This window comes from Cibotium barometz, chromosome 33 (assembly GCF_041138505.1).
Source record: "Cibotium barometz isolate CiBa-2024 chromosome 33, ASM4113850v1, whole genome shotgun sequence".
In the NCBI taxonomy this organism is placed as follows: Eukaryota; Viridiplantae; Streptophyta; class Polypodiopsida; order Cyatheales; family Cibotiaceae; genus Cibotium; species Cibotium barometz.
This window is the reverse complement of record NC_141078.1, coordinates 42,315,598-42,387,686: the sequence shown is the minus strand read 5'-3', so window position 1 is coordinate 42,387,686 and position 72,089 is coordinate 42,315,598. Positions and strand designations below refer to the sequence as shown.

The window sequence follows — 72,089 nt, the reverse complement described above, 5'->3', positions numbered from 1 at the left end:
ATCAATACTATTAATCAACAAGTATATTTCACACACTTGTTGCACTCAGAAAATAAACAATCCAAATAGCACAGAAATAACTCAGAAAACTCAACTATTATCTTCTATTTCACATATGACTAAATCACATTTAGAACAATAAGATGGTCAAAATAGAAAAGAAAACATAATAACTCAGACAAAATTAAACCATAACAAAACAACATAACAAATAACAAGATGGACATACCTCCATTGCTCTCTTGTTCTTTGATTCTTTTGCAGAGATTAATGAACAGAAAGATGATTGAAGGGGAAGATTAATATGTGGTTCCAACTAAATGGCACCAAATAATCAACCTACCCTTCAATTTCTCTGTTACATAGAAGAGAAGAAACCCCATGATTGAGAAGATCTAAACTCATTAATGTGGTTTAGGAGGGAAAGAAAGCTCTTGAGCATAGCTACTAAAGAAAACAAACACAGATTTGAATTTTCTCTGTACAAAGGAGGGAAAGTGAAAAACCTAAAGCAATATCTTATCAAAGCATTTAAGAGTGTCACATCTTAGATGCTTCACGTTTTTAGATCAAATAGAATATTATTATTTCATATTTGAGAATTTTGAGGACAGGTGGTCCTACAATAAAATAATAGGTGAATCTCTTTTAAAAACAACATAAAGAGATCTCCTTGATTGTACAAGAGCTAATATTATAGCATTATTTATTTCTCCTAATGCCAATATTGCTTGATGTTAATTAGGAGATTACACGTTTTGAGAGCATTTGATATGTTTGTTTACTGTGTTTGATTTTGAATTGGAGTTTATTTTGTATTAGGGCATTCCATGTTCGTCTATTGGTAGGGTAAAACCTTGGTTTTTTGGTGATTTGCATGAAACTAGAGCCCAAGGCTTAGATTTCATTACTTTGATCTAAGAATTAGCTTAACAATTATGATTGGGAGTGTAATCCACTCTAAAAACATGAGCATTGAGCTCCATAGGTTGAATTAGCGTGACTGTCAATTTTTATTTATACATTTCATGTTTTTTAATAAATTGTTCATGCATTATTGAATTAGTAGAGTAGAAGCATGCAAAATCATCTAAAAATAATATAAAAATTTATTAGTTGTATCACAATCATTAACTAAGCTTAGGATCCTTAACCTCACCTTATGAAGTCTAAAAAATCACAAAAACCACCAAAAACCAAGCCAAATAAGCTCTTGAGTAGGGGACATGAGCATAGTCCTGCATAAAAAGATGTGAATATAGATACTTGAGATTGCAAATGTGAGCTTGGACACGTGGGCCATGAGACTAGACACATAAGCCGTGAACCTGGAGATATGAGCCGTGAGCCTAGACATGTGAACCTGCACACGTGAGCCAAGAGACTTAAGCCTAGAGGTAGGTATACCTAATATATTACATACCAATTATTATGGCTATAAAGACATATGGACACACTATCCATGTCCTTGGAAGATTTTCTTATCATACAATTTGTTATTGTTACAAATTTCAAGGAAAATTCTTGACCTAGATAATTATTGGGGAATTAAGTACACTTATTATCTAATAATTGTACACTAACCCTTTCACAGGTCCAATTCCTAGATTTCCATGTCCCAAGTAGGCTAATTTCATACAAGGAAAGTATGTGAGCTGAGTTCATACAAAACATGCATGAGTCTACATATGTGAACTTGGACACGTGAGCTAAGAGACATGAGCCCATACATGTGAACCTATAGACGCGGGCCTAGAGGCCTGAACCACCTGGACACATGATCCTAGAGATGTGAACCTATATACATGAGTCGAGACACATAAACCTGTAGACGTGAGCCTAGAGATGTGAACGTGGACACAAGAGCCTAATAGTAGCAACAAAAAATAAGGAAAAATAAAATCAACTTTGTAAAATTTTTAAATCTAAAACCATTCTCATACCTGACCCAAAAACCAACACCCGAGACTTTTGATGAAAACTCAATCTAGACTAATTATTGAAAATGACAATATAGTTAATTAGAACACACAAACTAGACCTCCTTAAACATTTGATCCTAGCACTTAGGAGAGTACTCCCCAATTAAGAAGGATAGACTTTTTCGGATCCGCCTCCAGTGATGAGCAATAAGCTTTGGAAAGAAATGAGCTAGCAAAACATAGACATGAGTGGAGGAACAACATAACATCTAGAGATAGGAGCCACCCATGGGCCTCCAAACTCTGGATTCACTAACTTACTCTATTAATATCACCTTGAATTTTATGAAGAAGACATTCAACCACCCTATTTTTGGGCATAACTCTAGTGAAAGGAGCAGAAGTAAGACCAAGAACCTTTAGGTTTTCTCCCATAAGAAATGGTCAAACCAAACGCCACAATGTTTCAAACATTTGGTGTCGATCCTAAGCTAAGATTACCCAAGTAGACCATGACTAGCAAATAGCCTAACAATCTTAGGACATGTCTCTTTTATCATACCATGAGGGATAAATATTCCACAACAAGCATACATAGCGCAAAGAGGAGTCCTACTCTCCAATTATAGAAGTACCTTTACCATAGAACCAAGTTCTAGTTCTTCTCTATTTAGACTCTCTCTTTAGACGTGGAATAAGGAACATGGGGAAAGGTAAAGAGCCAATGTTTATGACTATCTCAAACCAAAGGGATTCATTAGAGCAATCTCATCATGTGTCCTCAACCATAGCAAGCCTATAGACTCAAGGCTATATTAGAAGAGGACAAGTGCCATGGGAAACCATGCAACCCAACCCCATAGGGCAAGTGATCCTACACCCTAAAATAGAGGGTCTCACATGCAATCACCTCCTTATGTTCCACTACCATGTGAATATGTAGAAGACATGATGATGAGGATGGTGTTTTAAATGGAAGGGGGTCACAGTCAACATAGTAACAAGAAGCTCAGAGTTGAACAAAACCAAGCTAGCCCATATCTCAAGGATGATGACTAAATCTGAACCAAGAGATAGGGGACATCCAAAGCCTCAAAGGGCTGAGGGTACCCAACTAGCACCAGATTTGGTCATAATCAAGGACATGAGCATGGATGAATTGGTAGGCGAGTAGTGGTAGGGGCTAGCCCTAAGGGCAACCCCAAGAACCTCAGCCACCACCACTAGTTCCTCAACCAGGACACCCACATTTATTTCCATGGAGAGATATGGTTTGGTGAGCAATTTTCCACCAAAACCCATACAAGAATGGAGTGTCCATTGCTAAGGCCTTGACACAACAACAGTATTACGCTCATTGCCAACACTATGGGAGGCACGATACAACCTATTATTGGTACCAGGGAAACTCGACACCATAAACCTATGCTCCCGGCACCAAAGTAACTACTGGCTCTATCGCCCATACCAAATACTTCTCAACTGACACATAATCCAATGACCATTTTTTACAAATCTTATACCAAGAGGCATGTACAGAGAGCCACCAATGCTATACCCACCTTCGGTATTACGAGCCCAATCGGTTCCTACTATAGTACCACACCGGTACCACGATAGTACTACTCGATACCTTTGACAGAGACTCCAAGAGTCAAGAACATGAGAGCTATGAGTCATATAAGTAATACGATTCACACAGATATTTAGAACAACCCTAGCCATGGTGTAACAAAGAGTGAGAGACTTTAATAATATGTCATACAGACCACCTCTTCAACGTTTTCATTATAAGGATCTATACCGTGTTGCCGCATATTCTCATGGATCCGTTTGCACCAAGTACCACAACTCCATCCTTGAATCCAAGCCAAACCCTAATGTCATTCCATATAGAGGCATATGTCCAAACATGTCCACAAAATGACAATCCTACAACCACATCTCTAGGAGAGGACGCAATCCTTCAAAACCAAACATCCTTAACGTCTCTCCAAGTGATGAGCGAAATGCCTTGTGTTAAGTGTAATCACTACGACCATCTCCATTGTGCACACTAGGCACTTATTTTTCTGTACTGCATACATTGCAAAACCTTTGGTCATGATACTACCTAGTGTCCCAATTCATCGACAATTCACTCAAAACCTCCATCTCCCGTGCACCAAACACAAACAGCCCAAAGGGTAGAAACTGATTAGGAAGCAGTTAAGCAAACACTTTAGTGTTTCTATTGTCGTGGACCGCACAAGGTGGCTGATTGCACAGTTTGGAATACTTCCATGCCCACAATCACTGACACTTTGCAACCCCTGTGTGAACGTTGTGCCATTGATCACATGTTCCAAGATTGCCCAAGGCAAGTTGCTTCACTAAACAACCTGTCTCACAGAATGCAACTCTAAACATCTTAAGTGTATAAAATGGGCAATTGTCCACGATACCCTTGAATGTGCTTACGCGATTGCAAGCCAAGGCATGAGAAACGGTAAAAAAGAACGCAAAAGATAATACTTTGAAATGGGTAGAAGAACATGCCTTAAAGCAGAAACTAAAAGAGAAAACGAAACCTTCTAAACCCAAGAAAAACAAGGGACAACAAACTATCAAAACCAAGGTTGACAGAGAGGACAGGGAAAAGGAACGTGTAGAAAACATAAACCCAAAAGAGCCTGGCACTACACATAATGCAAAAGCATCCACCTTAAAGGCTACCACACAAACCACAACACCCATATGTGCGACACAGAATACAAAAAGCCAAAAGAAAATTCGATCTCGTCGCATGGGCAAACATAATGAAACCTTGATGATCCAAAGACAGTCAGAAGATGAAACAAGTTATAGTACGTCACTTAGTGAGGATGAAACAAGTTCTGATTCATCACTCAATGCACTTAATAGACCAATCACAAAACTAGAACCCACCTAACCACCCCAAATTGAAAATCATGATCATATGACATATGCGGAATGTAAAAAGCAAGCTCAGGAGAGCATGCTTAGCATGGTTGAGTGTCTTACATGATCACCTATTGTGATTAAACCTCATAATGCCAATCCTTAAAAATAACCAAAATACAAGAACTTGAGGAGTACCTCTTCCCCTTTTAAGAGAGGAAGACATATTCTCTACAGAAGACTCACCATGGTGGACGAAAGCCTGGTCAATGGTACAACCCATTGCTCGCCTAGAACTTTCCTTCAAACTGCAAACCTCTCCAAACAAAGATAGAATCTTCATAGCACAATGATATTTAATCCTTTGTAAAGATATCTCTCTAAGTCTCGCAAGTTGACATAATTCTTTCAAGTTTCGCCAATGAGTGGCTACTTCAACAAAAAGAAGCAGCTTAATAAGAGTCTATTTGACTCAGTTCTTGTACTTTATATATGTCTACTTCATTAGAGCACTTAAATATACATAAAAGCATAAAAAGCACATGGGAAGAAGCATGCAGGAACAGGTTCTACTCAATAACATTCGACAAAATCTTACCACACAAAGGGACATCATCAAAGGCCAATATATTCAAATGATGAATGTCGCTTCAATAAATCAAATGAGGAACTGAGAAACACAATCTCATTCTGATGATTATGTCTACGTTCCTCCAGAACCTTCCTATCTTCTACCCCATTGTTAACATATCTTAGCTTCCCCACCTAACACAAATCACATGTAACCTTTGCCAAAAACAAAGTGAGAAAAAAACCCAAAAAATGCTCACACAAATATAAAAATGCAATCATTCGCAAAAAAAACCCACCCAGCCACCCATTTAGGAATTCCCAAAAATCCACTAACCTTTTCATTTACTAACTAGCCCTTCTCATTTGGAGGAATAATGACCATTGAACGTCACTCAACATAAAAAGCCATCAACAAAGCTTATTAATTCTCCCCACACAAAGGCCTTCAATGCAAGGATGCGATCGCCATTAGGAAGGGGGGAATGTTAACCCATTTCTAAGGTTAACAAGAGCTACTACCATTATCTTACATCAAGAAGTCAAGGTAGATACACCAAAAGGTCATACATTCAAGATATCAAGCAACGGTGTCCAAATCTATAACTTGGATGGGTGCCCGTGATGGTTTGACAGAATGTTTATGGCAATTTCCGCTTCAAGAGCATGTGGTAGCAAGTTAGGATAAAGTCCCAAGTGATGTACTTCATAGATATATTATGAGAGTAGTCATTGTAATAGCATTAGGCCTTTTGATGAGCCTAAAGTACCTGGGCCAGCCATAGTTATGGCCATGTATATAAGTGAATTTCTCTCATAATACAATATACTCTCCCATTGTGCAATAAAGTCTTGCTCTTACTAATCCTCTTGCTAATCTATCTCTCTCTAATGCGCATGCTAGTGAGTGTGTGTGAGTGATGTGAGTTGAGAGGAGGGACAAGTACCTATGTAACGCGGTGGTGTGACAACACTCGCCGGGGAGGTGCGGTGGAATTGCTTCTCAAGGAGTTGTAGAGCTTGGATACCTCAAGGGTTACAAGCTCGGTCATTGGAAAGATCCTCACGACAATTGTGATTCACTAGGTAATCTCTTGTTGGATGTGTTTCACAAGGGGGGTTAGGGTGAGCCATAACACCTTATCTTGTTAAGCATACAAGGAGGACTTATTCATATAGTCTCCCCCCCTTAATTCCATCACAAGGCTCTAGGCCAAACCTGAAAGCCAGAATCCCAAAGAGCCTGAGGTGCAAACCCCAAGGGCTACATAAGAAAACCACAAAGAGCATGTAGAAACACAATGGATGAATAGTTGTCAAAGGCAACGACGTTGTGACCATTGAAAGTGGTTTGGATAATAGCTCTAAAGTTGCCTCCCTCACGGGGAGACAACGAGTGATCTCTTACACTCAAACCAGCTCTTCCCAAAGAGAAAAAACCCATTGACTACACAAACCTTCCAAACAAACTTAAAGAGCACCCCAACCTCGTGTTGAAGAAAGCGTGAATGAAACAATCCTAATAGCTAGCTTGTAAGGAAGATGCAGGAGGCTGAACTAGAGCCATTACTTAAGCAAGTGGTCAAGTGTGAACCATTAACCCTGTCTAAACATATAACATGCCCTATTCCAAATTCGATCATAGAACCAATAAGGGAACCGCAGAGCATGCCAAAGGACATAGCCAAACCCGTGAGCATTCTTAAGAATGCATAAAAAGAACCGAATCAAGAGCCTTTGTCTCAAGTACCAATCCAACCAGATCTCGCATTACTAGAGCCTTTGTCTCTAGTACCAATCCAACCAGATCTCGCATTACTAGATACAGTGAAAGGACTCAATGGGAGGTATAATTTGGCCTTCCATGGGTCATCATAGTCACCATAATATTTTCTCCGATGTGATAGGTGAGGACTTCAGAGACACTGTGAAAGGAGGACTCAGTGGGAGAGGTGTAACCCCATCAGAGGCACCGCTCCTAGGGAAGGATCAGTGTGCATCCCTTACAAGTTGGCAAGTCCAAGCTCACCTCTAAGTGAGTACAAACCAAGTGAGAGTGAATACTATCTAAGGGACACATAATAGCCTTCTTGTCTATGGAGTGTGAATATTATCTAAGGAACATAGTAGGCCTCATAGCCTTGTTTTGTTTTAGAAGAAAAATCACAAATTTGGAGAGTCTGATCATATTGGATGATAGGGAACCTAAGAGCTATTGGCTAACTGATAATGTAAGAGCCCACACACCTCAATCTAAAGAGGAGGAGGATGACCCGTGCCACATTGAGCACCCTCCCTCCATACTCAAGGCAAAGGAGAACCGAAATTACCCATGAACAAGCTGAGACATAATTTTGAAAGCGATGAAATGAACACCATGTTACCTAAAGGATCAATGCTGTTTGTAACCTTGGATGCTAGTGTTGGTGTTATCATTAATCACCAAAAATTTCTAGGAGGCTTGGGAGCTATGCAACACCCACCACCATGTTATCTTGAGAGACACGGACCTCATTAGGCCATCCACTCCTCGCACCATCCACACAACCATTACTGTGATAAAAAATTCCCAATCCATGACCATCGGTTGTTTTGAAGCTAAGTTTTATATTGGAACTTGAAAGTTTTATGTGATCCCCGCAGCCAGGTATAATGCAAGAATCATCCTTGGAAGGGGATACATTACAACCACTGATTGTGTAGTCATTTTGCAGAAAAGAATCACAGGTGGTTATTGTACCCTTGGTGGATGAGGAAACCCTGAACCTATTAACATCCCAAGCCTCGTTCTCCCTCTACTTACAAACCATCACGTCAGGTAATCATCTCGCTAACACTCAACGCTCCTCTTTCTCGCCATGTTAACCACCCCCTCAAACCATTATGGGTATCCTTAACCTTGTTGGCAAAGACGAAGTCTCCCCTCCCCCCTTCCCCCCCCAAATGTTAACCTCAACAAGTCATCAACAAGGAGTGGATACTGAAGAGTACCTTGGCTAGCCAAGGAAAGTACGATGCCCAAGCAAAGGCCTAGCAGCTTTAGCCAAAAGCATACCCATGAGTGGATATCTACCAAGTGGGAGTCCCAAAAGGAATAGAGTTTTACCCACATCCTGTGGATCCTAGTCTCAAGATGTTAGAAGCTCAAGGCTTCAACACAAACCCTTCTATTTAGGTGCCAAGAACCTCATAGACTAAACCCCAATCTCCAAAGACAAAGAAAGTTAGGACGACAGTATTGAATTCCACCTTGAGCTCGACCACAACATTCCATTGGGTCCCAACCAGGATGTTAGAAGCACAAGGCTACTACAAAGCAAAGGGAATCTTTGCACTTGGGTTTCAAAGTCAAGAAAACCTGCACCACAAGTCTCTCTGCACCACATCATCAAACACTAGACCAAAGATGGGGTGGAGAGACTAAAAGCCATGTCTCCAAAACCAACCCCAAAGCTTAAGCAAGAATGGAGAGAAATGGGTTCGACTGGACTCAAGTGCCAACACCACCTTCAGAGAAGTTCAAGGAGTTTGTGTGGATGCCAAGTAGCAAGAGGTAATACCCTCTCCATGTGCAATGGCCATTAATGTCCATGCCTATTTCCATGAAAAAAAAGCCACCCATGGTGCCAAACCCTAAAGAGATCCATGCACACACTTCCATGGCCATCAAGCAACCCCATGTGTAGTGGCCATCCATGTTCCCATCAAAGAAGAGCCACCCATCGTGCCAAACCCCAAAGCAAGCCATGCACACACTTCCGTGACACCGTCGATGAGTAACCCTAAGGCTCAAAAAGATCACGACGACCCCACAACACCCATGTGCACCACATGACAACACCAATTCGCCAACTGGAACTAGAAAGAGAAAGCTCACTCAAGCATACTAGCAAAGTTGGCGACAATGATGTCAAGCCTTTTGTTATACTCCTTCGCTCAGTGTGAGGCCATACAATAAGCCAAAACCTTAAAACCTTGTTGTATATATGTAACATAGTAGTTCTTATTAATTGTACATACACATATACCTGGGAATGATTAAAAACTTGAAACCCAAAACCAAATGAAAAACGATTAAAAAAATAAGAAACACGTACATGCATCTACAATGCACACAGCACATGCACACACGGGCACACTCTCTACACACGTGCATCCACGATCACCTGCGTGTGCACCCACATGTACACACACCCCCTATACACACACACACACACACACAAAGATAAAATCTTGAAAAATAAACCAAATTTTTTTAAGGGTTACATGTGCCACGTGGTAGCGTAAGCCCACGTGTGGTGCCATGTTGGCAATGAAGGCCCACGTGTGCCATGTTGCAATGAAGGCCCAAATGTGCCACATGGTACCTCAAAAAAACCTTAAAATTTAGGGTTATGTGTGCCATGTGGCATCCCAAAAAATTAAAAAATCTCAATTCTATGTGTGCCATGTGGCAACACAGGCCCATGTGTGCCATTGCACCCAAAGAAAGAATCTTGAAAAAAAGGGTCATGTGTGCCACGTGGCAACACAAGCCCACAACTGCCATGTGGCATCCTTAAAAAATAAAAATAAAAACTTTTTAAAGAAGTAAGGTTAGGCAATGTAGGTTCATGTGTGCCATGCGGGCCCACAAAGAAACCTAAAAATAAGGTTACGTGTGTCACATGACACCCAAAAAACTTATTTTTTATTAAAAAGATTAAATTTTATATTAGAGAGAGAGAGAGAGAGAGAGAGAGAGAACCTCCCCCCAAGAAGAGACCCAAGAAGAGAACCTCTCCTCGAGAAGAGAACCTCTCCTCAAGAAGAGAACCTCTCCTCGAGAAGAGAACCGGGAAGAGAATCTAACTGGAAAAAAGAGCCAGTAACACAACCGAGGCCGGCAAAAACCTAAGAATCAACCCGTCTCCACATGGCACAAAACGTTCCTACAACCAAGCAAGAGGTAGAGATGCATCTGCGGTCAATGTAAAGCCACATGCAAAGGTCACATTGTCCAGCAAATCCTCGAAGCCGTGCAAGCTTTATAATGCTTCACTTCTTTTCATTGTCACCATCAACATGCTTCAAGCATGCGGCAGGCCAAGTAGCCACCAACTTTTCAAAAAGAGGCTCAAGAAGTGCTTGGATCCATTTAGACATATCTTGCAAGCCACCTATAGCTCGCAGTTTACCAACATACATGCCATACTACTGAGTGTCCTAAATTCTTTCATTCTCGTGGACAACCCAACCTCATTCACACCCACCTTATCGACCAGCCTCATTACACACTAACACTCAATTCCCTATCTCAAACCATGTATAAGAGACGAAGACCACCCACCCATTGATCCACGTTGCCTCTACCCACACCGGCGCTCACTAATGCCAAATCCCTTGAGCCACAAAGGCCACCCCAACTCCATCGCAGCTATGGGCAAAGTCTTATAACATGTTCACATCAATGATTAACACTGATTAAAAAATTATAATACATAATAAAATAGATTATTCTACCACATGCACCTTCCTAAATGCGTGTATACCAAGCCTTCTACCTGTTGTTCCCATGCCATACCAAGAACTTTTGTCCTTTCAAATCTTGCCACTCCTCATTTGGCTTAGGCTCAAACTGCTTTGGCAAAAATTCCACACGGGTCCCCACTCATGTTGATCCTCAAGTGGAGACATAGAGGTAGTCCTCATTGTGTCTCCTCATGAATGGAGCACTAGAATCCTAGATGAGACATGTCACATAACGCTTTGAGTCAAAGCTAGACTACAAGGTATATACTTGACTTGAGGCCACCATCTGGATCACCTTAAAGCATGCAAAGAGGGATGGGAGGGGGCTTTGTGATGTGTGCCATCACGAGGTAATTCAAAAATCCCGATTGGAATCTCATGTCGCCTTTAATTTTAAGGGATGAAATACGTACATTTTAGCTATAAATCCCAGCATTTGTATGATTTTTAAGTCTAAATCCCGATTAAGCTTAAGCATTGCCTTTAATTTTAAGGGTTGAAAAAAAAAATCCGATCCCTGTCTAGGATCTCATCACCTCGAGTAGCATCCACGTCCACTTGAGTCAAGGTGGGGCCACCAAGGGTTTCCAAAGGCTACTCTACTATCACTTCATTATCTTTTGTGATGTTTTCTACTTTAATAGATTGCATGAAGAATAGGCATAAATTACCTTTGGTAAAAGACTTCCCTCTACCTTTTGATCCCATCCTAGAAGGTGTTGCACCTAAAAACCACTATATATGTGAAGATGTCAGGTTTCAGGTAATGTTCTTGACTTACTGTCAGTCAATATCCCACATTAGTGGCAAGTCCTTATGGCATGTTACTCTCTCAATTGAACAAAGAGTGATTTTGTTCCATTAGCAAAGTATTTGTGCAATTTGGGAGACAAAAAGTTATTCATATGATGCTATGAAATATTAGGAGTTACTTTTTTGTGCTCATTTGTGTCTTATCACTTAATCCTACATTCCAGAATCATGCAACTTTCCTTAGTTCATATGTTTTCTATGATAGAGAAAGTCTTGATGCAGACCCGTATGTTTTCTATGATATAGAAAGTCTTGATACAGGCCCCATTCTCTTTCTTTCTAAGAGGAGGCTGCCTTGTTTGTTTTTTGGGGACTTTTATATGGCAGACATCACTCTAGGAAAGAAAGCTAGTGAGAAGCCTTGGAAAGTTCATTATGTGGTGAAAATCCTGAAGTTGGTGATAGGTCATTGATAATGTGATTTGGGCTAAAAATATTATGAAGTTGGTGCTAAGGTATTAAAGTGGGTTATAAATAATGTGATTTTGGCTAAAAACCAACATCTAAGGTACATATTCTTGATTCAGAGGTATAAGGTAAAGGCATCAAGAGGAAGATGTCATTAGTTGTTTGTGAGTGAGCAGCTTACAAATTATGTTGATTTGTGAAGGGAAAACATAAAATTGTGAAACATGGTTGTGTACAAAGCTTGGGGGTGCTCTGAGAGGCTAGACCTCTCATGCAAAACTTTTTGTGACAAGGAAGCCTAGCAAGTGTCTCATGGTACTTTCAAGCTCCTTGAGGGAGCTTTAACCTTAATTTAGTTAAAAGTTGTGGTAACATTTTGAAACACAAGACACATACTAAATTTTCCAATGAAATTCCCCATATCCTGACTCAATACCAAGGGTACTGGTTGTTTGAGGGGCACCAACGAGAAGCTACAGGAGGGCACATGTTTGATTGTGTAATCCCTTAAGAGCCCTTGAGAACACCAAGGTCAATACATCCATTGAAATGAGGGGGTGGTATTTCTTCTAAGGCATGCCAAGGACAAGCTGAAAGTTTGCATCTTGCTTGGTAGGAGAAGTTGCTACAGCATGAGGAGCATGTCCAATAATGTCAAGCATATGTGGAATTCTCAATGTAGATAATGGAGTTTTCGTGCAAGCCAAGAACCATGATGCACTACTTCTATTACCACCAAAAGTGCCTCACTAAAGTGGAAAAAGAATTGTGCTGCTTGTGGCCTCTCCTTAGAAGATGATGAGGTGGTGGGCGTTTTTCATCTTTTCACACAAACACCCCTACCATCTGTTGTGTTTTGTGAACCTTTGCACTATGCACAAGACCATGTACACAAGTTCTCTGCCAAAATTCATAAGCATGATGCTCTTGGAGAGGCTAGAAACAATGTCACACACACCTACAAGCTAAGAATGGTAGGTGTGTTTTTGCACGGAGTGATCTTAAAAATTGTTTGTTAGTTTCTTGTTAACACTCTCTAGTATCACTAGCAACCCTGCCAGCACACATCACTAGCATTGGTAGCAGCAATAATAACATTAAATGCCACAATTTATCATAATCACTAGCTCTTGCAATAGCTATAGAAATAAAAACACTATTAATAGCACCAACACTAGCAATTTCAATAGTAATTCAACTAGTAAAAGAACCAACATTGGCTCCACTACTAACACTAGCACTGGCACTCCTCTATGCTATATTATCATGCATGGGAACATGGTTCACCCCCCCATGGTCTTGGCCATAGCAAACAACATGGCCATAGCCAAGGCCATGGCAAACAGCAAGCCATTGGTATCCAAGATTTAAAGTGTCAAGGACCACAACCAACAGTATACTACTCAACCAACGGCAACAGCACACACACAGACCATGATCAAAATTATAGTGCCCAGGCAATCACGAGAGCTGCCAGCTATGTCACAAGGCTCCACCATCCTCCAAGTCTCCAATCAATAGCCAAGGCCATGGATACAAATTGGATGTGCATAAATCTGTCTTTCAGTAAATGCTTAAAGAGGATACATCATATAGCAGAGCAGATATATAGTAGAGCAGTCAAGGGATACATCGTGCATGGGAAGATAGTGGGTTTATTTGAAATAACGCCATTAAGAAGGTAATTGAAAACTCTTTCATGCATGCTTTGAAGATTCTTAATGGCTTTGTAACATTTCTTCCAAATGTAAGGAAAGTAGATGCATTTGTGAGAAGCATGTCTGATGAAACATACAGATTGGATTACTAATGGGCATGTTGCATATGCAAATGGACAGAGTCAGGAAATATATTTAAGCACCAAATCAAGCAAATTCTTATGATTAGCATATCCAAGAACATGTCATATGGCCGTGTGAGGAAAAAAAAGGGGGGCTTCTTTTTTTTCCTCTCATGGCCATAGCCAAGGCCATGGCAAACAAGCAGGCCATTGGTATCCAAGGTTTGAAGTGTCGAGGAGTCCCCAACCAAGCCTCCTCTGACAAGTTGAATGAGATGCAGCCTTGCAGCATCACCGGGGGTTGAGATTGGCTGGAATGCCATATAGAAGAGCCGCTTCAAGTCTTATCCTTCTTGCCACTCTTGACCCTCAACTCTGTGATTAGAAACCAAGATAGAGCTTCAATCTAGTCCAAGACCATCAACCCCGATCCTTGAAACTCTCAACCCTCTCAACTCTGTGATTAGAAGCCAAGATAGACCTTCAATCTAGTCCAAGACCAACATTATACTACACTCAACCAAAGACCAACACATGGCTCACCCCCAATGGCCTTGGCTATAGCAATGAGAGGAAATAAAGGGGGTAGCCCCCTTTCTTTCCTTACATGGCCATAGCCAAGGCCATGACAAACAAGCCTCAGAAGGCCATAGATTAAAGCAAGCCAACCAAGATTAACAGCACATGGGAACCTGGCTCACCTCCCCATGGCCTTGGCTATGGCCATGTGAGGAAATTCCTACAACATGCAACAGTAGAATCTCCTCCATGCTTGTGAAGGCATCCTGTGCTTGCAAAGCCATGACTGCCAATTTCTGTGTGTTTGCAATGTGTGTGTCCATGTGGGTGAGACATCCCACACACTCCAGGGATGCTGGAAATGCTTGCAAGGTGACTCAGAGATCATACAGCATATGCATGCCTTCCTAGGCACCGGTCCCTTGCTCACCCGAGACAATAGCAGTCTTACTTGGCATTACAGCCCCAGTGTGGCTTCCCCCCTCCCCCAAGGATGTAGCCTCCCTCCCAGAGCAGCCAGCCATGAAGGGAGCCCCCCTTCCCCTCTTTTCCTCTAGCAAGGGTTGTAATCTGCCTATGGCAGTGGCTTCTTTTTCTACTGATTAAAGGTTCCTTTCTTTGATGAAAAAAAGGAGTGAAGTTAAAGCTGACAAGCATCGGTGCTGCAAGAACTGTAAATAAAAACAAAAGAAGACTCACTTTCAAATGTCATCTACATTATATTACAAAGAATCCACGCGTATCAGAAACACATTTACACCTGTACAATGTTTCAATATAAATGCCTGTACAATGTCCTTACCCAGTGAACACCCGCAATAAGTGATTGAATTATAGACCATAATATAGTTGCAGATTCATTGAGCCACCACATAATTTGCTATGTACACTTGATCAAATCCCCCAAATTGATACAAGAGTTTGGGCACCAAATTATTGTAAGACCGGTGCACCCTCCCTGAACAGTATATTTGCCACTGACGGGGGCAACCACAAAGGGTTTCCTGAATTAGGATCTTTTCCTTGGCCTTGCCCATCTGTGACTAACTCCATTTTTATTTTTTCCTTCTCTTTACCCTCCTTTTTCTTGCCTTTTCCTGGCAAGGGAAGAGCACGGATGACCTCTGCCCCTAGTTTCACAGCAACAAACGACAGCACGGCAAACACAAAAGGGCGCACCGACCAATGCATGGCTTCCAAGTGATGATACTTGTCAACCAAACTGTCATAGTCATTCATCTGAACAACTTTAACCTCTTCAGGATCAGCCCACCACTCATCCCAGTTCCATATACGCCCAGGAAAGCTGACCACAAGACCACCATTGGGAGCAATACGAGTGATTTTGCCAGTATCCCAACATCGATCTTTTCTTAGTGGCCACTGGAAACGAGGTGAGACAACATCACTTCGCACTTTGACAAATTGTCCCACATGGAAAGGCTTCACTTTTTCCAACTCCCTTGGATTACAAGTCCACAGTGTCTCCCGGCCTAAAAATGCCACTTTAAGCTTGCCATTTGTTTCAATGACGTGTACCATGCCAACAGAAGAGGGGATTCGGACCGATGTTGCTGAGGAATCTGAATGCCAGCCTTCACGAAGGCGAACAAGATCTCCCACAACAAAACCCAAGGAGACTCTCTCTATGGCAGCTGGGCTCACATACACGGGCTCTTGAGACTCTGAAAACTTGACAAGGATAGTGCCGGCTCTCTTGTCTATGGCAACAATGGTTCCCTCTGTTCTTATGAGCTCTTGCAATTCAGTGAAATCCTTTGGAACTGGAGATTCTTTGAGTTGAACTAGGTCCCCAACTCTAAAAGAGTGTTTCCAGAGGGACATCTTGCTAATCCCATCATAGTTCACCAACTCATTCTTCTTGTCAAAGTACTGCAAGACAATACTATCAGAACCCACAACAGTTTTCACAACTGCAACTTTCCCATCTGACCTATCTTTCACGTGTACCCAATCCCCTTCTATGAACATAACCTCGGGGCTGCACAAGACCATTAAAATAATAGTCAATAAGCATCAATAGTTAAGAGAAAAAAAGCATGCAGTGAAAAAAAAACACTAAATTTATAAGCATCAACAATTGCAAAAAAAAAAATAACACATCAATTCAGTATGATGCCTGCAACAGCAAGAGCCAGGTGGCAGCTCACCAGCGTTGCCCTAAAAACAAAGCCAATTTCCCATTGTCATTGGACAAAAGGCTCCAATGATCGGCAAATGGCACCATTGGGTAGAATGAAAGAGAATACATCACAACGTCCAGAAAAGGTAAGAAAACAAGTAGCTCGCCTTTTGGCCCCTCTCAAACAATAGAGAGGTGAAATCTGACATATTGATCTATACATATAAATGCCCTCCCTCCGTTACATGGAAGATCCAAGTCAAAATGACTTCTCGTCATGCAGTTGAATTCCATATTTGGAATCTTGAGACCCCATCTTGAGAACAATGAAGACACCCCTCTAATCCATCACTCTGGAACTCTACTCAAAGCTGTTAGTTTCGAGGAAGACACCCCTATGATCCAATACTCTGAAAATCTAATAAGTATGAGGGTGGCCTGCAAGGAATCCCAGTCAACCTTGTTGTAAGCCTTCTAAAAGTCCAAGAGTAAAAGCATGGCGCTGTTTCCTCTCCTTGGTCCATTCTACTTTGCAAGAGAAGAAGACAATCTCAAAGGTGCTTCTAAATTGCATGAAACCAGGTTTAGTATCAAGTATCAGCGTCAACAGAGAAAGAAAAGCCTTATCACCGACTTAGGAATAAAGTGGGTAAGATCATCAATTAGAACCTCCAATGTCAGCCTGTCATACCATAATCTTATACCCCATGCCAAACAAGGACCTTATGGCATAGGGGATAGATATTGACCCATATATGCGAAGTAGAGCAATGTTGGCAACTAACTTGCTAACTACGCGGAAGCATGCTTGATCTATGATTAATAATAAGCATGACAAATTAATGCTAATCAAATTACTTGCAGAAACACACAAGTGGAATCGGAACCAAAAGAAGTTTTGGACGTGAGAGAAAAGCTCCTTAGAAACAAGATCTTAAAAGAATATTTAATCAAGAGGAAGTTTTTCCCGACTGAGGATGCTACCTAGGAGAAACAGGAAGAATCCAAGAAAGATTATCCCTCTTTAGTTTGCGAGATGAGGACATCTCGGATCTTCAAGTGAGGGAGAATATAAGATCCCTCTTTCCATATCCTAATATCCTAATGTAACCGAGGTATTATTTCTTGTGCACTTTCTAGTGAGTGTGAATTTTTTAATAAGGTGTATATTTAATGGGAGAGACTTGGAAGTCTGAGTAATTGAGAAATTAGAAAAATAATATTTAAGATCAATGACCAAGTTGCCATGTGCACAAATTATTTGGGACCTTCCCATGTGCACACATGCACCCCCTGCACATTGGAGTTAGAAAGAGAAAAAAATCATACTATAAGATTTTCTATAAGAAATAAATGAGATAAATCCAAGAAAACTAAATAATAATAATTATTCAAAAAATATGCTAGGGTGTGTATGTCTATCTACTTTATATGCGCTAACGCACATGAGAATTATTGTGTCTTGCTGATTCATAGCTTCTTTGGTACAATGATACCTTTGACTGAGATCCAGTTCATGTATGCCTATCTACTTTGTATGCTCTAATGCACATGAGGACAGCTCTGTCTTGCTGATTCACAGCTTCTTTGGTGATCCAAATGCCTTGGTTGCCATTTCCCTTGGTCTTGGCTTCAAACCCTTGGTCTCTAAATGCCCATGAATAACCCATGACCTCCGTAGATATTGAGATCTGATGGCATGTCAGATTCAGGTCCATAGTTTCAATCCCTAGAAACATGTTTCTCCATTTCAGGACCCCATCCGTTTCCATGGTCGTTTCTCATTTTCCCATTTCCATTCCTCGAACCTTTTTGTTCCCGTTTCGTGTTTCTGGTGACTATGTTCACGTTGGCCATTAGTTTTCAGGTCCCAAAAATATAGTCAAAAAGCTCACCAAACATGTTCATATTATGCCCAGTAACCATTGCTTTATGTCTTGGGCACCTCTAGACACCTATAGGGCTTTCAAAACTGCCCTAATCAATCTACACTCATGTAATATCCCCGTCTAGTATTGAGCACAATCTCGTCACACTTTTACTATTAATACAATTAAACAACAATTGAAATGGCAGAACCAAATACAAGATAGCAATGCTGAAAAACGAATTGACATTAGGCCAGAATGGACCAAACCCCCCCATTCCTTGATAATATTGTATTAACAAGGAGTAATTGATACAAGCTTCATAAGCACAACAAGCCAAATTTCCATCATCAATTTTGAATGAAATCAGTTACCAAAATCATGATGAGTCAATGCCGAGTTCACCAAGTCCCAAGAGCAGCTCCACATTCCCCAATCCCCTGGACCTTGCTAGTCGTGTAAGAAGTACTGATGTTGGACCACATGCAGAGCAGCAATCACAGGTGGTGCTGAGTGGACCTGGGGAGTCCTCGAGCAGTGGATCCAATGTTATCCCATGGTCAAGCAGGCTGAGGAATGATGCAGGTGCACATGTATCACAGAAAGAGAAGGAAAAGGTAGATCAAACTTTTGTGCCTGATCTGTCAACAAGTCACTCATATGTGGATGGTGACTCTAGTGGCTCTGAGCAGAGCCACTATGAGAAGCTTGGCATTCTGTTTGTGGTTTCTCCTGGTGTAAGGAGAACTAGGGTTGTTTTGAGGACACCTGGCAATTGATAAGCTCATTGCTACTGACTTTATCTATGAGATCGAACATATGGATTGGTTGTCACCTATTGTGATAGTACCTAAAAAGAATGGGAAACTGAGAGTATGTGTTGATCTTAAAAAAGTAAATGCGGCCACTCAAAAGGACCATTACCCATTACCGTATACCGAACATGTCTTGGAAATAATGGCTGGGAGGAAAGCGTACATCTTCTTAGATGGGTTTTCCGGGTATAATCAGGTGTCTATAGCACCAGAAGACCAACACAAGATAGCCTACTCTATGTAGGCATCCATACACATACATGCGTGTTCCTGGGAAGACCGGCTAGCCAAGGATGCGGATGTAGAACTACAGTGTCCAGACAGGTCTTCACAAACCCAGAGTCGTCCACCTGTCTTTTTCTTCACAGGCACTGAGTGACCGGCTTCACACTCTCCCCAACAATGAGCAGACTCCAACAGGCAATAGAGAGCCAATCATAGGTGACAGATTTATGCACAGCAAAATGATGACTTTAGCTAACACAATCAAATCTGCAGATTAGGGTTTTTCTAGGGACATCAACAGACCTGCAAGGTATGAAACAACAAGTACAAAGCTGATGACATCAGCAAGGAGCAGTAGCTACAGTAGTAGTACAGCTGGGTATAGTTGGTGACACAATTGGTTCAGCAGAGTGACCTCAACAAGTACGGAAGGGGCAATAGCCTGCAAAGCATGTTCGACACGACAACGGTAGGTGTACAAGCTTTTTGTAATGATGAACGGCTTGATGTGTTTCTTTTCTGATCTTTCCTTACATAGGCCGTTGTTGACCAGTCCACCCTAAAGAGAATGCGGGGAAGAGGGGGAGCTTGAGTTCCTTGCAAGCAAAAACACACACACACACAAGAGAGTGCAGGACACGAGAGATGGATAGCTGAATTTTCTTCCATCTTCTTTTCTTCTCTACTACCATATATCTAAAAGATAAGAGTACATACATAAAGGGTAAGTACTCTCCTACAATAACACACAATGGTCGGTTTATAGTGTGAACCCGACTATATGAGCTAGTGCTATAACTATGCTATAACTCTAGTACTCCAGAGTGGTTGTCACACAGCCTGTCATTCACTCGTGGTATATCAACCGTAATCTTATCAACCATGCCAATGATACAAGTGTGGAAGCTATCACCCAGGTGGGTCATCAATGTTCGTCGTAGCACTAGTTGAGCTCGATACCTCAACACTCCTCCTTGAGCTCAACTTCACACATTGCACTCCAAGTAACCTATGGAGCTTCTCTGTGCTCAATGCCTTCGTGAAAATGTCAGCTACCTAATCCTCTGTGATGACATATACCAAATCTACATCACCTGCTAGAACCTTCTCTCTCACAAAGTGATACTGCACCTCAATGTGCTTCGTTCTAGCATGGTATATTAGGTTACTAGCCAATTGTATGCTACTTGTGTTGTCACAATAAATGACAATTGTCCTATCCACGGGCTTACCCTTAGTAATTGGGTCTTCAAATAGAAGTACCGCAATTATACGGAACCCTGACTTGCTTGAGGCCTAGACATGATGGTCCAAGCTCTCTCACAAGCTGCCATAGCAACATTCTTGTACTCTGCCTCTATATACTCAACAAGGCAATTGTTGGCTACTTCTTACTGCTCCAACTCACAACAACACTCCCAAATGAGAACATAAAATCACTGGTAGATCTCCTGTCTGCAACACTACCAGCCCAATCAACATCTATGTACCCATGTAGTTGTATCTTTATACCAACCTCATAGAAAAGTCCATAAACAACTGTGGACTTTATGTACATGAGAATCCGTCTAGCCGCATCCAAGTGTGGCTTTCTAGGAGCCTACATAAACTGACTCACAAGTCTAACAACATAGCTCAAGTCTCGCCTAGTAATGGTCATGTAAGTAGTGGGGTCCTCCAAAAGCTCACCTGTATCTACGGAAAGCTTTGTGTTATGCTCCAATGGCACTAAAATAGGCTTACAACCTGTCATATCATACATGGACAACATGTCCGAGTCATACTGTCTCTGCAATAACAAAATACCATGAGGTGGTCTCACTACCTCTATGTCCAAGAAATACCACAGCTCACCCAAATCCTTCATCTCAAACTTCTGTTTCAAAAGCCTCTTGACATCACGTATGTTGGCATCACTATCACCAATGATAATCACGTCATCCACATAGATAACTAATAGCATGATCCCTCTATCTGTCTTTTTTACATAAAGTGAAAAATTTGCATTGGATATCTGAAATCCAATGGTAACAAGATACTCCCTGATCTTGTTTGACCATGCTCTGGGTACCTACTTCAAGCAATACAAGGCTTCGCGTAACCTATACTGGGTGTGCATCACTCTTATACCTTGGTGCCTGCATCATGTATACTTCTTCTAGCAAATCACTATGCAAGAAGGCATTCTTTACATTCATCTGCCAACCCTTTGCTACAGCCATAGTAATGACAGCTCTCACGGTTATTCTTACGACCGGGCTAAATGTCTCCTCATAGTTAATGCCATAATTTTGCGCATTGTCCTTGGCAACCAATCTTGCCTTATACCTGCTCACTGAACCACCAACATTATGCTTGGCCTTATACACCCACTTACATCCAATTGCCTTCTTTTCCTAAGGCAAAGGCACTAACTCCCATGTTGCATTTGCATCCAATGCTACTATCTCCTCATTCATGGCATCTTCCCATTTCTTATTTCCAAGTGCCTGGCAGCTTGCTCAAAACAAGTGGGCTTCAACTCCTATATTGCTTTAACCATGTAAGCATAATGATGGACTCTATATCCATCATATATACAGTCCATGTTGCATTTGCATCCAATGCTGCCGTCTCCTCATTCATGGCATCTTCCCATTTCTTATTTCCAAGTACCTAGCAGCTTGCTCAAAACAAGTGGGCTCCAACTCCTATATTGCTTTAACCATGTTAGCATAATGATGGGCTGTATAACCATCATATCTCAAGCTGTCAACAAGGCACCTAACTCTCGTAGACTTGCATACACCTAGATCATTGCCAAGTGTCCTCAAAACAGCCCTTGTTCTCCTTACACTAGGAGTAACCACAAACGGAATGCCAAGCTCCCCATCAAGGCTCTGCTCAGAGCCGCTAGAGTCATCATCCACATATGAGTGACCTGCTGACAGATTAGGCACAAAAGGTTAATCTACCTTTTCCTTTCCTTTACGTGATACATGTGTACCTACATCTGTCCTCATCCTGCCTAGCCATGGACTGACATTGGATCCAATCCTAGAGGACTCTCCAGGTCCACTAAGCATCTGTGATTACTCCTCTACATGTGATGCAGCATCAGCACTTCTTACATCTGCATCTTCTATTGCCTTCACCGTTGGTGCATACCAACTACTCACCTCGTCAAAGACAACATCTCTACTTACTCGCATCTCACGAGTGGTAGGGTTATAACATCTATAACCTTTCTTCTCCATAGCATAATTAATAAAAATGCATTTCTCTGCCTTTGGATCCAACTCTGTTCTTACTTCATCACGAACATGCACATATGCAATATACCCAAACACTTTCAAGTGAGACACATCCGGTCTTATGCCTGTAAACTTCTCTTCAGGCATCATACCATGAACAGCTGCAGTGGGTGTCGTGTTCATAATGTACATAGCAATTGCTACTACTTCTATCCAAAAATCATGTGGCATATTCTTTTCAGCCATAAAGGTACGTACCACTTCTAGAATGTGTCTATTTTTCTTTCTGCAACACCATTTTGTTGCGGAGTGTGCTTGCATATAAACTGTCTCTTGATTCCCTGCTTTCTCAAGAAATCATTAAACTCATTGGAGAAATTTGATCTCAAGCATTTTATTTGCATGCCTTTTTCCTTCTTGACCAAAACTTTAAATCTCTGAAAGTGAGCAAACACCTCACTTTTCTTCTTCATGAAGTAAACCCACACTTTCCTAGTGTGTTCATCAATGAATGTAACATAATACCTACAACCTGCAATTGTTGCAGTCTTGGTCGGTCCCCATATATCTGAATGTACAATATCTAATGGCCTTGCACTGACATGCTTTTCATGTGGGAAAGCATGTTTAGCCTGCTAACCAAGTTGGCATACTTCACATACTTTATGCATACTATCAACCTTAAACATTAACAAACCTACAACAATATTTGGGCCTGCATAGACTTCAGTCGTTGTATATTCACATGACCAATGAGCTTGTGTCATGTGTCAATATATGCTTACACCTGTTCCATGCGCAAACATGGCTACCTTTACCTCAGGCATGTTCACATCCAAAGTAAATATCCTGTCATTCCTATTACCCTTTGCAACCAAGCGACACTAATTTTGAAGTCTTCCACAAAACATCCTTGAGCATTAAACCTCACCTGGAGACCTTGCTCAACCAACTGTCCAATAGAAACCAGGTTCTTTGTAACATTTGGAACATGAAGTACCTCTGCCAAGTACTTCATTTTTGCCATCCTGCATAAACAATGGTACTTTACCAACATGCGCAATGGGATGCGTAATATCATCACCTATTTCTACATAACTTGGTTTTTCCATTTTCTGCATGTCTCTAAACCGCTCACCATGACTGGTCATGTGATTAGACGCGCCAGAATCTATATACCATATATTTTGAGATCCTAACACATCTCCTGTTGTGGAACTAAGCATGTGTTGTATCACAAACAGTTGCTCACTTTTGTCATCACCACCCTATTTACTAGATGATGCATAGTTGTCTTGCTGTAATTTTTCACTTTTAATGTCATTCTGCTTTTTATAGTAGTCCTTTATCATGTGCCCTGATTTGCCACAATAATAGTGCTCTATGCTATTTGCACTTTGATCTCTTTACCAACCACCTCAGGCTCTTTGGCTCTCCCTGCCTCTAGACTGGTCTCTTCCACCTGTGTATGATTGCTGCTACTTCGAATCATTGGACTATTGTTGTCCAAAATTCTAGTTTTCTTGTCAACCACCACCTTGGTCTCGACCACAACCTCTACCTCTGCCTCTACCTGAATTAGACTAGAAGGCCCGTTCTGATGTGTTCTTACTTTCAACAACAAGAGACTTTCAACATACACACTAAGTTCCGAAAGTTGGGAACATTCTCCCTGACAGCAATGAAGATCTTAAATGGCTTGTACACTTTGCCAAGCCCATTCAAATAGACACTCACCAAATCATCTTCTTCCACCGATACATTGATAGACCCAAGGGATTCAACAATGCCCTTGATCTTTAAAGTATACTCATTGATAGACATGCTTTTCTTTTCCACAGTATGCAGCTCTTGTTTTAGTTGCAATTTGCTTGCCTTCGTATTGGTTTCGAACATCTGCATCAGGTTCTACCATGCAATTGTTGGAGTGTTGGCATCTTGTGTGTGTCCTATCATTGTGTCTGTGACACTTATCGAAAGCCAATACATGACTTCCTTACACCCTAATTCTAATCCTTGAATGCCTTTATATTTGTTGGAGTGGCATTCTCTTCAAACAACTCTGGAGGCTCCTCATTGTCTCCTTCGACATAGTCCCAAAATCCTTTACCCATTAGAAAATTGGTCATTCTGAACTTCCAAGCATGGAAGTTGTTCTTATTCAACTTCTCACTGACAATCTGATTGAGTCCGTCAGACATGTTTGCCTACAACAATCAGAAACCTGCAAACAGACAATTTCTGTATACAACCTATAACACAACAGTATCTTCTGTGACTGCTGCAACGGTACGTCAGCACAACTCACCAGATCTGACCACAGTATATGTACATACACCCAATATCAACAATATAAGTGCAAACACTGTCTGCACTCCCAAAATGCACTACTACACTACTATAACCAGATTTCGACCAGAGACAATTCTCAACCAGAACTTCTCAAAACTGTCAAAAATACCTTGAAGTGATCGAGCGAAGACCAAAACACGCCCAGAACGCGATCCTGGCCACAAAACTTCAGTACAAAGTACTACGTACCACACAAGCCTCTCCAAGTCTACGAAGACAGCTCCTCAATTGAAGATGTGTAGCTCACGGAGCTACCGAGGGGGTGTTGTAACTTGTACCTAAATAAGAAGAGGAAGAGATGATGATGCTCTTACCCGTATACCGCTTCCTTGCTTGCTTGTTCTTGCCTCTTGCTTGCCTCCTTAGCTCTCACATGAACCGGAACTCTCATACCATAAAGAGAATGCGGGGGAGAGGGAGAGCTTGAGTTCCTTGCAAACAAACACACACACACACAAGAGAGTGCAAGATACGAGAGAGAGGGATGGCTAAATTTTCTTCTATCTTCTTCTCTTCTCTACTACCACATATCTAAAAGATCAGAGTATATACATAAAGGGAAATTACTCTCCTACAATAACACACAATGGTCAATCTATAGTGTGAACCCAACTATATGAGCTGGCGCTATAACTATGCCATAACTCTAGTACTCCAAAGTGGATGTCACACGGCCTGTCATCCACTAGCATCCACTAGCGGCATATCAACCATAATCTTACCAACCATGCCAATGGTATTAGTGCGGAAGCTATCACCCAAGTGGGTCAACAATGTCCGTCCCAGCACTAGTTGAGCTTGATATCTCAACACACCCATGGGGAAGAGAGATTCCTACTACTGGGCTTGGTGCCACACGTGGGCCACCTTAGCTCCCTAGCCACGCACTTTCCATAAGTGTGTGGGGGGTGCCCAAAGAGAGTGCCCACACCCAGTACCTGTTGCATGCGTGGAAGCCTTTGCTATACCGATCCACAGTCCTAAGTCTAATTAAGAACATTGATGTTGAATTAAGATGATTAAGACAGAGAACAGAGAAGAGAGAGATTGGTGTCACGTTTTTCTTTTATTTATATGGTACAAAAAGGTTGCATAAATGCTTGTACATAACTTAGGCCCTTAGTCAGGCCCATAGGGATGACCTTGGCCCTTCTACATATCTTCTACTAATGAATGAGACTGATGATTGCTGAATGAGCTGAATTAATGATGACTAAAATGACTTGTGCTTATATATACACTTTGGGAAGCAGTCGGCCATCAGCATGCTGCTGTCAGCCTATTATATGGACAAAACCCTGAATATTCACTGATAAATGCTACGCCTATCTTTTGGTCATGCCCACACCTGCTGCTTGTTGCCTAGCTTCTAGCCGCCCACTTTGCAGGGTATGCTGCCAGTCAACAGAGTGTTGGCTGCCAGCCGACAGCCCTTCTGTACCTTCCCATGATGCTGCTAATGTGAATGTTGATGATGATGAAGATAATGCTGATGTTGCTACTGCTGATGATGGTGATAAAGATGATGCTGATGATGACACTACATGCTGTCCTAATTGCTGCACTAATCACGGATTAAGACTGTTCATGCCGAAGATTAGCCATGGCACAGGCGTGCACATGACATTCCCTTCTGCTAAAGGTGATTACGGGGTGGACACTCTATCATCCTTCCTCCTCGGACTTCTACTAACTTTGACTTAATGCTACTGACTTCGACTTCTACTTTACTGACTTTGACTTGACTGATCTTTTTGTCTGAACACCTTCACTCCTAATCTCCACTTCCAAGTCTTGCTGAAGCACTAAGCATCTATTCAACTGTTGTCCCCATGCCTTCTTTTCCCTTACCCTTAACACAACGGTGGGTCACCTGCTGGAACTAATCATGCCTGTTGCTAGGCCTTCGGAACTGATCTGAGAGCTTAATGATGTACCGTTTATGCATACATACCCTCAGGGAATGCTTCCTCTAGCTTTGCTTGTTGCACAGACCACTCCATTTTGCTACCTTGTTGCATCCTTTCTGCTGGTAATTGTGCACCTTCCTTGGGACAATGCTTAGTGGGCTGAGCTTGAATGCTCTAATACCAATGTTGCATGCGCGGAAGCCTTTGCTATATTGATCCACAGCCCTAAGCTTGATTAAGAACATTGATGCTAAATTAAGATGATTAAGACAAAGGAGAGAAAAGAAGAGAGAGATCAATGTCAGAGTTTTCTTTTATTCATATGGTATAAAAAGGTTGCATAAATGCTTGTACATGACTTAGGCCTTTGGTCAACCCCATAGGGGTGACCCTGGCCCTTTTACATATCTTCTACTGATGATTGTTGAATGAACTGAATGAATGATGACCGAAATGACTTGTGCTTATATATAAGCAATTGGCCTGTTATATGGACAAAACCTTGAATATTCACTGATAAATGTTGTGCTTGTCTTCTAGTCCTGCCCACACCTGCTCCTTGTTGCCTAGCTTCTAGTTTCCTATTGTACAGGGTATCCTACCAGCCGATAGCCTTCTGTACCTTCCCATGATGCTATTGATGTTAATGTTGATGATGATGAAGATAATGATGCTGTAGATAATGCTGATATTGCTACTTCTAATGATGGTGATAAAGATGATGCTGATGATGACACTATATTATGTCCTAGTTGCTGCACTAATCAAGGATTAAGACTGTTCATGCCGAAGATGCACGGGTGTGCAAATGACACTACCCACCCTTCGTCATAAAAGGGACACCCAACACTTGTCTCGCTGGCTATTATTCAAAATAGTCCACTCTTTTATTATAATTGTGTCCACCCATTCTTTAATGAATGTGAACCCTACAAGACCATGTTATATCATGTAACTTTTGCAAAAATAAACTAAGTGTTGGGAGTGATACTTCACACCTGTTTCTAGCCCACAAACTCACACTGTTTATGAGGGGGTATCCCCAACCCGTAAACTGGACAATCAAATCCTGCAAGCGCAGAGAATGCCCATCACCCAAAGGCACAGAGAATGCCCAAATGGTGATGCTCGCCTACGAATATTGCCTAAAAGGTGGCAATAAAGCAATGGCCAAGAGAGTTATCTCCTATTACGTACCTAGTGCTAATCCTCGACATTAGTGACCAGGCATGCTTGCTGTGAACCAGCTCCAAGTGTACCTGTTTGAGTACCTGCTATTGAAACCGCATACTAGTACCTGTTCATGTGCATGTACTTGTTTGTGTTCTCTGTGAGTGTGTAAGTCAGGCTCTAGTATGAGAGCGCCTCTTCATGCGTGGTTTCAGAACGACAGTTTCGTGTTCACTCCCCTCCAAGTGTATGAGACTGGTGCCCAGGTTATTTTGACTCTTTCAATGAGTCTCGCTTCGACAAACTACTCTGACACACTCTCTTGTTTGGGTAACTTGTCTTCAAATTTGCATTGGATTATCTGGCTGGAAAGCCGTTGGAATCTTGTACACAGGGGCAGGAGTTGGGGGGGTCGGCCCATTCACAGCCCTAGTGGTGGTGAACTGTGCAATGCTTGTCTCTTGCAGATTATCTTGTACAATGATGTATCTTTCAGTCGTTTTGTGCATTGTGGCTATTACATTTAAGTGTTGACGCACATATTGTTCACGAGGCAGTACCCAGGGATCTTCATTGTTCACACCTAGCTGGTGTAGTTACACAATTGTTAAGGGGTGGCATCTACATGAGGGGATTGAGGAGATTGCCCATTGCCAATGCAGAGCTTCTTCCAGTTAGGATTATAGCCCGACATGGAAGTAATGGTTTGTGCATAGCGTTTTTGATGATCTCACTGTACAGAGGCCATTGAGGGGACGCAGACTTTCCACATTCAGGTACCATCAGTTCTTTGGTCAGATATTGTGCATACCCTGGAATAAGATTCAGGGGCCTTCCATGACTACCCACTACAGATTAGAGATCTTAATGCATATTCGGAGAGAAAGCCTCTTCTTGTTTGATAGAGCCTCTGGTATTCCGTGGAACTGTCGCATTCCTGATTGGCTCCAGCAGAGTATCCTTGGACCTCCGATTTATACACTAGAAATTTCCTTTTTTTTAAGAAAAAGAAAAACCCATCGATGTACTCAAGACCGTACTACAGCATCCACAGCTTTTGCTAGACCTGCAGGACACTGACATAGCAAACTAGCCATACGCAAAGAAGTAGGCCCCATGACATTACTTGAGGAGCAAACACCACAACCACATGGCAAAACTGGGCAACTGGGAGGTTCAGAAGCCTAAGGACTCTAGAGATCTCAAATGGGAAAATTCGACTCTCTCTCATCTATTCTTAAGCTAAGTAAACATTGGAAACCCTCCTGCAATATGTTATCGTCTCTTGCATGGACACAAAGCAAAACAATGTTCAAAAAAAAGGAAGAAATTTTAAACTTACCTTTCAAAAGCACGGACAATCTCACCAAACGATGGTCGCTTCCTATAATCGTACTCAAAACAGCCCCTGATAACATTTTTGATAGTCGGGGGGAGGTCGATTGGGATTTTGGGCTTCTCCCGCTTCATTACAACAAGAGAAAATATCTCCTCGGGAGAGCAGTGGTGCCAAGGCTTTGCTCCTGTGAACATTTCAATAATACTGCAAGCAAAGCCCCACGAATCTGTCTCGAAAGAGAGGGGGCCACGGACATCAGGACTCCATTGCTCGGGCGCCATGTAGTTAGGGGTGCCCAACCACACAGCCACCTCGTTATCAGAAAACGAACTGCCCAAAAGCAGCAACGGGATGCCGAACTCTCCCAGAATCGCCTTATCCTGGTCATCCAATAGGAAGTTGCAGGGCTTTAGGTTGAGTGCCATGATCCCGACAGAGTGAAGCTCCGATACATCAAGAGCCAAGTCCAAACCATATCTATGCGCCAATAAAAGAAAACCCCATCATAATCTCCCATTTGTAAACATTTGCATCCATAAAAGGTCTTTTCAAAATTAAAGCAAATAAGCTCACCTTAACACGTCTGCCAATGAAATCCGATTCTCTTTGAGACGAGCCATCTTATCCCCTATGGAGCCCTCGTAAAACTTTGTAATGAGGCAAACCTGGTCAAAACCAAATGGACAACACCACAGAACGAACATGAGCTGAAGCATCCAAAAGAAATTAGCCCCATTCTGCCCACGACAAGCCTGGTAATGAGGAATAAGGGGTCCCAAGGCAGGGATCAAAGTTTTATACTGTCCCCAGGGTGCCAAGGCAGGGAAAGTTCCATACCCTCCCCAGGGTCCCAGAGCAGGGATCAGAGTTCCATAGCCTCCCAAGACCTACACCCAGAATGCTCTCTCTCTCTCTCTCTCTCTCTCTCTCTCTCTCTCTCTCTCCAAGGCACCAAGCTGTGGCTAGCAGACGAGCTTACACCTATGCAGCTCAAAAACAAAAGTGCAGAACTTGCTGAAGTTCGAGAAGCCCGCCTAGCTGGAAAGTGGGCTGTCTACCGTGAAGGAAGAGCAATAATTGAAGACTTCCGGAAGCCTAAACCCCACTAACTAGCTCTCTCCTACGTACCACAAGCATTCATATTACACATGGTAGTTGACCCTTAGCTTTTTATTTTTATTTTCAATGTTCGCGCTTATGCGCACTTGTGCCTAAGTGCACCCCGAAGTGGATTGTAGTGATTGTGATGTCATGTCTTTTGGTCCCATATGCCTTCAAGGCATTCCGCGGACATTAATATGACTTTCTTCTTTCTTTCTTTCTCTCTCTCTCTCTCTCTCTCTGCCCCCACACAGTGATTATACAAAAGGTGGTACCTTACATTCAGGATATGAACCAGTTGGCTAGTTTTTGTACTGGGATGGTGATCTTCATGGTCACTATATGATCACTATTGTGCATATAGCTAATTGTTTTATTTTCTTCACTTTTTCCATCCAGTTACCTGAAGGAACTAATGTAACTCATTTTGGTCTCACAGACCTTTTGGGTCTTTCACAGAGGTTTGATATAACCTCTCTCTCTCTCTCTCTCTCTCTCTCACACACACACACACACAATTTCATATGTGTATATATGCCAACTGTGTGTACACTTACATATGTTATGCATGTGTTCACTTATGTACATGCAGTAATGTAGCTGTACCTGTGTGTACACACACGCACTATATGAGTGCATGCACGTGTGAGCGCCCACATGTAGCATTCAAAAAAGGACACCCATCCATTACCCCTGATGAGTCCCATAGGCATGGTTATTATGTAAAAGCACTCAAGTTCTAAGCCTTGATGAATTTTTGTAAATAGAGAGAAATTAGGTAAAACCTCATACTCAAAAGTTTTAGGGAGAGAATGTGCACCTTATCATTTTTTCTAGAAATGCCTCGTGGCCAGCTCACTCGTTTGAGGCTATGACACCTTTGAAAGATGTGATAAAATTTTGAGAGCAAATCCGGTACTCGCTCATCATTCACAAAAGAGAGAATCTTTGCAGCAACCTCATGGAACTCATCAAAATCTTCATTGGAACTATGAAGGGTAGCAAGCCAGACATCCCCAAAAGGACCCCTACCAATCCTGTGCTTAAGGTTGATATCTTCTGGTTTAATCCATGGAGTGGAATGTGTGGATTCCACAACCGCCATCCGTGTTGCGCGTGTAGCATCGTTGTCAAAAATCTCATAATCTTCTAAATCTCCACTGTCGGTTTTGTCCCCCATTGTGGCACCTTAACTACCTGACATGTGAGACACCACAGTTTTTTCTCAAAGCATGTTAGATCCTCGTTCATATATGTATAAGAACAAAAGACTGAAACCTTAACTCAAAGGTGTCCACCACGACAATTCACATCATCCATCAAACTCAAAGCAAGAGTGGCAACCATAACAGTTCACACCAGTACAGGGTAAGTGTAACCTATAGCCTGTTGGTCCCCCTCCAAAATGGAAGGACTGCAAAGAAAGACAGCTTGGCAAACTCTGCTGCTTTTATGAGGAGTAGCAATATTGGGAAAAAGGGGTCGATCTAGTAGACCTGGAGATTCCAACTCTGTCCATTTGGCTTGCTTTGCATGCTCTGATACTGCGATCACATTGGTCCTAATCGATGTCTACACTGTGATCCCAGAGGTTAAAAAGTGTTAAAGACCAGGGGTACTCAAAAACTTTACTGCCAAGGAAAGGGATGAAAGGCTGGGCCCACCCAGGCCTTTGTTTCTGATGCCCTCACCCTGCTTGCTTCGTAGAGCATGTTGCATTACATCTCAAGGAGGTAGTCACACAACATGAAGTTTCTGAAGCTCTTATGTGAATGGCATAACCATGAAATCATGCAGCAAGCAGTGCCATTTCTGAACGGTGATGGTGGGTGAAGCACCACACAAAAAGCCCACTATTACCTATTACAGCAGTATGGACTCCACTCCTGTGCTCCATGCACTAGTGAATCCAGTTCAATAATCATGCAAGGTGTCATACAGTTGATCAATAAGGCTGTTTTATCATGAGCACAATGAGGATGACTATGTGCACTCGGCATTTCAGGATCCTTCAGTAAAACCTGGCTATGGCTGATAAATGTCAAACTCACCCACCCAACAGATATTTTTTTTCCTGTCAAACATATGCATACATGCATGTGTATGTGAGGGTCAAGACATACATGCATGTGTATGTGAGGGTCAAGACATGCATGCATGTGTGTACATATATATGTAAACATACATGTACGGACAAACTGAACATGTATCGGTATGTGTGCACACCTAAGTATATTCACATATACACACATACATGAGAGTGCGTGGTGTGTGTATTGATACAAAACCTGCGGAATTGATGCCCTGCGTCTATAATTAATCTCCCTTGACCAAATGGGTCCCCAAAAGAAATCTCGTACTTAATAAATTGGCAACTGGTATCCAAGAAATCAGAATTAATGGATCAACAGAAAAAATAGATCATCTTTTGCTTGCAACCAAAAAAAAAAGGGAGAAAAATTCAAACTCACTTTGCTTAAAAGTCCAGGCTCCTAGAGCTCCTCAAAACCCAAGTTTAATCGACGAATTGTGATGTGGGTTGGCATTAGTCGCTGCTAATTACAAGAGATTAGAGGGCCAGCTATGGGCATCAATCTGTGCGATGTTTAAAGTGGGCACTGGGTATATGAGTGCCGAGGAAAAACAAGTTGTTTACGAAAAGTAACGAACAAAAATACAATTATTATTATTATTATTATTTTCTTTGCAGCCCACGGCCATTTAAAAATTAACGGAAATTGGCCCCCCAAAAAAAAAGAACAAAACCACAAATTTAGAGGCAGATTTGGTAGGCGGTTTGCTGGCGCTGACTGACCGCAGCTATATTTGGACGCAGATTTAGAGGGTAATTTAGCTGAGATTTAGAGGGTAATTTAGCGGCTCGGAGGAACGGCCAACATTTTATTTTAGAGGCATTATAAAAATATATTTTGTGCCGGCAGCGACCGGCTGTAGCCAGCGACTAAAGGGGCGACCGGATAACCCGGTGGCTGGGCCCTTACATTATTTGATTGCGCCTTAATTTTTGAAAATCCTTTTCCTTGGAAGTTGGAGTACTACTTTTATTTCTATTTTTATTTTATTTTTAAAATGGGATCCACGTACCAATTTTGTTTAAAGCATATCTACATGTACAACTTCTATTATTGTGGATGTAGTTCTTAGGTAGGTAGTACATAAATCAATCAACCAATCAATCAAATGTGTACCTTGAAATGTTCCAAAAAACCACATCCTATCCACCTTACTCCCTACATGCAATACAAAATATCATTGCCCCATTAACCTGACCTCTCCGTCCGAAAACCACTAGTTCGTGTTTCTCAAGCATGCTTGCTTTTTGACGAGCGTCACGCCCGTTTTGGCTCTAAAATACTTCCAAATTTTAAAATGCCTGTCAAAAAATTAAACTAAAATACCCAAAAAAAATTGCTACATTTCACCAAGCCCATCAATTTTGAAGGATAAGTGTGCCCGTCAAAAATCAATGTTGTTATGAAGGCCCTCCCCTTTTGCATAATATATTTGTCCTGCTTACTAAATTCACCCTTCTCTCTTATCTATGCCTCTCCATCAACTAAGGATTTGGTAAACTTACACAAAAGCCCATACCCCATTAAGGTCTAAAAGGGTCATTTCATTGCTTTTGTAGTGTGTATTTTCTCTTCACTAATGTGAAAGAACGCAGGCAAGGTGAACGTCACCTCATTGGTGAAGGTCACCTCGTTTGGACTACTCCTATTTGTAAGTCTAGCTTACCCTTCTTATGAAATGCACACAATGGTACTTATTTATTTTAAAGACCATGTGGAGGCAAAATCATGTCAAATGTTTTGTTAATATGGGGTTGTTGATTAGTAACATTCTTGAGCATTATTTTATGAGCTTCTTAGATTCTAAAAATTATGCGAAAGCCAAATCAATAGAATGTATTTATTCCTAATGGAACATGGATGAGGAGAGGAAAGTAACATCTTTCCTAAACTTAACCTAGCCCAAATAGTCCTAACCTCTAATACCAAGTTAAAATTATAATGCTAGGGTAGATCATAACATACAATTAACACTAGAATTATAATTAGATGATGATGCTTTAATTGCACTTAGTGAGGCACAATATTCAGCATAAAACAAGAGTCTAATCCCAATGCAAATTCCACTTAAAATGAGTTTGGGATTACACCAAGTGAGCATCAATATCCAATTTTCACACCATGAAAAATTGCATCAAATCTCCCCATAAATCACTTCCCTTAATCCTCTCACTCACATGATTTTATCCTAGAATATCTCAATCACCTAAATTTTTCTACCTTTTCACCTTTTACAAGTCACAACAAATATGGACAAATAAACTTTTATCACATGAAAACTCTACAATTTTGCATGCAATGGGTAGTTCTTGATCAAAGAATTAGAAGGATTCCTCTCCTTTCAAGGTTTTATAAAGGTAACTCTAAGAATATACTTACTATGATAATCTCTCAAGTGTTACGATAATCAGATTACTTGCAAATAGATCACATAACTCCCATCTGTTTTTTCTGGCAATGGAATCCAATTGTGAACACATGGCTAAAACCAAATTGTCAACCTCCAAGCTATCAAAGTGAGAAATTGGTTCCTTATTTAGTGGAACAGCGATAAGGGCTACAAAATGAGATGCATGTCTAGAGGCAGCTGACACAAAGCTAAGAAGGCCTCTGACTTAACTTTCAAACCATACACCCAGCAAAAGCGTGTGTATTCATCAATGAAATTCATGAAGTATAGATGTTCACCGAAAGAGGTAGCCCAGATAGGACCACAGAGATCACATTGCACCAGCTGCAACAATGGGCAAGTAGCACGGACAGTGCCATCTTTCGGAAAGGACTAATGATGCATCTTTCCCAGTATACATCCCTCACATACATACTTGTGGGGGACGAATGATGCATCTTTCCCAATATACATCCCTCACATACATACTTGTGGGGGAGCTACATCGACGAGCAGCTCATGAACCATGGTTTGACATTGTAACCACAAAAAAGATGGAAAATTCAAGTGAGCAAATGCCAAACAAAGCTCAGTGTCGCGCTAAATCCATGGCATGGAAATAGTCAAGGCACCTACACGAGAATCAATACTCTTGTAAAACTATCAGTGCATAGCCATCATGTGCAAAATTGGCTTCCTCTACATTGTCACTTGTAGTGGCAACAAGTCCTTTGCTGCTTCTTCTTCTTCTCACTCTCTTTCTGTTTCCAACAGTCCTCTAAAACTGTGAGACCCCCGCCCCCTCCGAGGGCACATGTGTGAGATAGGCGCCTACCTCAAAGTCTCCCCCCTCCTTATTATCAAGGTGTCAAAAATGTATCATTATTCCAAAATATCTCATAGCTTTTAACTAATAAACCTTGTACTCAGTCAACTCTTCATCTTATGTGAGCATTTACTCATTTTTTGGGTATTTTCTTTTATTCATTGGATTTATCTCATCCCAACACTTGGATTAATCTTATTGGTCCAAAGAAACCTTAATTGGACCATAATCTAAAAATTTCAAAAAATCTTGACCCTTAGGCTAAGGTCTTTTAAATCATTTTTAATTGATTCCTAATGCACCTTGGAGAATTTATTTTGAACTTCTGTTTTAGGAAAATATATTTTTGATATTAGGAGAATTTGTATATCCAAAAATATCTCAATATTGAATTATCTCTCTCTAGAATTTTTCATCTCTCTAAGCAAAAACAAGAAAAAGTAATATTTTCTTGTATTCAGAAATAGGGAATGATTACAGAGGATTTAAGTAAAGCTTATTCATTATTCAGGCTGAGGAGGAATCTTACATCCTCTCCCACTTGAAAAACACGAGATGTCTTTCTCCCAGGTGGCAGCTTCTAGAGGGAAGAACTTCCACTTTACTAAAAATTCTCTGAGGACTCTACTCCTGAGAATCTTCTCTCGAACGCCAAGGATTTCCTCAGGTTGGAGTACCATTGGCCTTGAGTCGGAGAGATCAATTGTTCATCTCATCAAGCACGTGTGGGGAGGCAGAAGAAGTTTATAGGCTAGATTGCCCACTTTCTTTATAAAACAGCATACGGTCCACAGTATCTGGGAGAGAGCTTCTTGTACTTTCCTAAGGATAAGGAACTTCTTTTTAGTCGTACTCGAATGAAGACCATATCTGATTCTTCAAACTCTCTCTCTGATCTCTTTTTATCTCCATACTACTTTTGCCTATCTTGGGCTGCCTTTATATCTTTACGGATTGATTGCATTTGCTGGTCAATGTCATCAAGCATTTGTCTCTAGACATCTCGACTCTAATCAATGGATCGGACAAAGTTAACGGTGTAAGGCAATCTTGTCCATACAAAGCTTTGAAAGGACTTATCCCTGTTGAAATATACAAGTGAATAGGGTGTGTGCGGGAACAAGCCCTTGGTTAGAGGTTGTAAAAGAGAATGTGTAAATGTGAGAGAACCTTTGAAAAGGTGAGAAGAATCTATGGGAGAGAATAAAGGGTAACATGAGAAGATTCAGGAAGTGTGGAGATATTCTGGGAGAGGTGGAGAGAATCAAGCAAAAGAGGTGGAGTGAATTAAGGAGAAATCAGTAGGATTAGATGCTTGGATGTAAACTCTATAAATTGAGGCATTGGCCTAATGAAAATTTGCTGGTTTTTGATTATCCATGTCTACATTAAGCTATTAGTTAATTACTCACTAATCACATCTTAATTATTATCTAATCACTTTATTAATGATGTTGATTCTAGCATTTGATCCACCATAGCTCATCACATTGCTGTAATTTTAATATGGTATTAGAGCCTAGCCTAGAATCCATCAATTTGTGAGCCCATTATCTTGCTAATCACTTGGCTAATTAGGATTAGTAGCTAATTAATATTTTTCTCTCTTTTTCAACTAACATCTGCACCACCCAGTGGAGGAGCTCTCTCTTCCTTCACACATAACCATTGCCCAAGCCCTTTTAGGGACTCATACTAGACTCAAGGACCTACACACAACCCAAAGCAATTGAAGCATTTCAGCGCAGAACGTCGGCGACGGCAGCACGATTTGCAGGCACCGTTTTTCAGAAGGGAATTTGATATTTCTACTTCATCCAATGCAATGGGTCTAATTCCTCTTAGCCCCGGGGGTTTTCAAGCATGCTCTACAAGCTGGTGAAGTCATAATTTGATTTGATCAAGTCTACAGTGAGATCCAAGCTCTTCATCAAATCTGCAGGTGACTTTGGTAAAACAGAGATTAAGCATTCAATGTTTGGTCAAATCTTGTGTTTCTTGGCTTAATCCTCTACTAGACTAATTGCTATTAATGGCCTTGAAAGGATTTGAGCTCATTTGAACTCTAAGGCCTCAGATCTGGGCTCCCCGCATACTCTGTTTTTTTTGCACACAAAACAAAGGATTAATTTGCTAATCAGTGATTAATCAGTGCTAATCACTGTATTTTGGTAAAATTGAGAGTTCAAATTAACCATTAGGTATCTGATACAGATCCCTATAACTTCATATTGCAATTCGAAGATGATTTGATACTCCAACCATTCCGTACAAATTGATTACCCTTGATTTAATGTAATTTTTGGTGATTTTATGCTATAAATCTGTGTAATCATCTATAAGGGTAGACACTACCCTTGAATCTTAAAATTGGATCAAGAGGTAAGACCCCCTTCACATTATCATGAGTACAGCACAAGAAATGGCCAAATTTAATGGGGAGCAATTTTACACATGGCAGACAAAAACCATGTATCTGCTCATGAGGAAAAATCTATGGGGGCTAGTTGAGGGAAGAGGTGATTGCCCAGAGGTGAGAGGGGAAAATGAGTGGAAGAGCAGGAATGAAAAAGCATTGGACTTATTGCACTCAGTTTAAATGATGAAATCATTCATCACATCACAGGGATACAATGGGCAAAAGATGCATGGGATGAACTCAATAAATTATTTGGCACACAAGCTAAAAATTCAAAGATAAATCTGTTAATGCAATTCTACAAATTGGATATGAAGGAAAGTGAACCTTTAATCACACACTTAAACAGATATAAAAGCATTAAGTAACAACTGGCAGCAGCTATTGGCAAAAAAGTAGAAGATGATGAGGCACTAGCAGTGCTTCTGAAGAGTGTGGACAAAGGTGAATATGAAAACATTGTAGCAACACTAAAGAATGTACCTAAATTTAAGCTACACGAGATAGAAGGAGCTCTACTAGAGCAAGAGAGCAGAGACAAAGAGAAGAAATGGCTCGACTTAACAGTGGGAGAAGAAAAAGCATTCTTCACCCAAGGAGGATTCTCTCGAGGACGAGAACGAGGAAGAGGCAGAGTAGGAGAAAGGACCTTCACTTGCCACAACTGTGAAAAGCCAGGACACATGGCAAGAGACTGCTATAGCAAACCCAGTGGAGAAGGATTGACATCGGCAAACTTCATGGAGGCTCCTAAGGAAGAGGAGTCGGATTATCTTTTCTGAGAGAGAGAGAGAGAGAGAGAGAGAGAGAGAGAGAAACCCCACAACCCAATGTAACCTGCCCCAACAGAGTAAAACCACCTCTAAGCCACCGATGATGTAGGCCACGTGGTAGATGTATGTGTGAGCACTTTAGTCAAGGTTGCGGGCACTTGTAGTAGCCTTGGAGACATAGAGAGAGAGAGAGTGTCAAGGGCTATGAGTTTAGGGACTTGAGGCACTGGTCGCAGACTATCAAGTAAGAGAGAAACTTGGTATAGGGTCCAGGTGTGCTAAGTTCACTTGAGGGGAGGTGTGCTGGGCACTGGTCGTGGACTATCAAGTAAGAGGGAAACTTGGTATAGGGTCCAAGTGTGCTAGGAGTATTCACTTGAGGGGAGGTGTTGAAATATACAAGTGAATAGGGTGTGTGCGGGAACAAGCCCTTGGTTAGAGGCTGTAAAAGAGAATGTGTAAATGTGAGAGAACCTGTGAAAAGGTGAGAAGAATCTACTGGGAGAGAATAAAGGGTAGCATGAGAAGATTTAGGAAGTGTGGAGATATTCTGGAAGAGGTAGAGAGAATCAAGTAAAAGAGGTGGAGTGAATCAAGGAGAAATCAGTGGGATTAGATGCTTGGATGTAAACTCTATAAATTGAGGCATTGGCCTAATGAAAATTTGCTGGTTTTTTATTATCCATGCCTACATTAAGCTATTAGTTAATTACTCACTAATCACGTATTAATTATCATCTCTAATCACTTTGTTAATGATATTGATTCGAGCATTTGATCCACCATAGCTCATCACATTGCTGTAATTTTAACAATCCCAATGCTTCGATGATAAGAAGCATTGTAAGGCTTAACCACTTTGACCAGATGCAAATTCGACCAGATGCAAATGGCTTAACCACTTCGACCAGATGCAAATGGCTTAACCACTTCAAATTCAACCAGATGCAAATGGCTTAACCACTTCTTGGGTTCCCTGCCGAAGCATGACCGAAGAATATCTTCTATTACCTAATTCACTCTTTCAGTCTAGCCATCTGTTTCGGGGTGATAGGCTGTGCTGAAATCCAGGAAAGTTCCTACTGCTTGGAAGAATGCAGTCCTGAATTTCGATGTGAATTTGGGATCTCTGTCACTTACTATCCTCCTGGGTAAGCCATGTAATCTAAAGATCTCTTTAAGGAAAACTCTGGCAACATCCACTGTAGTGTATGTTTCTTTTACTGGAATCAGATGGGCAACTTTGGTTAGCGTGTCGACTACCACAAAAATGGAGTTGTAACCTGATTGCACTGAATGTAATCCATTGACAAAATCCAGTACATCCTTTTTGAGTCCTGGCCGCCAGAAGAAGCTTTTCTTCACAGACATATAGGTTTTTATAAACCCCGGATGCCCAGCTATCAGGCTATCATGGGCTTCTCTTAGAATTCTTTCCTTTTGAAATGGATCTAGAGTAAAATATTAAATCAAACACATCAAAGCAAGAATCTAGCATCCATTAATCATGAGATTAGTGATCAAATGGCTCATCACATGAATATACAAAAGAGAGAAAATCTATAAGTGCATGTAGCAAGAGAAGATGCACAAATAGCCTAAGTGTGTTTAACCTCTCACCAAGAGGATGACCATGGAAGGCCAAATCTCCATAGATGGAGCCCAAAGATACAAGATGACCAAAATTAGTAAAAGTGTCAAAAGATGTCAAAAGATCCTACCAATGTCCCCCAAGCCCGATTTATAGTCACTTTCTCCTTTTGCCCATGGGCCCCTATGTACATGTGGAAATCAAGCTCTATGGTTCATGACAAACCATCCCTTCCCAAAGATTTTATTCTCAAAATCATACAAGATATTTACAATTGAATTGCAATCTCAATGTAAACCCATGGGAAGTAGAGAGGTCTTCAAAAACGCGCCTCGAATACATTTGGAACAGGGAAACCAAATGTAGTGAAGCCGGCAAACTCCTTCTCCAAAAATAGCATGTAGGACTGTTATGGCAGCCATGTTGTCGATGAAGCTTCCCTTGAAATTTTTCATGAAACGTCCATAAAAATGAGCTGCAAATGATGTGTAGCCACACCCAAAAGGGTCCCACATATTTGTCATCGAATCAAATGATCTTCCAAGTGTGTTGGAGTAGATTGGTAACCCCAACAATAGATCCAACCAAAGCTGTCCAAAAATTACAGCACATATAAAACCTCATGATATGCCCATTCTTCACGTAATAATCATGCCACTTGATCAAGGAATACTTCCATCAAGTAAACCATGTTGTTGAACATACTCCATTGATTGCCAAGTAGCCTCATCTATGGGCAAGCGCTTCCATTTCACAAGGAATTCATCAATGTTCCGGTTCCTCAAAACCCTTGTCCTCTTGTCCACAATCCTCTCCGGCTCATAGATAATCTCTCCTTCTTCATCCATCGGTGGTAACTCTTCAATCTCTTGAGGAAGAGAGCCCACAAACCTCTTAAGGTTGGATACATGAAACACATTATGAATCCTTGTAGAAGGAGATAGGTCAAGCTTATAAGCCAAATCACCCACTTTCTTGACTACCAAATATGGTCCATAGTATCTATGTGCCAACTTGGAATTGGAAGACCCTTTGAGAATATTGTGACGGCTCTTAGGAAGCTTGAGCAACACATAATCACCTTCCTTAAACTCCATTTTGTGTCTATGCTCATCCACATTTGCCTTCATGACTTCTTGTGCCTTCTTCATATTATCCTTGCATAATTGAAGAAGCCGTCTCATTCTTTCCAACTCTTCCTTGGCTAAAGGATTAACCATTTTATCTTCATGGAAGGCAATAGATGGCACACGCACTTGATACCCATAAAGAGCCTCGAAAGGTGACATCCCAATACTCAAATGCTTGCTTGAATTATGACAAAATTTAGCAAGGTAAAGCCATTCATCCCATGATGCTTGCATGTCATGACAATAGTGCCTCAAGTACACTTCGAGCCATTTGTTTGTGCACTCTGCTTGCTCATCCGTTTGAGGGTGATAGGCTGTAGAAGGAGTGATTTGAGTCCCCAAGTTCTCATACAATGTCCTCCAAAAAGTGCCCATGAACTTGGTATCTCTATCACAAACTATGTTGAGTGGCAAACCATGTATCTTGAGTGAATACATGCTCCATAAATTGCTTGGCAATGTGAGAAGCCCCACAAGTAGTCTTGGAAGCAATAAAATGAGTTGATTTGGTGAGTCTATCCACCACCACAAATACTTGATCCCATCCATGCTTCGTCTTTGGCAAGCCCGTGATGAAGTCCATGGAAATGTGAGTCCATTTTCCATCTGGAATAGGCAAAGGATGAAGTAAACCACTTGGCAATTGGTGACTGTCCTTATTCCTTTGGCATGACACACATTCCAAAACAAACTTCTTGACATCCCTCCACATGCCTTTCCAATAGAAGCTTTGCTCACTTTGTCAAATGTCTTGAGAACACCAAGATGACCCGAAAGCGGTGAAAAATGCATCTTATGAAGCACCTTGGGAATGTAGGATGAGGTTGGAACCAAATATACCTTATCCTTGTGCCATAGTAGACCATTCCGAAGCTTATAATGAGGAAATTCTTCACCATCTCCTTGCTGTAATTTTTTGTAAATATGGGCAGCACTCTCATTGACAAGATACTCTCTTGTATCCCTTTTATCCATTCACTATACACTTCCATAATTGATGTCAAGGTGCAAGCCCACATTCTAGACAATGCATCCGCTACTACATTGTCCTTTCCCGGAGTATAGGATATCTCAAAGTCATATCCTTGAAGCGTAGCCAACCATCTCTTTTGCTTGGGAGAAAGATTGGGTTGAGAGAGGAAAAAATTCAGCACCCTATGATCACTTCTTACCTTGAAATGAGCACCATAAAGATAGTGATGCCATTTCTTGATTGCATGAAGTATAGCCAACATCTCTTGTTTATACACATGCAATTCCATCTCCTTCTCAGAAAGCTTCCTACTCTCAAATGCAATGACACCATGCTCTTGATACAAAACTGCCCCAAGACCTCTTCCACTTGCATCCGCTCTCACATAGAATGTCTTTGAGAAATCTAGACAAACAAGAATAGGATCTGATGTAAGTAAAGCCTTGAGCTCATTGAAACTCTTGTCGGCAATGGCATCCCAAAAGAAAGCTTCCCTCTTAAGTAGATTGGTAAGAGGTGCCGCAATTGATGCATAGTGCTCCATAAATCTTCTATAGAAAGAAGAAAGACCCAAAAATCCTCTCAATTGAGTTGTATTAGTAGGGGTTGGCCATTCTTTGACACATGCCACCTTCTTTGGATCAGCCCTAATGCTATTTTCTCCCACCAAGTGTCCAAGGTATTCAACCTCATTCATCATGAAAGTGCACTTGGTCTCCTTTGCAAACAATCTATGCTCCATCATGACCTCAAAAACTTGCTTCACATGTACCAAATGCTCTTCTTTGCTCTTGCTATAGATCAATATGTCATCAAAGAACACAAGTACAAATTTGAACAAGAAAGGAGCCAACACCCTATTCATGAGTGCTTGGAAGGTGGCCGGGGCATTCGTAAGACCAAAAGGCATCACCATGAAATGAAACAATCCTCTTTCGGTCCTAAATGCCGTCTTCTCTTCATCACCCTCCTTCATCCTTATTTGATGATATCCCGATCTCAAGTCAATCTTGGTGAATAACTTTGCCCCTTTTAGCTCATCAAGAAGATCATCGATGCGAGGTATGATGGTTACCTTATTCAAATCACGGTAATCTATGCACATATGAAAGGAACCATCCTTCTTCTTCACCAATAGAACGGGAGATGCAAACGGAGATTGTGAGGGTTGAATGAGACCCATGGAAAGCAATTCTTGCACTTGCTTTGCCACTTCTTCCCTTTCCACCTTTGACAATTGGTAAGGAGGTTTGTTCACAACCTTTGCATTTGGCTCAAGTACAATGGCATGGTCGATTTGGTGGCAAACTCTTTGGCACTTGGAAAATGTCCTCATAATCCTTGAGAAGAGCTGCCATATGCTTGTCTATGTGCTGTCCATTACTATCTATCCCTTCTTGAGTGACATGCAACACATAGACTGTACCAAGAGTTTTGAGTTCCTTCTTGAGTCTCTTTGGAGTGATCAAAGAAAGCTCTTTTGGTGTATTTCCTGCCAATACCACAAGCTATCCATCATGTGAAAAGCTCATAACACCTTGTTGAAGGTTCATGTGAAAATCACCAAGAGAAGCCAACCAATCACATCCCATAATCACATCAATGGGCCCCATGTCCAATACTACCAAGTCACCTTCCCAAGCATATGAAGAAGATAAACTCACTCTTGTTGAAGGGCAAAACAAATTGGCTTTTTCATTCTCTCCACTTGCTACTTGTACTTGGAAGGTTATGGGTAGCTCCGTCGGAGATAGTTTGAGAGAGTTGAGGGATTTGGAGTTAACAAAACTATGAGTACTCCCCCTGAATCCACCACGATGTGTGCAACTCTCCCATGAATGGTACCCACACCAACCTCAAGGTGTTCGGACTCTTGCAACCCGCCAAAAGCTCTTGTGAAATGAAACATACATGGGCTGCATTTTCTGCATTTCCTGCATCTTTTAGCATATTGTTCCTCAAAATGCATGCATGATCCCTTCCACCAGGGTCGAAAGGAAAGTCATCCTCTTCTTTGACAAAAGAATGACCCTCCAAGTCTTCTTCATGTGTCTCCTCGCTGCAATCTTCAAACTCTTCCACATCATGAGATGACTTGGAATCGTCATCCTCATCCATAATGATCATAGTAGCCACCACTTTCTTTGATTTGCAAATGTGCCCGGGTGACCACTTCTCTTTGCATTTAAAACAAAGGCCTTTGCTCCTAAATTCCTCAATCTTAGGATCATCCATCCGTTAAGTCTTCTTGAATGGTTGAGGAGGCTTCTTGACAAACCCATTGCTCTTCTTAGCATCATTATGAACTCCACTTGTGGACTGTCCACTTCCAAAAGATGTATGGAATTTGGGAGTGTAAGTGGATGTAGAAGAAGGTAGGATTTTCCCCACATTTGAAGAAGTGTGAAATGGCTTATGAAAAAGTACATTGGGCTGAACCCTCTTATACTTTGGCTCATATGACTCCGCCAACCTCATAGCCTCTTTGATAGTGCTTGGTCTTTGTGCCGAGACATCCGCTTTGATGTATGAATCTAGACCATGCACAAACTTTTTCAATCGCATGCCTTCATTGAGTCCATCCCCACGAACATAGAGAGCTTCATGAACCTCTTGATGTACTCCCTAACCGACATGCCCTTTTGTGTGAGTTCATAACATTCTTCATGAACCTCTTGATGTACTCCCTAACCGACATGCCCTTTTGTGTGAGTTCATACCATTCTTCATGGTATTGGTCAAGAACCAAAGGCGACACAAATGCCATATTCATTTCATGCTTGAGTTCTTCCCAAGTATGTGGCATAGCTCCTTCCTTGAGCATATGTCTCCACCATTGATGTGCATAGTCTTCCAAATGCAAGGATGCAAAATGCACTTTGTCCCTTCACTCTTCGGATAGAGATGAAAGTATGTATCCAACTTATTCATCCATTCTTCCAACTCATGTGGGGCTGAACCATCACCCTTGAACTTAGAGAGTGAAATCTTGTCCTTTACATCCTTTGACACGGTTGACGATGCATTCTCATGATGGTGCGAGGGCTTGTGCTTTTGCATTTGCACAAAAGTTCCAAGGAATTGTGCAAAATCCTTGTACTCCCTCTTGAGGAAATTTGGCATTTCCATCCACCTATCACAATCAAGCTCAACCACATCATCCATATCATACACCTCCTCTTCAAGCATGGAGAACTGATTTGCTTTGGGTTTCAAAGGTACTCTCCTTGGATCCCCAAAATTTGACTCCTCATGTCTGAATGTAGGTGCATGTTGCTTTCCATCCAATTGAGAATGAAGGACCTGCTTGGAATGTAGTAGGCTTCATCTCTCGCATAGAAGGCCTCCTAGCATCCACCATGAATCCAAAAGTGACATTCTTGGTGGAATGCTCATGTGTTACCTTGGGAGAAACCTCTTGTACCATGGGTAGCTTGCCTTCCCTATGGCCTTCAAAAGCTGTCCCAAATTGCTTGCCTTCATGTAAAGCACCATGACCACTATCATAGGAAGGTTGGCTCATTGGCCGAGCGACCCTCTCTTCCAAAACTTCCATCCTTGTAGCCATAGTGTCAAGCCTACCATTGACTTCCACCCTTGTAGCCATCGTGTCCATCTTAGCATTCATTTCCATCAGCATTTGCATGATCGAATTGATGGGGATGATATGCGAAGATTGTGGGGTGTGCTTATGGGCACTTCTGACATTCAACTCCTCATTCCCTTCTCTTGAAGTATGCCCAAAAGTATTCCCTTCTCTTGAAGTGTGCCCAAGAGTATTCTCCGGAGCATTCAAAATTCCTTGTTCCATCATTGCCTCTTCACCCTCTACCTCATCGGAAGCCAAAGTGTTGCGCCTTGGTCGCCCTTTCGGCTTTGGCCCCATGGAAACCTTCGGTTTCAGAAATTTGGCTCTAAATTGAGGTAGGGATGTCCGATTGAAGTGATCTAAAGCTTGTTGGAGAGCTAATGAAGTGTACTAGACCACTATGCACCCGTAAGAGATGAGGTTTGCTACTATTCTCTGTTTTAGGGTTTACAGTGTTATAGAGCTGAAACGGTATTTTGGGTATAACTTGAGCTAGAAATATCCAAATGCAAAACTTTTTAGCTCAAATCGAAGCCCTCGATGAGTACTACAAGCCCATGTAATTAGATCTAGAAGACCTTCAAACCCCTATTAGGTTTATTGTTTGTTTCTGCAACAAAAACTGTAAATTCTACCCTAAAGAGATATCGAAATGCGGAGGTTAAGGGCTCGTTGGGTAGCTCTAAGGAAGCACTAAGAGCTCATATGGTCCCTTTTAATTCAGTCCAAAAGGGTTGGGACTGAATTAGGGTTTGTGAATCTGTAGGTTCTTGCTAAAGTGACCCTTTTTGTGTCCAATTGATCCTTGTTTGCTCCCAAACCAATGTCAACACCTTCCGCACCTCATTGGCATTCCAAGGTCTGCAAATTATGCTCCACAAGCTTCAATTGTCCATGTATGACTAGAAATTTTGAGAAAATTTTGACATAGTCTCCTTTGTTTTAGGAGCTAAATCTCAATTTTTCTCAAGTAACAATGCAAAATCCATAATCCTCTTATCAATTCCCATGAGATGTCCATATTAAGACGCCATTGCCATGTACATAAACCAAGAGGATCGTCGGTGTAGCGTGTTGAAGCTTGCCAATCTCTCGACCAAGCTCTTCTCACCCCCGTACCTAGTTCGAACCAAGGCACGGGTTGAGGCCAAGTCTTCACCTCCACACCTAATCCTCCACCGTACCGCTTTACCACGGTACTCACTCACGACACGGTGGATTCAAGCCATGCTCTTCCCCCGGGCCTCTCTGCCAACATCGGGGGTACCCTCACCAACATATCTAGTTTCTAGAAATTGAAGTGAGTGCAAACAATTGTGAGGTGCATATAGCTTGAATCTGAAAATGAGGCGGATCACTTACAAGGATGTGGCATGACTCATGCCCATTACAATATACTCATAAACCATCATGCATGAACTCATGCTTATCCACATGGCTCCAAATGTCCGCCACTCATCCAAAGATCCAACATCAATCAATAAACACAAGTGAGGTAATACCATATACCAATGACATCAATATCAACTTGGTATCACTTCCATAAGCATTGCTTATGAGTAATTGGCATCAAATGGCAGTCAAGGGCATCAACTTGCATTTGAATGTAGCATTACCAATTGATTCCAATCACACATCAAGCTCTTCCAATGCTCAATAGCATCATACCAATGCATAAAAGCATCATGTCCATAGCAAAAACCTTCTCATTATTACCCAACATCCACTCCATGCATGTGGCTCAATCAATGCATCTAAGCATATGCATTCCTTCATCCATTTATGCATGGATTCATCAAAGAATCTTGCATTTGTCTCACAAATGGCCACATGACATCCAAATGGGTGTGATTAAAGAAGGATGTGAGCAATAAGAGCATGTAATCACTTTCCAATGGATCATGAGTCATGTGAGCAATAAGAGCATGTAATCACTTTCCAATGGATCATGAGTTATGTAGGAATGTTAAAATGCTATAAATTAGGGTTTCCATTCATGAATTTGTCCCTCATTTGTCCATAGCATGAAGATTAATCACCATTGCTTGAGAAAATGGCCATAGCAACTCACCAATGGTATTCCGAAAGCTTCAATGGTTGGATTGTTGCTTGATAGAGCCTCCAATGGAACCAAATCTTGAAGATTTTTACAATTTCTAAGGGCTGCTCAAACCTCCTCTTCTCCCTCTAAGGGCTGCTCAAACCTCCTCTTCTCCCTCTCCAATAGCCATGAAGAACTCCCCAAAATCCACAAGAAAGATGCCAAACATCATGGCTAACAACAACCACATGGTATGGAAGGCAATGAAATGGAGCCTAACCTTGTGATTTTTGGCTATGAGGATGCATTGAAAAACGGCGCTCAACGCCTAGCTTCATGAGTGAAAAAGCACAAAATCATCTCCAAGTTTGGCCCTCATTAGCAATAGAATGCATTTGCAGAGCCATTTAGAGCGAGTGGAGATGGACAATGGTGAGCTATGTGAGAGATTAGGGTTTGGAGTAAAGGGAAAGAAAAGGGAAAGAAATTTTCAAAAATTTTCAGAAAATTGCATGTAAATTGGTACTCTATGTGTTCCTCTCCTCAAGATCAACCAAAGCCCTTAGCAAATGGAAGCAAAACGAGGGAAAGATGAGAAGTAATGGCTATGGAAAGCTTGGAAAAGAAGCACAAAAAGATAAACGTGATTAACAGAGAGATTAAGAGGTGATTAATTTAAAATTTCTCTAATTTTTGTAGCCCGCCCCAAATATTTGGTCTAGGGTGCCCAAATTAGGTCCAGCTAAATCTCCATGAAATCATATGAAATCACATGAAATGATGTCTCCCCTCCACTAATCTCTAAAGATTAAGTAGAAATTAAGCAAGATTAAGCCAAAACTCCAAGAAATCAAGAGAAAATTCAAAAAATTATCAAGAAAATGACTAATCTCATGCCCAAAACCTTGATAATGGATCAAAATCAAGGTTTTGATACCAAATGAAATGGATCTAGAGTAAAATATTGAATCAAACACATCAAAGCAAGAATCTAGCATCCATTAATCATGAGATTAGTGATCAAATGGCTCATCGCATGAATATACAAAAGAGAGAAAATCTATAAGTGCATGTAGCAAGAGAAGATGCACAAATAGCCTAAGTGTGTTTAACCTCTCACCAAGATGATGACCATGGAAGGCCAAATCTCCATAAATGGAGCCCAAAGGTACAAGATGACCAAAATTAGTAAAAGTGTCAAAAGATGTCAAAAGATGACCAAAATTAGTAAAAGATGTCAAAAGATCCTACCAATGTCCCCCAAGCCCTATTTATAGTCACTTTCTCCTTTTGCCCATGGGCCCCTATGTACATGTGGAAATGAAGCTCTATGGTTCATGACACCTTTATTCCCTCATCATTGGGAATACATAGCTGATTATTATAATACATGCATCCTTCATCCAATTTGTACCCAAGAACTCGACTCATTTCCTGAGAAGTCTTACTTTCCTGCATCAGAAGGGTAGCAATAGGGCAAAGAATTTGTCCTACATGATTTTCTCCTTTGCTTCACTGATCAATGGATTTGACTATAATTGCAAGCAAGGAGGCTTTTCTACTTAGCGCATCTGCCACCATATTTTCTTTATCCAGCCAATACTTAATTTCAAAATTGAATTCTTGCAGGGTTTGCATCCATCTCCTTTGACGCATGTTGAGATCCCTTTGGGTGAAGATTCACTTCAGATTTTGATGATCTGTCCATCAAGGTGAACCTTTGTCCCAAAAGATAATGTCTCAAAAACTTCAGAGCATAAACTACTGAGAGTAACTCCAAGTCATGGACGGAATAATTTCTCTCGTGTTCTGAGTTTTCTAGATTCATGGGCCACTGCATGACCTTCCTGCATAAGAGCACTGCCTAAGGCAAACCCACTGGCATCGGTAACTACCTCAAAGGGTTTGGTAAAATCTGGTAACTTAAGGACAAGGTTGGTTACTAAGGCTGTTTCAGTTTATCAAAGGCACTCTTACATATTACAATCCACTGAAAAAGTGTACTCTTCTTGAGAAGGTTAGTTAAAGGGGATGCTATCTGAGCATACCTAGGTATAAAGATTCTATACCATCCGGTTAATCCTAGGAATCCTATGACTTCCTTTACCGTCTCTTGGGTTCTGGCCATTCTACGACTACTTGGATCTTTGCGGGGTCAAGAGGAATCCCATCCTTTGACACTATGAATCCCAAGACTCCACCTGGTCAACAGAGAAAGAACACTTGCTCTTCTTTGCAAAGAGTTGGTGTTTCCTTAGGATTTCCAGGACCTTGCGTACATGATTTTCATGATCTGCATCATTCTTTAAGTATACCAAGATATCATCAAAGAAGACAACAACAAAATCATCCAAGTATTCTCTGAGAATATCCTGCATAAGATGATTAAATGTTGCCGGGGCATTGGTCAATCCAAACGGCATGACTGTGAACTCATAATGCCTATAGCGAGTATTGAATGCTGTCTTCGCGATGTCCTGTTCCTTGATTCTGATCTAGTAGTACTCGGATTTGAGATCTATCTTTGTGAACATTTGGGTCCCACTTAACCGATCCAAAAGTTCATCAATCCTAGGAATAGGATACTTATTTTTAATTGTAGTCTTTGTGAACATTTGGGTCCCACTTAACCGATCCACAAGTTCATCAATCCTAGGAATAGGATACTTATTTTTAATTGTTAATTGATTCAGTCCTCTGTAATCAATACAGAGTCTTAACCTTCCATCTTTCTTCTTTTGAAAGAGAACGGGCGTACCCCAAGGTGAGACACTGGGTGTCTCACGAATCCCTGCTCTAACTATTGTCTTAACTGTTCCTTAAGTTCTATGGCTTCAGGGACTGGCATTTTGTATGCACTCTGGGCCACTGGCTGAGCTCCAAGGATTAACTCGATCTCATGATCTACTTCGCAAAACGGAGGCATCTCAGTCTGCTCTTCAGGGAACACATCTGCATACTCACTTAACCACTCTGGTTCTTTAGCCTTGCATTTTATGTCTATTGAATTCATCTTAACGACATAAACAACTTGCCTCTTTCTGAGCCCTTTTAACAATTTAGAAGCCTTAACTAATTGCAGCACTGGGGATCCAAAAAATCCAGTTCCTTGAACTTTATTCCCGTGAAGGTCAAGGAAAGAGATGGTTCCTTTGTGACAATGAATATCAGCTTGATTCTTATGGAGCCAATCCATTCCAAGGATTCCATCATAGACTCCCAAGGGTAGGACTCTGAACTGGCACTCTCTTACGTTCCCATCTAGACTAAACTGAACAAGGTCAGTCTCAAGGTGTGTGAAAAGAATCTTTCCACTGGCCAATTCCACTTGCATAGGCTTCCCTGATTTTTGATTTAGGACTAACTTACGTAGACATCTTGGGAAAATAAAAGAATGAGTACTGCCTCTGAATCAATCAAAAGCTTGAATTGCTTACCCTGGTACTCTGCTGGAGTTTGGAGGACTAAAAATTGATGGTTATTCCCCTGATGCTCTATTGCTGCATAGATCTGTCCTTTTTCTTCCTCTACTTCCTCAGCTATAGTGATAGCTGTAGCTGCTGCAGTAGTCTGAGGTGGAACTCTCTCTCTTTGGTAACTCCAATTTTGGGAGGGAGTTTGGAGACTGCTTTGCATGGAGGCTGCAGGCTGAGGTGGCACTCTTCTGCGGTTGCCCTAATTTTGGTGCGGGGGACCCTGATTGGATTGATACTACAAAGGAGTCTGTCTCTGAATTTTGGGACCCTGGCTTCCTTGACCCACAAAAGGAGATGGGCAATCCTTGAGCTGGTGCCCAAACCCCTGACATCCGAAGCACCTGTTCTCACTTCGAATCTTTTCTCTTTACATTCTTGAGAGAGCCCGAGTTCTTGAGAAAGTATTTCGAGGGAAAAGTCTTCCTTCAAATTCTAGTTGGGACCTTGGTGTCTTTGGAGGCGGAAAGTTGGAAGAACTTCCCGGTGTCTCGAATCTTTTGAAGGATAAGGGAGCTGGCTTTGGCGAGACTTTCACCATGAAGGCTTTGGTGAAGTCCTTCACCATTCTGACAACTTCTGCCATGGACACTGGCTTGGCATTCTTGACCAATGTGTCTAAGGGTTCGTTCATTCCCCGAATGAACCTGGCCATGAGTTGCTCTTCGTCTAGAGGTGGTGAATACTTGAGGAGAAGAGCAAATGCCTGGTGATATTCTTCAATGGTTTTGCTCCCCTGATTTAGCTCTAAGAATTCATTCATCTTGGTTTCTAAAAATCCGGGGGACAAAATCTCTTCCTTGGATAGGCTTTAAGATCATTCCAGGACTGGGTATTCCTATCCAGATGGTTGGTGTCACAATCGTTTCTCCATGCCACACTGGCTGTTTCCACAATTTTCAGCCTAGCGAGAGCCATTTTGCTCCTCTTGTTGTATTTGGTGACATCAAAATATTCCTCCATTACTTCAACCCATTTCTCCACAGCCTCGCCCAAGTTCTCCCCTTCACCTTTGAAGGGTCCTGGGGTTGAGTTTTGTGAAGAGCCTTATGAACGTCGGGGTCAAGTTCTTCATCAGTGAGAGGATCTGGCTAACGGCCACGGTTCCCTCGTCTCATGACTGCCAAAAATGATACATTATTAAATTTTTATTTTGATTTCGCCCACGAGATCCTCATACTTGAGGTTCGAAAAATAATTTCTTAAACAAGATAAATGATCTTATTGGAGATCTATGACATGTAACAGATTTTGCTTTATAAATTTGTCAAAATAAACAAAATTCTTTGATTAAAATTCTTCGTTAATGAAGCTTAAGGAATGAAAATACAATATATAAATGCTCTTTCTGAGTTTGATTTGGTTATGTTTTGCCCGGGTACCGGGAAAGAGTTTCCAGGCCCCCTAGCCGGCGTTTCATGCAAAAATAAAGGTAGGCATACCACGTACACACCCAATATGAAATGGCCATTATAATAGAATTAGCCGTCTTTAAAATAATCCTTTAATGAAATTGCCATCACATAACAGAATCGGCTGCCATTATAACAGAATCGGTTGTCTTTAAAATAATCCTTTAATGAAAATCATAATATTACTGATCATCATCCTCCAAAATTTTGAGTCCATTATATTACAAAATATGTCATCTCTGGACTCTCCGTTGTTGAAGACCAGCTAGCCAACCAACGAGATCCAATATCAAAATTTGATTCACAAAAGTCATTCTTTTTAGTCCATTCGAATCTTCCTCGACGCACGCATGGGTGTCCTAGCAACCGCGAGCCCGTGCATCACTTGGTCAGAATCCTCTAGGATCCTTCTTAGGTGTCCTAGCACTTCACTCAGGGACCGCTTCGTCGGTCCTCGCCTATCGTACCAGAAGCGTACCATTTTAACCGTACCGAGGCTGGTTAAGACCTCGACAGGCTTCGCCCGTGAGCGACGTCCCTCGACGACTCCCCGCCAGCTGTTGCAACAACGAGCCTCCTTTTAGATTAAGCACATACCAAATGCTTTCTCCAGCATTCTGGCGTAAAACAATCCTTTAAAAGAAAATAGAGGTTCTATGTAACTAAAATTCCCAATTTAAGATTGGTTCCACAAAACCCTTTTTTCCTTAATCTCCAATTTCATAATGAGAATCCTTGATCTCACATCAGGGTAATCTACCTATCATTTGACTGACTATCCAATTAGATTCTTTGTGATTTCGGTCAAGGAAAAACTAGTTAATTCAACGGTAGTCTATTCTTTGTATTAATAACTAGAATCGGCCACCACGAGGTTTTTTGCTTGATTCAGATCGAGAGATGGACAAGTAGGTTTACTAGCCATCCCTCTCGTGGTCTAACCAAAATCATTCGATTTAATTCTAATAAGGATTTTCTTTAGATAAATATCTACTGAACTTCTAATCGTAAGAACATTCCAACTTTGTGAATTTCATTCCTTCATAACCATAGTAGATTAAGAAATGGTTTTATTAGAGAATATCATATTTTAATGAAAATAGTCTTCTTCCATTTAATCTAATTTTGGGTAAATACCAATTCGGTGATTTAACCACATAAAATATCTAAAGATATTCTTTCTACCACTTAATTTCTCAACCTTAATTCCCTAGGTGGAATTATGGTGAAAATTCCTCGTTTGTCACCAAAAATTAATTCAAATCTTTCTCTAACTACTGAAATATCATAAAATTTCTTCTTTTAACTAAATACAATTATCCTTTTTTTTAATAAGCTTAAAAATCCTCTTTTCCTCATTTAATGATTGGATTTCAATTATCATGGAAATTTCTCTTTTATCATAAAATGAATTTATCTAAAATTTCTCTTGAAATTAAATAAAAATATGCATTATTCCAACTATACCAAGAATTCCACTTTTACCAAATAAATGATTAAATTCCAATTATGATGGAAATTCCTCTTTTATCATTTAAGTTTTCTCATGCATAAAAATAAATTTAACTAAAATTTTTCTTAAAATTAAATAAAAATATCCATTATTTTAAATATGATAAGAATTCCACTTTTACTATTTAAATGATTGAATTCCAAATATGATGGAAATTCCTCTTTCATCATTTAAATTTATTCATGCATAAAAAAATTTATCTAAAATCTTTAATTTTAAATAAAAATATTCATTATTTTAATATACCAAATTTTCTCTTTCCCCATTGAAATACATGGATCTCCATTATCATGGGAATTCCTCTTTTTGCATAAAAATAAAATTACTAAAAATTTCTTTTTTTCTCTAATTAATTATTTAAGTATAAACACTAAAAATTAGTTTTCCATGAATGTAATGAAAATTATTCTTTTAGCATAGGGTGACTAATCCTAGAATATGGTAGGAAGTCCTCTTTTCACATTATGCATAAAAATGATTTATGTATTAATTTTTCAAAAATTTTGCCATAGCTCCGTTGCTATTTTTACTGATAATTTTTAATATTTTCTAAAAGAATAAGACTTAGTAATATGATTATGATTTTGGACCTAAATCTAACTTATGGAATTAATCATAATTTTACCATACTTTTATTAGTATAAAAGCATAAAAAAAGCTATTTTCTAGCCTCTAGCTTAACTAGCATAGAGTTTGATCTTTGAATTGAGAATTTATCAATAAGAAGCATCATTTGAATAAGAATTGGTCATAGGAATGACCATTCTTTTGGGGAGAGAGGATATACATAAAAAGCATCCTAATTAAGAATAAATGTAAACTTTTTGTGATTAATCATTTGATTTCTTTAGAAAGCTTAATTTGCATTGAAAAACCATTCATTTGAAACTTCTCAAGCTTGAGAGGGGTTGAGAAGTGAAAACATTGAGAATATTAGAGAAAATCCATGAAATTACATCTTACCTCTTGATTTGCTTGCTTCTCTATCTTAGAAGAAGCCCCCAACCAATCAATTGGTTAGTGTGTTGAGAGGAAAGCTCCAAGGATGGTTGAAGAGAAAGAGAAGCTCCAATCTCTCCAAAATGTAGAGGATTTTTAAGGGATAATAGAAAATATGCTTATTTTAATGTAATACTGGCATGGTCTAGTTCACAGATGAGAATACAAAAGAATGAGGGTCTATTTATAGGTGAGGGAGGCCACTAACTGAGTCCAACTAAGTTCTAGAATTTTCCAGGTTCAGTTTGGCTGAATTTGGACAAGATTTGGACCAGTTAGCTCCCATTTTGATCTAGTTTGATTCAAAAGAGAGGAGAGATAAAAATATCTTAATACTTTTGAATTAAAAACTCATCCACATGTGTGAAATAGGCACCTACCTCAAAGTCTCTCCCCCTCCTTATTACCAAGGTGTCAAAAATGTATCATTATTTCAAAATATCTTATTTTTTCAGTAATATCTCCTAGTTTTTAACTAATAAACCTTGTACTCAATCAACTCTTTATCTTATGTGAGCATTTACTCATTTTTAGGTATTTTCTTTTATTCATTGGATTTATCTCATCCCAACACTTGGATTAATCTTATTGGTCCATAGGAACCTTAATTGGACCATAATCTAAAAATTTTAAAAAATCTTGACCCTTAGGCTAAGGTCTTTTAAATCATTTTTAATTGATTCCTAATGCCCCTTAGAGAATTTATTTTGAACTTCTATTTCAAGGAAATATATTTTTGATATTAAGAGGATTTGTTTATCCAAAAATATCTCAATATTGAATTATCTCTCTCTAGAATTTTTTATCTCTCTAGGCAAAAACAAGGAAAACCATTATTTTCTTGTATTCAGAAATAGGGAATGATTATAGGGGATTGAAGTAAAGCTAATTCATTATTCAGGTTGAGGAGGAATCTTACAAAAACATGACCAAGTTTTCAACAATAATTGCATCTCTTCTTCTTCTCATCTGGCTCCTCTTTGGGCTTAGGGTTATCTGACCAGGCTGGTGCTTTGCCCTTAGGCTTAGCACGAGATGGAACCGTAGATTTTCCTTTACCAACGATGGGAGGTAGCAAATGCTTGTTCGAAAATAAGCATATTATCTGACTAGGCTGGTGCTTTGTCCTTAGGCTTAGCACGAGATGGAACCGTAGATTTTCCTTTACCAACGATGGGAGGTAGCAAATGCTTGATTGAAAGTAAGCATATTAAAATGAGATTTCTCTTCCTAAAGCAAGAGAGCCACCAACTCATCAAAAGTATACATTACTGAATTGCCCTTTATCAGGAGGTGGAGTGTGGTAGCAAATCCTTAATATGATTCAAGTAGGCCTTTGAGGATAGCTCTGGCAGTAGCCACTCTGGTTGCCCACTCCTACGACCACCTTGGTCCTTCACTTTTAGACCAGACAAAAGTGCCAACTACCTTGGACTGATCCAGCTTATTGCATTAGCACCTAGGCTAGCACACCACTTGCGCCACTTGCACTGACACTACAATGATGCACCACTTGTCCCTTGTGCTCACTTGATGAACACCACGCTCCTCGGCAGTCAGGGTAGGGCCACTTGATGGTCACCCTTAGACCAATCCAAAGGCCAAGTGACATTTTACAAAGGGATATGGGATTGTGTGATGGGGATCATTCTAGCAATACTTGTCTCATCTATTTTCGTGTTCAAGTGTTCTTGCCACTCCACACTGTTATTTCTCATCTACGTGCTCTTGCTCATCTATGTTCTTGTTCATTTGTGTTCTTGCTCATGTTTGTGTTCTTTGTGCTGGTGAGCTATGCGTGAACCCCACAGCTCACATATCTCCTAGCTTGTGATAACTCATGAGGGTATAATGTCCTAGAGGGGACCTTATGTTCATTGTGGTGTACATTGTCTTAGGCATGTCGGGTAAAGAGGTGTGCTACAAAGACAAGATAACTATCTAGAATAACCTTATCAATATTGATCATCTATTTCTGAAGATCCTTGACATGGGTCAAAAATGCATCCATAGACTCACCCTCTGTCAGATGCTCCAAGTCAAGCTTTTTTTGAAGATAGGTAACTCGAGCTTCATGTTGCGGATCTGATATAGATAGGCAAGTACATCCCATGCACTCTTAGCAGAGGCACATAATCAGATGTGAGAAATAACTTGCCGTTTACAAGAGAGAGCAATGCATCTTTGGCATCCCATCTTAGTTGTTCTAGTGTAGGAGGAACATGTGCAGGTTGTACACTGTCACTACAACTAGATTCACTAGTTCCAACAGTGGATCCAGAGGACGTGCTGACAACAGATGCGGGCCCAGCAGGCCGAGTGTTAGCACCAGATACATACACCCACAAGTTTTTTACCACCAGAACATGATGCATCATATATACCCACATGGGATAGTTGGTTCCATCCAACTTGTCCTCAATGGACATCATACTAAACAATTCATTGGTGTTTTTGGACATATTACACAGCAAAGGAATATACAAGTTGAAGTGTATCTGACAAAGGGACTACCTAAAAGGGAGTCAATTACTTCAAATGTCTGTAAAAGGATATGCAAACTTACCAAAAGTAGGTTGTTGAATCGGTAGGTGTGGAGTCAGATGGGAAAGCAGCGGGTTGAAATCAGCTAACCAGAAGCTGATGTGGAATCAGTAAGATGGAAGCAGGAGTGGAATCAATAAGTCTGATGCGGATGTGGAGACAACAGGATTGATGCTTGTGTAGAGACAAATTTGAAGCTGACGAGGAACCAGCAAATCTGATGCTTACATGAAGTTAGTGAGTTTGAAGGTGACGTGGCATCAGCTGATCCGAAGTTGACGTAGAGTTAGAAGGTCTAATGATAATATGGGGTCAGTAGTTCCGAAGTTGACATAGCATTAGCAGATCCGAAGTTGACATAGCATTAGCAGATCCAAAGATGACGTGGAGTCAGCAGGTCTGATAATGACGTGAAGTCATCAGTTCCGAAGCTGACATAGCATCGGCAAATCTAATGGTGACATGGAGTAAGCAGGTCTGATACTGACGTGGGGTCAACAGTTCCAAAGCTAACGTGTAATCTATAAACCTCGGCCAATTGCTGAATTCAGAATGTGAAGTGCTAACTACTAAAGATAGGAAGTCGAATAGAAAAACATAATTTGAATGTAGAGCAAAGTGCTGAATGGTGAAAGTCAAGAGCCACATGCTAAAAGCGGAGAGCAAAGCGATGAATGTTGAAGATTGAAAGCCAAACACTAAATGTAGAAATCGAAGGGCTAAGCTACATATAAGGCGATATTGACTGACATAGTTAAATGAGCTAACCAAGAAAAATCAATTGATGCAAAAGTCAAATGCTCAAGAGAGGAATGTTGAGAGTTGACAGTTTAAAGCTGACAGACGCAGAAGTCCAATGTCAAAAGAAACACCATTTTGTTGCTGCGGAGTGTACATGCATGTGAATTACCTCATAATTCCATGCTTTCTCAAGTACTCACTGAAGTCATTTTAGAAGTACCCTCCCCCTTCATTTTAGAAGTACCCTCCCCCTTCATCTGACCTTAGGCATTTAACCTACAAACCTATTTGCAGGTTAGCCCAATAATGGTGAGGCATGCTCTTCTCAGCCGCCACATTAATGCATGAGCAACCTTTGCAATGTGCAAATTCTTCCTCTTAGCAACACCATTTTGCTGTGGAGTGTACCAGCACGTGAATTTCCTTGGAATTCCATGCTTTCTTAAGTACTCACTAAACTCATTGTTGGAGAAGTACTCTCCCCTTCTATTTGTTCAGAAATGTGATGCCATTGAGTATAGGAGTTGGTAGGGAGTGAGTTTGAGTAGTCCGAATGTAGTACAAGTATAGCAAGGAGCTAGCAAAGCAACCACATGAGCAAAGGTGGAATCATCCCACATGAGCTAGCAAAGGTGGAATCATCCCACATGAGCTAGCAAAGCTAATGTTGTACCCACCCATATAAAAAAGGTTCATTTTAAGCAATGAAAAATGAAACAAGATCTCAAGCCTCTTTATGAGTATAAGTCTCAATCTTATAGCCTAATTGTGCTTGAGTCTAAGCTTAATTAGTTTAGCAATTTAATCATCATGTTTATGAGTACAAGTCGCAATCTTATAGCCTAATTATGCTTGAGTCTAAGCTTAATTAGATTAGCAATTTAATCATCATGTTTATGCTGAGGTATCCCACCTTAGATTAGCTTAATCACTTGATTATTATAGGATTAGTACTAATTAGTTTAGTAATTTAATCATCATGTTTATGCTAAGGTATCCCACCTTAGATTAGCTTAATCACTTAATTATTATAGGATTAGTACTAATCACCATAGCCATACACATGTCTAAGATACCCATGTTTCTGAACATGGTATCCGAGCCTACCCTTGCCCCTTGAGCCTCTTCATTAGGTGCACATTAGTTTATCACTTCTGCATCTGCACTAAATCTATCATTAACCTCACTAATCACAACTCATCCCTTCATTCTTCTTGTGGCCCAAACTTGTTGAGATCCATTCTCTCAATTCATAGCACCATTACCCAAACCCTTTTAGCACCAAGTCCACCTCATCTAGGTGATCTCACACATCCAAGGAAGCTGCCCATTTTTCCCTGTGTACGGCCAAAAAATGAAAAACTCAATGTGACTGGTCTTCTTGTCCATTCTCCTTGTGTGCATCAAATTAGGGCAAATCCTCTTAAGCATGTGTTACCCATATCACAAGCAGCCCACACCTTGAATCTTAAGACATTTCATCAACTACACGAGGTGGAAGCATCAAAAAACTAGTAAGGCACAAACCTCACCTGTCGCTTGCAACCTCTACCTCTTCCTGAATTTGAGTAGAAGGCCTGTTCTTAAGTGTTCTTGCTTTGGGAGGAAGAGTTTGTATCGAAAGACTTCTCTTCTATGATTAACATAGACACTAAATCCTGAAAGTTAGGAACATTCTCTCTTATAGCAATAGAGATTTTGAGTGGCTTATATTCTTTTCCAAGCTCATTCAAATAGACACTCACCAAGTCAGTGGAGTGCCATGAAGGAGAGAGATTTGAAATGGTGTGATTTTTACTTTCTTTTACTCTCTTTTTTGTGTGTTTAGAAGCATGGTAAAATAGTGTCAATTTGGCATCCTCATTGCATGGAGGAATGCATTCGCATATAAATTGTTATATTATTAGGCTTGTGTTTGTTAGGAGTAGTAATTTGTAAGGTCAGTTGCTTCCTCATTGCATGGAGGAATGCATTGGCTTGTGTCTTTTAGAATTCTTTTTGTGATCAACATAGAGCTTTTTTGCTTCATTTTTGCTTAAATTGACACTAATAGATCCAAGGGATTCAACAATACCCTTGATCTTCATCAACGCATACTCATTGATGGAGGTGTTCTTCTTCTCTACTGTATGCAGCTCCTATTTCAGCTGTTGTTGTTGCTGCAACTTCCTTACCTTTGTGTTTGTCTAGAACATCTTCACCAGGTTTTGCCATGCAATTGTTGGAGTGTTGGCATCCTGTATATGCCTTATCATAGTATCTGTCATATTAATTGTTGAAAGCCAATACATGACTTTCCTTGCACCCTGGTTCCAATCTTTGAACGTCTTTATTTCTGCTATAGTAGTATTCTCTTCAGACAATTTCGAAGGCTCCTCATTGTCTCCTTCAACATAGTCCCAAAATTCCAAAACCATTTTTCCATCAGGTAATCGATCATTCCAAACTTCCACGCATGGAAGTTATTCTTGTCAAGATTCTCACTAACAATTTGGTTGATGTTGTTAGACATCTTTGCTCAACAACTAGAAATCTTTAAACAAACAATTTCTATATGTAACCTGCAACATAGCAGTATGTGTTGTAACTCCTATAGTAGCGGTACTTTTGCACAATCTATATGTCATAATGCATGACCAAAGTACACTTACAACAAACACCCATAATCAACAATACATATGCAATCATCACTCTCTCCACACCCAAAATGCAGTGCTGCACTCTATAATAACAAGAGTTTGGATAGAGATAGTTCGAAACTAGAACTTCCCGGAAATGTCAAAAAACACCTTGCACAGTGGCCAAACGGGAGGCCGAAACATGCTCGAAATGTAAATCTAACCACCAAACGTTAGTACAAAAGTACTTCACATAATATGAATACCTTCACACCTGTGAAGATAGCTCCTTAATCGAAGACGTGTAGCTTCCATAGCTACCCAGGGAGTGTCGTACCAAAACAAGAAGGGGAAGATGGGATGCTAGGGCTGAGTGTCATGGACTTGTGGAAGTGAAACATTAGTCCCTAGCGCGGGGGAGGTTTGTGGATGTGAACCTATAGTTGGGTGATGAGCTTTCTTACACCCTTCTTTGCGTGTACTAATCTTGTTTATATATGTCTATTAGGTGATCCTTGGAAGGAGTCTCTTACAATTGGTACCATACATAACCTGATTACGGGAAAAAAAGCAAGGTTTGCATGTCGATTGTGTTTTTCAAAGTCACCTAAGCCAAATATGTCTTGGTCACCATATCTTTGTTTTGATCTGCGGGAGATAAGGGGAAAAAAGGGAAGATTTGTATGCATGTGTGCGGGTAGAAATTGTCCCCAAATCAATGAAAATCCTAGTTTCTCCATGATTTGTTGTAGATTGTGTCTAATTTTCCATGGTGTATGTGGTCGACTAGCATGGGATTTAGTGCTTGCAACTAGGCATGCATAGATGAGGCGATCATGTACAGGGTTTCATGGGGTATGTTATAGGCAGCTCTTTTGTGCAGGAGTTGGGGCCCAAAAAACAACAGATTGTGTGCATGTGTGCAGCCAATATAGGTTGAGCAGCTCTATAACAAAAGTTTGTGTAGGCTCTGAACAAGCCGTATATGGCCTGAACAGGTCGTACAGGGCCAGCATATAGGTTCAGCCTAGTGGGCAGATGGGCAACGACACAGAGAGGCCAGGAGAAGGAGAGAGAGAGAGAGAGAGAGTGGGTGGCAGGCTGTTTTCAGAAAAAGCATACTGTCGAGGGGGTGGTTTCTTTTAAAAGCTAGTGTTGTTTTTTTGTTATTAAAAAAAAAAAGCATATGGGTCGTGTTTTTAAAAAACGCAATAAGAAGGGGGGGTGTTTAAATCGCACAACTTAACAACCAAAGGAGGCTAGTTAAAGCACTTAGGTGTTTTTTTTCCCATAAAAGGGGAGGCTTTGTCCTTATATATATATATCGATTTGACGACCACCACTCTGAGGATTCTCAACCAGTTATTCATCTTTTGTGTATGGAGCACAAGTGGGTCACCTTGTTTGCATGATTTTCTCTAGTTTCTCGCACCAAACACATGTTTTTTTTCTTTGGTTTTTTTGAATTTTAGAATCAGTCACATAAGTATCTTGAGGCAGAAGGCCTTTCTTTGTTTTTATTTCTCACTTTACCATGGCAGCACAACTCCACTTTGTTGATGAGGTTTCCAACCATGAGGAAGATCATCCTCAAGGGTTAGGGGAATACATGGAGGTGTAGCAAGATGTGGTACTTTGAGGAGAAGATGGCATAACTTCGAGTGGAGTTTCGGGAAGAGATCCAACTTTTACAAGATCAGGCAATTTTGCTTCAGCGCTAGCGGGCGGTGATTAGTGCAGTGGCTCCTATGGGATAGGCAATAGTAGCTCCTTCTTTTATACTCGAGGCTTTTGCGGGTGAGAAAAAGGAGAGAACCCAAGAGGTGGTTGACTCTTGGCTCAATTGTTGGAATGTACACTTTGAGTTCCACCCATTCTTGGAAGCCCAAAAGGTTCAGATGGTTAGGGGTCTCTTAAAGGGAAAAGCCCTGACATGGTGGAGAGAACTCATGAATAAAGTGAGTACTCACTTGGGTAGAGTTCGAGATGGTATTTTAAAATGAGTTCCTCCAGGCAAAGGATGAGTTTGATATTGTGGTGAGGTTTATGGTCTTGGATATGAAGAACATATCTTTCAACACATACTTACAGAGATTCAAAGAGTTACAGTCCCGAGTGGCACACATGGATTCCAAAAGGGTTTTTAATCGGTGGATTGGCATGGGAACATAAGCTCTAGGTAAAGAACAATCATAGCAAGACATTGGAGGATGCCATCCGATATGCTGGGATTTATGAAGACACAATGGTCGGCCAAACTCAGAAGAACGTCTCTCAAAAACCTCAAACCATAAAAACGTCTAAGTAGGCTTCTAGGCATAAATGAAACTAAATTTGAGAAGGCTCCACATAACCAAACCTAGCCTTTGGGCGAACCAATCCAAAGAAGGATTAGAAGCACCAGTAAATGGGTAGGTAGGTGTTTCAATTATGGTCAGAAGGGCAATATGAAGGTGAGTTGACCAAAGGCAAAGACCAAGGCAGCTCATTTGATCGAAGCAACATGTAATTCCTCAAATTTATTCCGTGTGGATACTATTGTTTTAAACTAAAGTGCATGCATGGAATGCGCTTTCAACATGGCAATCTTTGGTCCTAATGACTTGATACTTATGTATGTATGGGTCAGTGTTAGGTGGGACTATGCATATCCTTTTTGACCCTGGTAGCACTCACCTCTTCATTAATGCTAAACTTGTGCAGAAGCGGGGAGTGAAGATGCAACCAAGTGATCACATGTATCATGTGAACCTCGCAGTGAGATATGGACAGATTTGGAACAGACTTGTGTCTTAGTTACCGATATCTATCCAGTGCTATACAAAGTCCTTGGATTTTTTGATTACGAATTTAGATTTAGATAGTGTCAATGTTAGGATAACAAATGGGTTTATAGCCATGATGTCCATGTAGATTGGAAGGGTCATGTTTTGTTGTTTGTAATGGAAGACGCTCTAGTATGTTTGAAGGGTGATTTTGTGGTCACACCCTCTATTTTATAACTTCAACAATATAATGTAATATTTAATGTGTTGTGAGTCATTTCATTTGTTGTTAATTATAACGATTAAGTTATATGTTTGGGGGACACTAGATTAGAAAGCATTAGTCTCAGGCTGTGAGTATTGCATCTTACAAGGGATGAGCTAGCTCGGGGAGGACAATTGCTTGACAATAGTCGGAATATCTTAGTATTGGGATATATCACACAATATATTTCCCTGCGGGCACTCCATTAGGACAAGAGTTGTCATATATATGGACATAAGTGAATTATTTCATTGTTTATCCCAATGGTTTACTTATAGGGTGGACCATGACTTGGGGTGGAGGTGTAGTGCACCAAAACTTAGTTAGGAAAGCATTGATCACCCTATCTTGGCTTTAAAAGTCTCAAGGAAAATTTATATGGTGTGTATCCTAGTGATATGGGATGCTTGGATTTGCAACATGTTTTTGGGTGTATATATTTTCTAACGTTGCCATGTTATGTCCTTATGGGATGTCCTTATGGGGGATAGATACTCTACATTAGACAGAGTTTATGCTTACATAAGACTTGACAAGAAAATCAAAAAGTAATTTGGATGAGGTCGCTATGACTGGCAAGGTGAATCTTTCACCTAGCTTTGTATTGACTTATATGATTCCTTGAGAGGGCTATGTCGAGCCGATGGGCACTTCATTTGATATTGGTAATAAGTCCAAGCAAGGAAATCCATTGATTTAGACTAGGACCCCAAGATCATTCCACCTATTAGGGTGAAAGGTACTCAGTGGAAGGTAGATATTCGGAACAGGTTGTTGCTTTGTGATGATATAGTCTGTGCGGTGCCAGATTGTGCTAGAATTAGCAGAGGAATTCCTTATGATTGTCACCCTGCTCATATGCAAGTCATCCGCAAATTCGATGGACTTGCGTTTTTTCTATCATCCTCAGTCTCATGGTGGACAAAGGGAGAGGGTGGAACCAAGTTTTGGAGGTTACGCTTTAAGGATACACCTCTACATCTTTTCTCTCATTTAAGAAAAGCTTGTTTACACATCTCCACCATTGTTTTCGTTTGAGGGTCAAAGTACAGGACAAGGCTTTACAAATCAGACCATCTATATTGTAAACTCAAGGTAGAGAGGAGAAAAACTTAGCCTATTGGGGGCCACTCTCATTGCTTCTTTCCATAAAAGGGGTTAAGACAGTTACCACAATGTCATTTCTTTTCCGTGTGCCTATCGTTAAAATCTCATGTGTATTTTGTGTGTTCATAGGTCATCTCAAACTCCTTTTACATGGATAGGCTTTAATGAGCCTTTCCTTCTCAACACCCATCGGCATGTCTTCGCATCTTTGCATACCACATGTTGCCTAGTGAAGAATGGCATACTCACGTTATGTACTCAGGAATGCTGCATACATATGCCGGCAGATCTAGCCTGAGCTCTTGGGTTCAAACCTGGCACAAGTGTAGATATAATTAAACTCTCAAAACTATTTCTACCTATACAGCGGGAGCAAAAAAATGTGTTAAATGACTGAAAGTTAGACCAAAATGTCTGCTTATGTAGCTTCACTTCCACAAACAATTGATGCACATGATGCTAACAAGTGCAGAGAGGCAAAAGGCTTGTGTTATAGACTACAACACAGTCTTGCACACCAATGCATCTGTACCCTGCTGAAAGCAGACAACGATCACACTCTTGCACACTGCTGCATCTGTACTCTGCTGAAAACAGAACCACCTGGAGAGAGACACTGTTTTGTCACATTCTAAGATTGAAAATTCCTGCAGGTATGTCTGGTTCTAAGAACAAAACGCAACCGAGGCCTCCAGTCAACAACAAAATCCAAGCTTTTTGGACCTGTGCATCAGATTAAATCACCTGTGTATCAGAGTAAAGCTCAGTCAATCAAATAATAGGCGCCCCAAATTAGTAAACACCTTGGAAATGCTGCACATTTTACCAGAAAATCTAAAGGAATCAAGATGTGATCTGTCCAAGTCCATGCACAGGATTAAGCATTTAGACAAAGGATGGATCATAGGCACATGCATACATAAATGTACCTGATACATGTTTGTGTACATGCATGCGAGTGCACAAGTGTAATCAAACATTACAAAAAAGCCCCTTCCCAATGGCAGCCCAGTGCTGCTATGTCTTGCACACTTCTAAATGTGGCATGTAGCATTTGCAAGCACTAGCACCAAGACCCCATACTCCGCCAGTTGATGAAGTCTGCTGAAGAAAATTGTTACCTCACCTTATAACTCACACCTGGCCTTTCAAATGCTTTGACACCACTCATGGTATAAAAAGTCGGGGGTGCCTGCCCCCCTTGTAGTATGCGTCATGATATCCACACACCAATACACCTCTAGACATAATAGGAATCAATAAGAAACTTGTGCAATCTGTAGACGTGGCAGCAAAAGAGTTATCACACCCATGCATTCTTTCAAAAGGGCAAATTTATTATAGTAGCCTAAAATTGCTTCCCAAATTCAAAAACTAATCCTCACAAGGTTATGAATGCTCTCAGATAGTGGTACAAAATGAAATTTCAAAATTGGCCCTTCAACTGCATGAAAAGTGGCACCAATCCAGAGGGCACAGTCCCTTAAGAGATTCGTGAAGCCCAAAAAGCCCATCAGCACACAGGACATGCAGCATCAATGAAGGCATAATCAACCTGCACAAGGTCCATTGACCATTGAGCCAGAGAAACCTTGTGTGTCTCCGTGTTGCCTGATTAGTTCTTTATGACAAAAATAATACAGACATCATCACCAATGCAGCACTCCACCTCTGGTTTCAACCACTTAGTGGTGAAGCCCTCTAGGCCTCAGCTAGCAATTTTCGAGACAAAGCAAAAGATGCCCAAGCATCCATACATGCATAATCAACTTGTGCAGGGTCCAGCTTCAGTTTGGCCCAATTACTTAGAGTGACTTTTTTGGGCTTATCCATTTTCAGGCCCAACACTTCCTGCACAAGAACTTTCAGCCCCACATGCCTCAATTCATCTCGCTGCAACCGTTCCACAGCGAGCGTTGTCAGCTCAATCTCACCTTGGCATTCCAGACCATGATCATGCAAAAGACGCTTACCATCTGCAAGGACACCCACCCCTGCAAGCCCTTTCAAGGGATCCATCAGAAGTTCAGACAAGGCTGGTGGCTTTCTGTCTAGAAACAACATCTGTATGATAAGGCATTCATTCTCACCACATAGCTGCAAAAGCGCGACCTTGTTCTTCTCACTTCTGGTCCTATTTGGCCTCCATTCAACATCCAGACCGAAGAGGTCCCCACTCTGTGCAGATATCCACTCTTGAACTGTGGATGCTTCACTAGTCACTGTTACAGGAATATGCTTCCCCCAAGCAATCACAACTGTTCTTGCCGTTCTTGCCTCATATGAGGAAAACTTGGAAAGTGAAGAAGGCTTCACAACACACCTTTTCATGACATACTGTAGAACTTTGTCATCCTCTCTCTTTCTCTTCTTGTTGTGAGGATTGGTGCCATTCATTATTGCTAAAGAATCACCTTCCTTCTGCAGGTTGCCACCATTAGCATGCCCATTGTAAAAGGTTTTAGCTTTATTGACCCTAATAGCTTGCTCATTGGATAAGCTTTCCTTGTGAGCAAGCCTAAAAGCATGACTGTTGAAAAAGCTTTCAACATTCTGCACTCTACAAGCTTGCCCACTGGAGAGGCTTCTCTCATGGTTGACCCTAGAAGTAGGAAAGCTTTTCTCGAGATTAATACGTCCATTAGGGGAACTTGCAAGCCCATTGAGGAGGCTTTCCACATTCTTAACCTTAGCAGCAGGCCCATTGGAGAGGCATTTATCATGGTGAACACCAAAAGCATGCCCATTTGATGACGACCTCTCATCACGAACACCACACCCATCATATGACCTCTCCTCGTGATCAACCCTAGAAGCATGCCCAATAGATGATCTTTTCTCATGATCAACAAGCCTATCACCTGATCTATTCTCGTGATCCGCCCTGAAAGTATGCCCATTAGACGATCTTTCCTCAGAATAGACCATCAAAGCATTCCCACTAGATGAGCTTTTTTCATGCTCAAACACGTGAGAAACTGAGCTTTCCTCGCGATCCACCCTAAAAGCATGCCCATTAGATAACCTTCTCTCGTGATCAGACCTAAAATCATGCCCATTGCAGAAGCGTTCCTGTGAAGCTTGAGTTCCAACACCATCAGACTCGCGCTCCAAACACATCTCCACCCACGCCAACAAAGATTTCTTTTCCTTCTCTGATGAAGACTCAGGGTCTGTTGGAAGCTCACGAGAGTAAAGGGCACTGCTACACTCAATTCTCAGCAAACCCTTATCCAAACTTTTCAACCTCTGCTTCTTATGGTTCTTCTTTGTGATCAAATTGTCAGAAGTTGTGCAATTTAACCCTGAGTTGTGTGAGGAACGTACCTTTCTTTGTCCTGGGCCTGCTTCAGAGAGAAGGTCCCCACCATTTGAAGGGCCGTCTATGGCAGAGCATGGAAGATTGTAGCCTGCTTTTCTTCTTCTTCGTTTCTTCTTCTTCTCCGCAATGTCGCCCTTCTTTCTTCTGCATATCCTCTTCTTTCCAGACAGGCCCTGCCCTCCCATCTCTCCTAACACTCCAGGAGGGAGAAAGAGAGAGAGAGAGAGAGAGAGAGAGAGACTTAGGGTTTTGTTGATTTTTCCCTGAATTTTTTAACATGCAATATTGTCCACACTGAAGGTCGGACAAGAAGTGATTCATCTGGGCTCTCCAACACTCTTTTAGCGTGTGCAACAACCCCTAGTAAATTTTCAAGGTTGCCCATTCAACTAGCTTTCACCAGGCCTATCCATCCTAGATCCTAGCTTTCCACGATGATGAGCGATGAGCAAGGTGAGATGTGCAAAGACCCTTAGTCTCATTAAAGTATTAGAGCAAATCAAGCTTGATCGATTTGCTACGCGCTGTGTTAGTACATGCAAGATGAATGCACAAATGTCTTTCACGGGCTCTTCTCGAAGTTTAGCGACACTAGTCCTAGATGCACCTATGTTGTTGCAATGCTGCTTCGACAAGGCCATTTGTCATGGAATGAAGATGGCATGCATATTTAGTTAATATGTTTAGTACACCTCATAGGAGTAGTATCCCTTGGAGGTGTTGTCACTAGGCCATGAACATTTTTCTTCAAGAGATCTATGATAATAATCAAATGAGTCAAGGTACACGTATCACCTAACCGCTAACAACTATGCATGCAAACTACGCAACCCAATATGGCCCCGCTACTTGACCATGGCCTCGACTTGGGCTCACAAGCAAGAGGAGAAGAAAAGCGTTTAAGGATCTAACACCCTCTTATGCCCCTATGACAAGTTCTTACACAAGTCATTGTAAGGAAAAAGGACAAGCTCTCCACTCACTATATGAAGAGTCGTGTATGTTGAAGAACAATTGAAAATTCAAATGCTTTCATTTTCTCTCATGAAAAGTGAGGGTGTTTTAAGATTCAAAAATATCCTTAGGACCACGAGTGAGAAAAATATCCTTAGGACCACGAGTGAGAAATGGAGAGGGACTAGAGTGAGAGAGTGCACTTTATTTTGATGAGAGAGACGCCATCTTTTTCGTAATTCCTCAAAGGAGTAAAAGCCTTCTATGTTGATCTTTAAGTTTTTGGGAGCCACACTTTCTCCCTCTACTCCAGTGGGATTCCTCCGCATATCATTCAAAAAGCTACTCCCTATGCTTAATTCGAAGGCAACCTCATCACATCACTCCCTATATAGGACTCCTCCTTATGTCATTCAAAGTTCCCAACATGCAATTCGAAACCTCCTCCCAAACATGTACTTCAACAAGCCTTCTCCCTTCTCACAGGACTCGAGGAACCCACCATCTATGTACTTCAAGGAATCTTCCTCCCTTCTCACTGGGGATGGACTCGAGGGACCCACCATCATGGTTTGTTACCTTCTTACTTCCACACTCAGTTGTCTTCTCGGAGATCTATCCCCACCTTCCCTAACACCTGCCGCCACACATTGTGCACCTATACCGCCCCCCTTGTTTATGCCTCTCACCATTATACCACCACCTACCTATGCATAACTCTCACCATTATACCACCACCTACCTATGCATAACTCTCCAAATCTAGGCTAGCCCCACAGCCGTCCCTCCCTGTTGTACCTCTATCATCCACCACGACTAGCCGATTTCACATTGCTGCCTCACTTTGTTACCATCGTGTCAAGCTATCACCATGCCTAGGCACCTCCACTTGTGAGATACCACAAAATTGTGCTTGTATTGCCCTTGACCACGTGCAACTCCTCCTCTTGAGAAAACATATGTTTTGAGCATAACGCATGCTATAGGAAGGGAAACAACCCTAGAGTTAAGCTCTGTAAGTAAGGCCCACACAAGAGACCCAAAATAAATGAAATCTTCAAGCTAATAACAAAATTCAAAGGTGTAGAAGATATTATTCATCACCTCAAAGTAACCTTGGAGTTAAGCTCCGCAAGCTAGTGTTAGTCCTTTTTCATACACATTTTGTAATCCCCACCCTAGCTTAGGTAATTCAAATTGCATATAGCTAAGGGCAAGAGAACATGACCCCATAAGTGTGGGCGATCGAGCAAAGCCTAAATGTATATAATGACTTATGAGGGTGTGGAAGGTCACTTTTGATAATACAATCTACAATTAAGCTCAAGCTTGGGAGCTCCTCAATTCTTGCTTATCTTGTTCTCTTCTTGTTTCTTGCATGTCTCCATGTCTATGGATGTTTTTGGCTATGGAGTCTCGTAGAGCTTGCTTCCTTGCATGTGTGAGTGCTTAAGCATGTGTGTGTGTGGGCATGAGATGAGCTTGGTTGCTTGAGAATAGCTAGGTGTGGAGTGTGAGAGAGAGTGAGTGAGTGAGAGAGATGGAGTGAGTGAGTGAGAGAGATGGAGGGAGTAGAGAAGAAGCTTGCTAGCTTCTCCCTCTTATTGTGTGATTAGAATACAGGGCACTAAGAATTGGATTAATAGAGATTGAGGGCTTGACCACCCTTGAGGTCTCCATTCCCATGAGCAATGCACTATCATGACTTTAGATGGGTCATACTCCTTTAGATGGTTTGTACTCCTTGATGTTGACATGCTTGTTTAAGAGACTACAACTTCTCTACACAAGAAGCACCACTCTACTAAGGAGTAGAACTAGTGCAAGTGGAACTGAGACATTGTAATGATCCATTGTTTGTTTTTTCTTGCCTATGAGTTGCAAAAATTATGGTAGAACGACTGTGTGTTGAGTTTAGTGTTTGATCTAGAATGCAATTGTGTGTTTTGTGTGAGTAATTAAAGCTTTTCCT

The 72,089-nt window shown here is 41.0% G+C and overlaps 2 protein-coding genes across 4 annotated transcripts; both read right to left on the bottom strand.

Annotated features, from left to right (window-relative positions):
* Positions 1-15,102: 15,102 nt before the first annotated feature.
* LOC147619583 (protein KINASE OF THE OUTER CHLOROPLAST MEMBRANE 1-like) lies at positions 15,103-33,268 on the bottom strand. 3 transcript variants are annotated; one of them, XM_086773249.1, is made up of 5 exons: positions 33,052-33,268; positions 31,401-31,773; positions 30,053-30,144; positions 29,483-29,956; positions 15,103-16,426 (listed from the first exon to the last, which is right to left on the bottom strand). In XM_086773249.1, exons 2-5 carry the CDS (start codon positions 31,758-31,760, stop codon positions 15,358-15,360), a joined length of 1,995 nt encoding a protein of 664 aa, XP_086629375.1. In that variant the 5' UTR covers positions 31,761-31,773; positions 33,052-33,268; the 3' UTR covers positions 15,103-15,357. The 3 variants fall into 3 exon arrangements, with proteins under 3 accessions (XP_086629375.1, XP_086629373.1, XP_086629374.1); XM_086773247.1 differs by having other exon boundaries at positions 31,401-31,777; positions 33,052-33,210; XM_086773248.1 differs by lacking the exon at positions 33,052-33,268 and adding an exon at positions 31,960-32,565 and having other exon boundaries at positions 31,401-31,777.
* A 33,906-nt stretch (positions 33,269-67,174) lies between these two features.
* Positions 67,175-69,373, bottom strand: LOC147619582 (uncharacterized). The gene has a single exon (XM_086773246.1). It carries the CDS (start codon positions 69,346-69,348, stop codon positions 67,543-67,545), a length of 1,806 nt encoding a protein of 601 aa, XP_086629372.1. The 5' UTR covers positions 69,349-69,373; the 3' UTR covers positions 67,175-67,542.
* Between the last annotated feature and the right edge of the window lie 2,716 nt (positions 69,374-72,089).

What these genes read in the sequence shown, in the direction of transcription:
- LOC147619583 (XM_086773249.1), bottom strand. Translation starts at nt 31,760, where the DNA reads ATGGGGGACAAAACCGACAGTGGAGATTTAGAAGATTATGAGATTTTT. An exon ending in TCATTGGCAGACGTGTTAAG is followed by an intron (nt 29,957 to 30,052) that starts GTGAGCTTATTT and finishes ATTGGCGCATAG; the next exon opens with ATATGGTTTGGACTTGGCTC. An exon ending in ATTGTCCGTGCTTTTGAAAG is followed by an intron (nt 16,427 to 29,482) that starts GTAAGTTTAAAA and finishes GGTCTTGTGCAG; the next exon opens with CCCCGAGGTTATGTTCATAG.
- LOC147619582 (XM_086773246.1), bottom strand. Translation starts at nt 69,348, where the DNA reads ATGGGAGGGCAGGGCCTGTCTGGAAAGAAGAGGATATGCAGAAGAAAG.